Source organism: Aythya marila, assembly GCF_965140915.1.
Source record: "Aythya marila genome assembly, chromosome: 2".
Classification (NCBI taxonomy): Eukaryota; Metazoa; Chordata; class Aves; order Anseriformes; family Anatidae; genus Aythya; species Aythya marila.
Window position 1 is genome coordinate 127,791,649 of NC_139043.1, and position 65,785 is coordinate 127,857,433.

At 39.8% G+C, this 65,785-nt stretch overlaps 2 protein-coding genes across 2 annotated transcripts; both read right to left on the minus strand.

The window, feature by feature from the left end:
* Nucleotides 1–32,471: 32,471 nt before the first annotated feature.
* LOC309875169 (myelin P2 protein) lies at nt 32,472–36,441 on the minus strand (the record flags this gene model as incomplete). Its single annotated transcript, XM_082754313.1, has 4 exons — nt 32,472–32,522; nt 34,108–34,209; nt 34,472–34,644; nt 36,369–36,441. The coding sequence occupies 4 exons, from the start codon at nt 36,439–36,441 to the stop codon at nt 32,472–32,474; spliced, it is 399 nt and encodes a 132-aa protein (XP_082610439.1).
* A 6,372-nt stretch (nt 36,442–42,813) lies between these two features.
* Nucleotides 42,814–46,220, minus strand: LOC309875168 (fatty acid-binding protein, adipocyte). Its single transcript, XM_082754312.1, has 4 exons — nt 46,067–46,220; nt 44,630–44,802; nt 44,307–44,408; nt 42,814–43,043 (listed from the first exon to the last, which is right to left on the minus strand). Exons 1-4 carry the CDS (start codon nt 46,137–46,139, stop codon nt 42,993–42,995), a joined length of 399 nt encoding a protein of 132 aa, XP_082610438.1. The 5' UTR covers nt 46,140–46,220; the 3' UTR covers nt 42,814–42,992.
* Between the last annotated feature and the right edge of the window lie 19,565 nt (nt 46,221–65,785).

Here is a 65,785-nt window from a genome sequence, read left to right on the forward strand (position 1 = left end):
GTGGCCTTTCCTGCAGATTATTTAACAGGAGTTGACCTGGGAATAGAAAGGGAACACATTATTACATTCTTTGCCAAAGAAACCAAATCAAACCATAACCAAAACACATTGAAAAACAATGAAGGCAGATAGTTTCTCCAGAGTTTAACTGTTTTCTTAGTTCTTCACTGTACAGGGGTGTCAGACCCTCTAGTGCACTTGCTTGTTTGGAGTATATATAAGTAAAGTAAATGCTGAAAGTGAATCACGCAAGCTCGTACCTACAGAGAGAATAACGCACAAAAAGAACATATTTTTGTTTTGTTTTGTTTTGTTTTGTTTTTTTGCTTTTTTTTTTTTTTTCAAGCTTATAACAAACAGGTCAGCTTAATATAGAGATACAATTCTATACAACTATTATTTTTGTCCACATTACAGGGTCGTGTTAATCAAACTATGCAGTTTTGTGCTGACCTTGTTAACAAGCATGAAGAGACCAAAAGCACTTTGTCATTTCTGGTGAGGCAGCTAATGCAAAGCAACACCTTTGTGAGTTTTACTGGGCTATGAAGGATGGGGCCTACAACTGCCACTGCTGGGTTGCCGGACACCTCAAGTCTCTCCCAAAGTCAGTTCAGCATGTGTGCAGATCAAGGGGAAGTGGGACATAAGTAAAGAACAATAAAATAAAATGGACCATAATACTAGTGAGTTAGAAAAGAGAGGGAAAGAGGCAGCAGGTGAGTTTGGGAGTGGTTTCTCCTTAAATGCTTATAAATCCCAGTATAATCCTGAAAGCTTGGACCGAGAAATTCTAAGAACAGATTTTTGTTTGTGTGAACTGATGTTTCCAGAGGTTTTGGTAATGGGTTTTACAGGTTTCATTTAATTGCTCTGTATCTGGGAAAACAGCCATGAATTTGTGACTGATTGGAAATCCAGATGCAAAGTTGAGCCATTTTTTGCAGCTGGGCTCCAGTGAATGTAGTGAACAGTTAAGGGAAAGTACAAGGAGTTCCTGAGGGAACATTTGGGGAGGGAGTAGTGTAAACTGTCTCCAGGTTGGCAAGAAAGAACGTCACTAGGAATTAAAAAAAATCTTACTTACAATGAGATGCAGAATTGTTACTGAAAGAACTGTAAATGAGGAGATTTGATGTTTTCTTTTTTTCTAAAGAAAGGCAAAAAAAAAAAAAAAAAAAAAAAGTGTTTGTCTCAAGAAAGGAAATGTACATGGGAACATTTACTATACAGTTATTTGTTGCCTAGCTTGCTTTCAGAGTGCTATAGCGCATCCAGATGGAAACATCCTTTTGGACGTCCTGCAGGAAGGAGCGCTCTTACAACCTCTAGCCTGGTGAACAGAACAGCATGCAACACTAATAGAGAAGGGCAGCTTGTTTCCTTAGCCTGTTAACAGGCCAGGCCTGCCTCCCTTGTCCTCTCCTATAGTTGTGAATAATTTTAACATATACAAAGTAGTCTCAAGTAACAGAATTTAGCCCCCAAAGGGGAAGAAGTGAAGATCTCTATGGCAAAAAGAACTATGCCACAATGTGCAGTCCAACTCTGAGCAAAAGAAAATGGTGGAATTTTATTTTTTTTATGAAAAAAAAAAATAGATAATAAATTAGATAATAAAATAAAATAAAATAAAATAAAATAAAATAAAATAAAATAAAATAAAATAAAATAAAATAAAATAAAATAAAATAAAATAAAATAAAATATGATGTAATTTTTGTATGTACCTTTTTACCTTTTGCTTTTAGAAATCCCTCTTCAGTGACCAATTTCTTTGACCTTTGCAGCAAACTGCCACACCACATGCTGAGCCTTTAAATGAATTGGCAGAGACACACCCTTGGAGCTTTAAGTCCTCTCATATGGATTATTTTGAAGATTATGGGGTGCTGTGATCTCCCACTGGAAACAGAAGCTAGTCTTTGAAATTTGAGAGGCTTAGCTAACATCTACAGAGCCCACCAAACTATGTAGCTTTACAAGTACTACCACGTTTTGCAATGTTTTCTATTAACCTCATTTTGTTTCTGTTGTGCTGAAGTATTTCAAATGTCTCTTGTGCTTCTGCTGCAAAGTAAAACCCTGTGTCAGGTGGGTAAGGGATAACTGCTCCTGGACGGGGAAGCAGAGACCCAATCCTTGCTTGTGACAGGAGCAGAAATCACTGCTCAGCATGCCTCTGCACTATTCATCCTTGTTTTCCATTCAGCTTTCATCTCTTCACCTCACAATAAAGTGCAACCCAGGTCATGGTCTAGCCTTCTTCCTCTGTCTTCATTTCTCTGGTGGGAGGGTGTGTTGGGATTAGCGGGGGGAGCAGATGCTCTCTCCCCTGGGGGAGAGACAAGTTTCATGGCTAATAGATGGGAATGGTGAGTGCAGAGATAGAAGGAGACATACATGTAAGTGTCTGTGGAGAGAGCATGGAAGGGTGACTCTAGAGCTAAGTGGGTTAGAGCTTTCACGGGTTAAACCTGTGAAAGAGCACAAGAGAGAATTTTCTTCTTACTGCAAATTCCATTTTACTGCTATAAATTTCTGAAATAGTACTGCCCCTTCCCATTTTCCCACATCTTTCTGCAGCTTTCTCCATATTTACCTGCTCCCATGCTTACTTTTCCTTTTTTTCCCAGCATAGTGCTGAGGTCTGATTCTGGCTGTGTGACCAAGGAGCCTCAGGCAGACTGGGGAAGTGTCCTTCAACCCTGATGGGAAAGCAGAAGGTAACCAGCTCTCTGACCACTCCTATTGCTTCACTGAGTATATGCTACAGGTATGCTACAGGTATGTGCTGTCTGTAGTGGCACTCATGCATGATAATTTAGAGTTATTAGGTCATCAGTTGTAAAGCAAAAAATTAAGTTTAGTAGAGATACAATTAGGAGACTTTTAATTTCCTTATCAAGCTATCATGGAAGTAAATAGAATTAGTTTGTGGTAAAACCATCAAAGAAGTTAATTTACCTACATTTTGCCTATTATAGAGAATGTGTAATCAGAGCAGCTATAGCCTTGATGTCTAAATACTGGCCAGGAAAAACTCATAAGACAACAAACAGGGCACAACACAGAAATTAATGGTCCTTCTGTAAAACAGTCCAAGCAATGTTATGTTTCTCCTCCTCTTGCCGGGCTCACAAATCCTCAAAGAAATGCACTGAAGACAAATTTCTTCACCAACTGCATGAGTCAAAGGGTGGATGGATGTGTCTCTGAAAGGCTGACAGCAAGAGGACGTGCCTTCTAAAACACAACAATAATTATGACAATTATATGTCAGGGCTACTTTACAAAATGATGTTTAAATATGGCAAAGTTTTATTGCAGAGGAGGGATGAAGGGTTAGAAGTAGTTACACTATTTTCTTAACAAAAAAAGAGTCTGGGTTTCTAAGTCCATCAGTGTCACAGGTGATAAGAAATCTAACAATAGATGCCCGAAGTAATACGGTGTACTTTACAATAATGTTTTGTTACTGCAGAAGCAGAAAATAATCTATGATTTGAGACTCACTACAAGTAAGAGCTGTCATAGGCATTAACCTTTGTAACTGATTTTAGTCATCTGTGACCCAATTATGAAAACTCTAGACTTTTGCAATGCACTTGGAAATAGTAGGCTAGGCATGAGAATGCTGCTATAAGCTGATTGTATTTTCTCCTATCTTGTGACCCCTAACCTACTTAAAATAACTATCAGATGACCTTTTCTGTTTTGTTTCGTCAGCAAAGAAGACAGGATATTTTAATGAGCCTTTAATAAGCAGCTTCGTGCCCCAGATGGGATTCAGGAGGGTGGTTCAAAATGGTATTCAAGGTGGGAATGTATTTCATCCAACTGTAGGTACAGAAATTGCCTCAGCCTAAGTCCAACACAGTCACCAAGGCTCCCTCTGTAGGAAAAGGAGCAGAATCCCAATGGCCTTACATTTGTGAACGAGATCAGCTGTCCCCTAGCACTTTCTGTTTTCCTCTGCTTATTAGAGAGAGAGCACAACTGACTAGATTATGTGTAATCAACTTCCATCAAGATAATAAGGCAAATTAATTCCACGAGGTATGTCTAAGAATAAAAGCAAACTGAGATATAATTGTGTGCCATCTCTGTATGGAGTATTGAGCAACACTGCTAAAATGGCCTGCCAGAATGCCCGACTGATGAAAAGTAGTTTAAAACTGAACTGAATCAAAATAAAAGCAGAACTGAGGAGAAGCCAAAAACTTGAAGCAGGTGTAGTTCAGAGTTGGCCCACTCTTGGCTACCCAAAGAAAGGTAGCTTATTCATGCACTCTTAATCTGTCTGATAAAGGGAGGACCTAACTTGTTATTTTTGTTTTTCTTGGTAGAGATAACAGGCTTCATGTACCTGCAGTGGTCTTCAGAGACCAAGAGACATTTCCCTGTCATGCCCATGCAGTCGTGGCCCCTGGGCCAGAACACATGCCAAGCTTCCTACTGCTCTCTCGCCAAACGTCAGGAGTGTGAGGTGGTGTCCTCATGCTGAGGATCTCTGTGTCTCCACATTTCGGACCACCACACCCCCTGGGCTTTCACTGATGTCTTCTCAAGGGGATTATCAATATAACACAATATGCCTCCAGCTACGGAATGGCCTAATGGAGAATAGGGGGAAATAGTTAAGATTACATCATGGCTCCGAGCTATCTGAACCTCACAAATCTGGAAAGCAAATGTTGAACTCAGGAAAACCTTCATGTCGCCCATTGTTAAGTGAAAGCCTGGGAGAAAAATGAACAAATACAATGCATTTTTTTCTAAATACTGTTGATCTGCTCAGAATAAACATTCTAAAAATGCTCTCATGGAAGAATAGTGGATATAATTGATGCATTTTTGTTTGGACACATTCATGAGCATGAGGAACTATCCATTTCCTGATGATTTCCTCTCTTGCCAGTACCTATTAAATCTTTTTTTAAGGAGCTGTTTGCCTTGTTGCCATCTGATCTGTTCATTGAGGAAAGGAGATTTAATTTTTGTGTTTGCAGGGCATGTGAGAAGGCTTATATCAATGAATCACTAAGAAGGAAATATCCTAATTTACCTGCAAAAGTGTAATTGAATTAAATATTTTTGGGGGCTTTTAGCAACACAATGCTGAAAGCATTACAGGTTTTGGACTCAAACAAGGGAGATGAAACTTTGTTCAGAGTTATATAATATACCATGGTGGCCAGAATCTCTCTCTCTTTATATATCACTCTTTGTCTTAATAATAAATTAAAATATGAAACTATTAATTTCACAGGTAAAGACAGATAAGCTGACTTTTAGGTTCTGATGATCTTGCACAATCCATCAGAAAACATCTTTTGACTTCTATATTTAATGTACAGATTTTATTTTTTTTTCTCACACAGAAAAGGTTCATGGAAGATTTCAATAGTAAGTGAGGACCCTGATATTTTCCACAGCCAGGGATTTTTTCAGATGCTTCTGCAAGTGCTCTCAGCTAGAAGAATCTGTCTGCATGCTTCCTGATGGGCATAGCATAGCAGGCTGTATCTTTTGTGATATTCCTGCTGACCGTTGCTCTTACTTTTCAGTGGTGACGCCTGTGAGTCAGTGCTTCAGGCATGTTACACTCAGTTCTCCCACTGTTATCAAGATAAAAATATGCCACAGGCAACTGTCCATCGAGCTTACCTCGGCTATTCACTGGTTCTTCTACTCCTGGCCTCTTGTCCTGGTTTACTACTCATGCTCCAGCCACAAGTTTTCTCCTTCTTTCATGCCCTTTTGGAGAACATGACTGTTGGTTCAGCTGTGGGTATGGAGAACCTGAAGTAAGCAGATAAAATGAGCTCCACAAGGCTCCTCTCTGTCTCTCAGGGCTGTTTTCTACATTGTCCTATCTCTGGGACACTTTTACCAGGTCTGAAATTTTCTTCCTTAATCTTCTGGTTCATAGTTTCTCACAGAGGAGATGGGCTCTGCACAGGCCCCATGACTACCCTTTGTTAAAGCTTGGTATAGGACTTTTCTGTATCTCTGTCCAATGTCTTTTGGGCTTTTATTTAGTTTCTTTCTTAAAAGAGGGTCCTACCCTCCATCCCCTAGGTCTGCTTGTGGTCTCTGTTCCTATCCATACTGCTGCTTTACAGCCCAGATATATATTTGTCCTGTAATGGCTAATCATTTTTTTCTGTGAACTGGAATTCAATAAAGTCCAGCATCTGAGCTTCAGAAATTCTCTTACAATAACATTTTAACTTCTTCCAGGAATCACTCAGTGTCCATGAAATGTAACTGTCTCAGAATGATAGAATGGTTTGGGTTGGAAGGGAACTTAAAGCCCACCTAGTTCCAACCCCCAGCCATGGGCAGGGATACCTTCCGCCAGACCACATTGCTCAAAGCCCCATCCAGCCTGGCCTCGAACACCTCCAGGGATGCAGCATCCACAGCTTCTCTGGGCAACCTATGCCAGTACCTCACTACCCTCAGAGTAAAGAATTTCCTTCTTCTATTTAATCTAAACCTAGTCTCTTTTAGTATAAGACCATTACCACTTGTCCTATCACTAATAGAATCACAGAATTGAATTGTAGTGCATTGATGACATGTTCATCTGTTGATACTGTCAGTTGTTTCCAATCAGTATCTCAAAATTATTTATTTTAAAATAATTTGAAAGACTGCATTGCGAAAAAATATCTTTTTTTTTTTTTTCTCTTTTAAGAGCGCATCCTTTTTCAGGTCAATTTGCTTCACTATCTTTCTCTTCTTTTTCATGACTTTTTACCAAGGCCTATCATCCATCAAATGTAACTGAGCTGTCTCCAACAATAAATTTCTCTTGTTCCACATTTCAGCATGAGATTATAGTTCTGGAATGTTTCTGCTAAATCATTTCTCATGCTAAATATTTTCTCTTCCAGCTATAAAATTGCATGATCCTGATTATTCTCACCAAGATAGTGACTTAGAGGCGTGGATGCCTTCTCCTTACAGATTTTTAAGGACAGATCATAGAAGGTCAAACAGGACAGGTTTAAGCAAGTGCTCATTACCCACTTGTCTATAATATCACTGTGCAAGCTGATAGTGAAAGTTATTTCTGTAAATCTCAAAAGAGTAGGCCATTCCCAGAATAAATGGTGACACCACCATCACTCTGACTAAAGATTATCTCTTGCATAAAATGTACAGTACAACTTTTGCTTTGTTTTGTTCCTTCATTTAGACTGGTGAGTGCTATGAAGCCACTCCAGAAAAACTCCAGGTGGTGTATGTGTCTGTGGTGGAAGACCTTGTGAGTAAATTGAACCTTCTCCGCATGCCAGTGTTTGTGCTTTGATACACATTTCTCCTTACCTGCTGGTATGTGGCACCGTTGCTGTTGAATTCAAATATACTAATCTAGCTGTGCATCGGTGTTACTCATAACTTCCTCCTGCCTGAGAAACCTTCCCAGCCACCTTCAAAGTGCTTGCTGCAACTTTGAAGTCACAGTAAGTCAGAGGAGCCTGCTGGTAGGGAAAGCTCACTCTTTGTTTCCTTTCCCTTTACATCAGGTAGTAGGAAGCCAACTTTTCACCTTGTGCAAATCAGCACAAGGTTGTTGAGGACAGAGAAATTGCCTGTTCAAATCCAGGTGACTTCTTGTCCTGAGGGCATCTGGAAATACAGACAAATATCCAAAGGACTCTCAGAACTTGTGGTTTATTTATCTTCTTGGTCATTTCCTCAATCCTACCTTCCTTTAAGCAGAGAAAAATAGCTTATTAAAACTTAAAAGAATACCCGATCATCTTCTGTTTCCCAGCTTCCTGCCTTTCCAGACAGCTTGTAATTTGTCTAAAACTTACAAGCTATTTATTTAGCTACCACAATAAATATGGAAAGTTTTCTCTCCATACTGGTCCTTGTCTAAAACTTTCTGTTATTTCAGAAGGAGAGATCTGCTGGATGGGAGAAGTGTTTCCATAGCTATCATGCTATATGGATGTAAGGAAGTGGAGTTTGCAGGAAAAGATTTATTGTGTCTTTATTAAACTAGCTGATACTGCCAGAAAACTTGAGCAACATTTCAGGCTCAGAATCCCTTAGACATCCCTTTTACTGTTTGAGCCTGACATTTGGGAGGAAAATATCACTGACGTGTATATTTCAAATTGTCAGTTTCAATCACTCATGTGCTGGCAAGGACCGTGAGTATGTCTCCATAAGAGAGAAAAAAAAAAAAGAAAAAAAAAAAAAAGCCCCTACCTTTTAGATTGTCCCTCATTGATGGATGGATGGTTCACCCAGAAAAGTTGTTTGAGACAAACACATTTCCAAAGCTGAGCCTGAGGATGTATGTAACAGTGAAGTCACTCAAGACTGTTTTTTTGAAGGAATCAGTATGCCTGTCACTGACAGCTCTTTGCTAATTAGCTGACACTATTTTCTATTAAATTGCACTGATTTTCTCAGTACTGTAATGTCCTAGCGACATTAGGCAAGAATAGCCAGTTCAAGCCTATTACTACATACTCTGCAAGTATTACCAGATGAGGAAAAAAGAACAACCTTTCAAGTACTGGGAGAAAGGTTGTTTTAATACTTTGGAAATCCTTTGTGTTTCTTCTTTGACCTAGCAGAGTCCAAAAACTGCCCAGTGGTTTCTTAAAGGTTTTGCAACCGGGAGGCAGACTCTGGCAGAATATCAAGCGCTGAATGGATTGTTTCTTGGTGCTTTCTGAATTCACTCAGTAAAAGTGTTTGGAAGCAAGACAATGAAAGAAACAAGCCATCACCAGCTATATTCACTCCTGGTCAATAAAGGGTCCTCAGTTTGAAGGTGAGCTTCGCGCACTGCTCTGTGAGACCCAGGCAAGGTTACTGAGGGGCAGACCAAAGCACATCTGGAGTTTCAAGCAGAGAAGAAAAAGAACAACAAAGGGCAGAGCACTATTGTGATATTGTTGGCTCCTCCTATGCGCAGCACATGATGCTGAATATCACGAGGAGAGTGCCGCAGCTCTGATGTCAAAGGCTGTCTCCCATACGTGGAGTTGGCAAGTGATCTCTCTACTGTCGCTGTACAAAATTGCAGATCTCCTTTGCTTTTGCTATATAAAGACGTCTTCGTCATCAATCTGCAATGGGCCCAGTCCTGCCAAGTTAACAGCCCATCTCATACTAACAGGCAGAAATCTCTTCGACTGAGGGATTTTTGTTGCAGGTAGGGAGGGGGTTATCCGGGACTCCATTCTTCTCATCTGCAGCCCCTCTGGCCCCCTCCTACCAGTTCCACACTCTGAGCTCAAATCTGTAAACCTTTTGAACTATTTTAAAAAATGTACAGCTTGTCCTCTAAGACATAGGAAATTACATTTGATGGTCTATTGTATAAGAATTGCCATATTTAGAGAAAAATCAACAGATACAATCTCTGATTTCCTTTTCCCTATACTCCTCATATTCGCCTCCTCTTGCTTTGCTTGATTTTGCTGCAGCCATGTTGTAGCAGACACAGATGTCACCAATTAGAAGATGGATTTAAAACGAATGAGAGCTAGGTTAAAAGAGCCTGCCTGCTCATCTAGCTGCCAATGGTGAGTTGTGTCTCTGCCCTAGTTCACATCTGGTGTTCTTGATGCTTTGTAGTGCTTTTAAAGGTGCTCCTGAGGTAAGTTTCTATTCAGCCCATGCAAAAATATGTAATATATAAGGAAATCTTTGCTCACTCTTTTGCAGATTCTGAAGCAGTCTTTCCAGTACTCAAAAGAACAGAGGTCAGTGATGTTATACTGGATCAACAGCTACACAGCTAAACTCTGAAGAGGACTTCTAAATGCAAAATCTGTGTTTCTTGTGATTAACAATTTGGTGTGATCATGTTATAAGTTTCCTCAGTGAAAGTAAACTCTGCAGCAACACTGATCAGGAAGGAACTTGCTAGCAAGAGCTCAGTAACTCTGTAGTAGCAACAAACTGCATTTGCAGAAGGGCTGAATTGGAACACCACCAAGCAGAATAAAAACAGAAAGGTGTGTTTTAAAATTAATGCAGTAAAACTTAAGCTTTCTGATTTAAAAAGAAATTCCTTAACATTTTGAAAACTGTGGATCTGGCTAATTTCAAAGCCAACAAGATAGTCGGTAAATTCAATAAATACTTTTTTTTTTTTTAAAAAAAAGCTCCTAAATAAAATTAAGACAAATAAATACAACTTATCATTTACCATTGAGACACAACTTCAATACTATGTCGGTTTAGACATGGAGAATCATTTTCATACTCAGTTTCCAAACTGCAATGGACTCCCTTTGGACCAAAGGACAATTGCAAAGATCCAACTTATAATTGTAGAACAGTGCAGACTTTGACCTGGCTTTTCCCAAAACAAATACACATTTCTGTATCTGTTGCACACATAAATTTATCTCCTGGGTGAGGTTTGTGAGTAAATATCTCCCATACAGCACATGCTGGTCAACTCTTAAGTCACAAAACGTAGGCTCCTGCAACTTGTTACCCAAAGCAATTTATGTGCCCAGCTCCCACTAACAGCAATTTTAGTGCAGTTAAAACTAGTCTTTCATGACGCGTTGCTTTAGAAAGTTAAGAATTTGAGTGCACAACTCTAATTTTCAGAGACTTTTTTTTTTTTTTCTTCATGAGTTTTCTCTTGTTGCACTGAGCATGGTATTGCAAAATGGAGCTGGCCATTATAAATAAAAAAGTTAATGCTTTCTGCTTTTCTCAGTCCCACTAATTTAAATGCTTATGACAAACTTCTCCGTTCTGAAGGCACATGTAAAACTTGCAACTTGGCCAAGACTTTCTGTAGCATGTCCATTTATAATATGTAGGTTCAGTTAACTATAATTTTCATTGTCAGCCTTCTGGCTCTTATTCACTGCTCTACAAAGAACATTTTGCACTGTGAAATACCCATGTAACTACAATGTTTGTATTCACATGGAGCAAATTATAAGCACATGAAAGTAAAGTACATTCCTCATGATCTTTACACTGCTTGAAGATTAAGAATACAATAGATTAAAAGAATCCAGGAATAAAGTGGTCTCTGGGGAGCATTCACAATATTTGTGTAAGGCTATGCTCTTTTAATATATGAATCACAAATAAAGCACTAATAGAAATGTTTGAAATATTTTCCAAACATTCTCATTATATGGCCTTACCCCCCTTCAGCTTCTGTATTGCATCTGCAGTGGAAAAATATCAGAGTCTAGCTTGTGCACAATTAAAAAGTTCAACATATGTAGTTATACAAAAATTGGAAAAACATTCCCAGAAAGTTACTGTTTCCAAATAATGGATTCCCTCAAACAAACACTTAGTCCTTTCTTGCAGTATCAATGCAGCCTGACTTCCTGTAGATGATATGAAAGCTCCAGTAATTACCGGGGGCTTAATTAAATGAATTCAGTGTAATTAAGTTGATTGGCACTGTCTGGAAAGCTTGACCATTTCTTGCTTGCATCAAGAAGTGACAGACATTTTGTGTCTTGAAACAAAAGCTGTTATCAAAAGATGAATCATTTTGAAATGAAAGATTAAATTATATTTTTTAGATCTTAAAATATATTGGCCAAATGGCAGGTATTACAATCTCATCTAGCAGATGCCAGCTGAAAAGCAATAAAAACAGCAGTAACGCAAATTCACAGGTGACACACTTCAGAAGAGTTCCTAACTTATCATCCTTTTGCTGCAATACCATCTTGAAAAGAGTCTTCACTCTTTCGGTATTAAATATTTTTTCAATAATAAAGAAATGAACACAGATGTCTGCTACCTTTTTATGGATCACAAGACATCTACCTCTAACTGTATGCTATATTCTTACTCAATTTAAATAGCATTTTAAGTTCAAGGCTTATTTGGTAAATGCTAGCAGTCATCCCGTTAGTGGTGAGAAGCCAAAAGCCCAGGCATGAAGCAAATCTGTGCCCCGTGGGATTTGACTGCCAAGCATGCACTGCCATACTTATTGCTTTCAATACAGTTAGATTACTTGTAATGAGACCAAAAAGAAACAAACAAACAAACAAACAAAAACCTTCAAGAATATTTTATTATGTGTGAATGGAACCTATAAATTGATTTCCACGATACTGGAATATTAAATTTATCTGAAGTGACTGCGCAGAAAAGACTTGCCTTGAAAGAGTATTCCATTTTTTTTCATGTCTACCTGACCCTGCGCTAATGTTTGGAGAGTATGTGTTCTTCTGCATCATTTTTTAAATCTTTTAAATGATTTTAAGTCATACTCATCCAGAACTCAGTCAACACCAGGTGACCTAGGATCCAAATGTTGTTATTCCCTGTGAAAGTTCAGAAATCAATGTGTTCATCTGACTCCAAGACTGGAGCACACTACTCTCCTTAGGCACAGTGTCATGGCCTTCATCCTGACCCAGAAGTTTCTTTGATTATTGGACTGTTAACATCAGTGTTAACTGATGCCTGTTAACATCAGTGGGCTTTAAAAAACACATCAGCAACAACAATAAAAAAAAAACACACCTCAGCTCTGTCTGCACATCAGTGTCCTTTGAATCAGAATCTGCCTTTTGAACACCTTTGCACAAATTCAGTTTTTGGTCAGCAGTGCTTTGAAGATTTCTGCATCAAACTCCATTTTGTGGTGTAGACACCCCTGTGTTAGCTAATACAAAGAAAGCTTGTGAAATAGCCATCGTGAAATGAAGACAGCGTTATAATCAGACGTTGTTAGCAATAAAGACGTAATTGGACTCTAGTCCCATGCATGGTGCCAAACCTCTTATAACCTCTTATGCATGAATTTTTATTGTGCGGCATATTTAATTGAATCCTTCGAAGCAATCAGGGATTCACATCCAGGTGATTATAATCCCTATCTCCTTCAGAGTTAAATTCCCAAGTGCTGTGGCCAGGAGGAAACTTCAAAGCAGAGCTGCTGAAGGAGGAGCAGGTCTGCAGTGCCCCGGTGTGCCAGGGAGCACAGTGTGTGCACCTCAGCAAATGTTTCACTCCAGCTGACCAGCTGATAATCCTGCAGGCTTTGCCTGCTCCTGGCAGGTGTTACTTTTGGGAGTGCCTGTGGCTGCAAGCAAGCAGGACGGAGGTGTGCAGCAGTGTGGTGCTGCTTGCAACACCCAATGCACAGATGTTTCTTTTTGCTGACAACGAAAAAAAAAAAAAAAAAAAAGAGAGAAAAAAGGGCCTATGTTTTCTACAGAAGTGGTGTGGGCTGGAATCCCACCTTCTTGACAATCTGCATTTATGTAATAGTTAATATCTGTGCTTGTAAATGAACCAGCAGCAGACCGAGTCCTCTTGTATAGCCTCTGTTGTCCAGCAGTCATGGTGGTGTCCCAGGCACTTTTCACGTAATAGTTCACGGAGGTAGCATGGGCCAGGAGCAGATTGCAGGCAGTCTCCTAGTTTGGGGAAATAGGGGTGCATACGTAAATGAGCAATTAGTGGACTGATATCTAGATCAGCTTTTATTGCAAAAGAAATTACGTCCAGACCACTAACAGTCATGACTGTTTAAAAAGCCAGCTAAGCAATTAAGCATTAAACTGCTATGATGGGTAAATAAAAATATTGTTTTTAATGACCATAATATATGTCAGGCTGGTTTGATTTATGTGCTAGGAGTAAAGACATTGCCCTGTTTTGTTAGACCAGTAGACAACCTTTTCTCATATGTGGTTCCAGAGTAGTTGGGAGGGTCTGCATGCTCCCAAAGGGTCTTCTGAGTTTTATGAGTCTATGAACTCTACACTGCAGGTGCTTCTTTGGGAGATGCTAAGGGCACAGCAATATGTCTGGTGGGAAATGTAACTTCTGCAAAACAATTGGTTTTTTTTTGCTGTCATGCAATTTTTTTTTTAGAAAGCAAGAGCACAGGCACTTGCATTTAAAACCTAAACAAAGCAATTCAAGAGGCATGCCAAAAATATCAAACTGAGAAGAAATTAAAGCAGAAACACTATAATGGCTGGTTTCAGATCTGAGCATGCCCACTGCTGTCATGGCAGAGGAAGACACGAGCAGTCTGGATGACCCCGTATTCACTTGGCAGAAGTCTACTACTTGCCGCATTCATGTACCTCCCTACTGCTTTGGGCAGGGATTTCCTTTGTTGCTGGATGTGCTTCAGCCCTGTAAAGGTAATCATGTCATTTTCAAATAATTAGAGCTAGCTCGTATTTCACTGAAGTTAATGAGCAGGGCTGTTCAGTGCATTTATGTGAGTTTAAAGTGACAAAACAAATAAGTTATATTAGATAGAAATTCACTGAAAGATGACAGCAAGATACCTTTTCAAATCTTTTCCTAAGATGTTTGTGCCTTATTCATTAAAAAGAAAATGCAATTTTTCCTGATTTTATTTCACATCATCTTGTTCTGGAGAGGGAGAGGAGGGGAGGAAGCTTCTTTTAGCTAGCCTGGCTCAGCAGTGCAGGAGCATGCTAGAGGAGGTGCTTGAATGGAAGTAGAATTTCAGAAATGCAAAAGGTTTTGCTCTGGTCCACAGGGAATTTGAGATGTGACGTTCAAAAAGCTGCCCCCCTCCCTTTTGTAGAGATGGTTTTCCCATTAAGACTCACATACCATCCTGGGAATGTAACAAGGATTTTGTCTGCGATCCAAGAAGACAAGGCCACATTCTCAGTGATTAGATCGCTAAGCTCAGCAGGGGCTGTTCGAATTCCTTCTCTGCACGTGGCTGGTGTGTTTACATCTACCATGGGCACTTCTGTCCTGGTGTGCTCTCTGCTTTGCCTGTATAAGTTGAAAAAAGTAAAAGAGCGATCAACACACAGTTCTTCCCACTATTTTAGTGAACAACAAAAGGTGAGTTCTTTGTTCAGGACAGTTTTTTATTTCTTCCTAACCATATTTATTAAGCTTGTTGTATGAAAACAGAGTTAACAGTAGCACTTGCTGTACAGCACTGCTGTGTTCTGTGCAACTGAAAATCCTGTAGTCTCCATTAACTTTGCAATATCAGGAAGTTTACTAAATATCAGGAAGAGCTGCGCTGTTAGGTGAGCTTTCCCAGGCATTAGGGTGGAGGGGAGGATAAAATGTCAAGAACAAGCCTAACATCAGAACTCCTGTTTTACACATGGGTAAAATGAGGCATAATAATCGAGTAATCGTTTGGTCTTTCAAGATACTGTCCATCTTTAGCTCACAAAACAAAACAATCCAACTAAACAAACTAACAACTAAAATCAGATATGATACAGACTTATAAAGTCATCTGTAATCATAGAATCATAGAACCGTAGAATCAGAATCACAGAAAGGTTTTGGTTGGAAGGAACTTTAAAGCCCATCTAGTTCCACCCCCCTGCCATGGGCAGGGACACCTCCCACTATACAAGGTTGCTCAAAGCCCCATCCAGCCTGGTCTTGGAGTCTGAAGAAGATGAATGGAGAACGGTTGTTTTTGTCCCATCACTTTTTTTTTTTTTTTTTTAATTTATGACCATCAGGAAGCTGACAGGCAATGACTGAAAATGCAACAAAAGGCCACAATTTTCTTATAGTCACTAAAATATGTTGCATGGTAGATACAAATCCCAGAATGCTGGGGAGGCCACTGGTATAAATCTGTTCAAAAAGCAGTTAGATGAGTCTGGGGAGGTGCATATCCAGATTCCTTGAATTGAGGATGTACAAGCAAGCTCCAGCTGCAGCAGTGCTTCAGCTGTGGCTATCTGGAGGCTGGGAGGATGTATGAAGGAAAGGACCACTTGGCACACTCCCTGCTTGCACTTGTGGCATTTCCTCTGCATCCATACGTGGCCACTTCTGGAGACCAGGTCCTAAAACACTTTCAATATGATCTAGTACAGCAGTCCTCATGTTCCTATTGCTAGATAGATTCCACAGCTAAGCAATGCTTAGACACAGATTTATCTTAATGCATCTTTATTTCAAAAGCACTGTCAAGCAATTTCTAAATGATTTGAATAATTTCTTTTTGCATCCCTAACAAGTGATGCCAGGGAGCATTTGCTATTCAGCATTTATGAAAGTGTTGATCCATAATCAGATACTAATTGGTTTCTTTGCTGCCTGGAAATAATAATAAAAAATAAATAAAAACACAACAAATTCAAAGCTGTCTCATGAGAGCTGCAAAGATCAAATGCTTTTTGTTTCCCCTTTTCACCCACAATAGCCTGTTTCACAAACTAGCTGCAGTAGGCAGTGGCACAGCAAGTGAATTCCAAATCACTCTGGGCTTTGTTTGACCTAGCAGCCAGTGTAAGACAGAGACACAACTGCATTATAACTTCCTTCCCACAACACAGCATTGTTTGGAAGCTGCCCAAAAATATTACACCACCGACTGCATTCCTAGCTCAGTGGGTATTGGTAGCCCAGAAAATTGGTTCCCTCCTTTGTTAGTTAGAGAGCTTCCTAGTTTGTACCCTGTTTCAGGTGCTCTGCTCCATTCCCAGTATCACCAGAATCAGTAAAAATTGAGGTGTCCTTACAAATAGACCAAACTGATGCAAGAGCATAAAAACATTCTTAATAGGAAATTTTATAACATTTTTACTGACTGTTAATGAAATGGCAGACACTGGTTCAAATGTCTTCTTATTTAATGTTTTCTTCCTCCTTCCTTCCTCTGCATCCATTTTTGTCCTCAAATACAATTTAGTCACGTCATCTTTCAGGTAGTGAAACCATTATGAGTACAGTGTAACTGAATGGGAAAATATCATGAGTTTATATGACAGTGATAAGCTATGTGTTTTAATTAACATCATATCAGTGAAAGCCTTTGTTTTCATAGAGGCAAGAGCATTTTAAATCCTTCCTGTACTCCAGCAAACAAGGCAACAAGGGCACAAAGTCCAGGATGTTAATTGCATGTTCCGGGTTTCACTATTTCAGGGCTTGACTGTAAGACATGATATTCTATCCTAGGTATCTAGAAAGATAATTTGGGCTAATTCAGTAAAAATAAATAAATAAATGTGTAATCAATCCTGGCTGCTGCTCAGGTTAGGTATAACAATTCTGACACAAACCACTCCTTATCTAAAGACAGACAGTCTTTGGGCCTGATCCAAAGCCCACTGAGGACAGCAGGAGTCTTCCCACTGACTTCAATGGGCTCCCAACCAGGCTGTTTGCTCTCATCTATTTATAGGCCGTTTCTGTCGTGATCTGTTGCATTTTTACACTCTGACCAGAGAGTTAACTCTTGTTAACCACACAGCAGCATGATGGAGAGCACCAAGCAGAAGAGGCCCAGGAGGGGCTGGGGGCAGGAAGCCTGTGCTTGATGCTGGCGGCAGCTTCTCCATAGGGCCAGGCTCTGGTCCCTACAGAAGGAGTGGGCGGAAGGAACAGGGTCCTGCCCTGCAAGGCACACTGCTCAGGAAATGGCTTTTGGTTCTGGCCTCGCTTACTGAGGGTTTCTCTGCAGATGTCCAGCCACAACGTCCAACCTGGAGAACAGTCCTGAGAGAGCTGGTGGCAGGTCCACTGGCTTCCTTCACTTTCCAGACCTGTTGCTTGTGCCCCACCCTCTACAAAATACAGTTTGGAAAAGGAAAGTGGGTTTGTTAAAACCCTGGTGTCCTTGTTTCAGGCTTTGTTGCTTTTCCCCAGTGGTGGTGTTCTGTAGCAATTGTCACTGTGGGGGTGGGGAAGGCACCATGGATGGTGCTGGTCCCCAGGGGTGCCCCCACAGCCTACCACAGGGTCTAACAGGAATAACACAGGGCCGGTGTGGGACAGAGGTAGTGGTGCAAGGTGAGGCACGTCCACATGGAGCACTCCCAGGTGGCTCACAGAGCAGTGCAGAAACCAGGGGCTCCCTGCTTGCCACAGGGAGAAATTATTCCACAGCACTCCAGCGGAGGACAGGCTGGGAGATGAGAAGCACACGTTTCAAACTGAATTATCACTTGGACTTAAGCAGACAAATGTAATTATGTGAGTTAACAATGACATGGCAGCTTTGATGATAACCGTAGTTCTTGCTGTGTGACTCCAAAGCGACAACACCAGGCTGTGCAAGCACAGTGCTGTCAGTGTCAGACAGGGAGAGTCATTTTTAATTATTCTGGTTACAGTCTTTGTGGAAGAACATAAACTTGTATCCAAGATAGAGGTGAATTGCTGTCCATAAAAAAAATTATTAACTCAGGTTTAAACAAAGCTGAAAATTAATGTCTGAGATCATAGGGATGAAGTGTTAAAGGTATCTCCCACCTGTAGGTCAGGAAAGCAGATGCTCTAACTGCCCATCTCACACTGCCGTGTAGTTCTGTGTCACTGTTTCTGGGAAGCTCACTGCAGTTTCCTCTGACCATGGTCTCATGGCCTGACACAGGCAGGCCAAGAAAATAGCTTTTCAAGGTCAGTCTGGAGAGACCTGGCTACAGGGCACCTGTCCCAGCTTCAGCCACAGAAATACCTGCAGTGGCTGGGCTGAGCCTGTGCATGTAGCTCTCCTCCCGTGGTTGCAGTTTTAACCAGCAGATCACAGCATGTTCTCACGGTTGGAAGATCTCATTGTCCCACGTTACTTTCTTCTTGCAATTTGTGAAAATCAGCGTCTGTATTGTGCCCTCCCTTCAGATTCACACTAAAGGTAATGACCTATCTGCTGCCAGGTGCACACTGAGGACAATGAGATGTCTGTGCCATTGCTCTTGTAGATACTGATTAAAGACTGTGCAGGCAACCCATTCAGAAAAAAAGGCAACAATATGGTCACCAAGAGTTGTACCATAGACTAGTCACCATAGTCTGTATGTAGAAAGTGGAGGAACTCTTTCTGCAAGAGCACTTCTTAAATTCTGAGGGCTTGACTGCAGACAAAACCGTTCTTTTTGCATTTTAGAATACAGTTCGTATAACCTAAATATGCTTCTCTTCATAAAACTTAGATGATTCAAGCTAAAGAAAACAAGCTGTAGGTCTAGCACCTCTAGTTTGCAAGCTGGGATCCAGCCCAGATTGTGTTTGCATCAGGTGCTATTGGCAGGTCTGTGCAGAAGCAGTGAGCTGAGGGTGATTTTCTGCTCCCTGTGTCACTTATTCCAGTGCCAGGCTTTGCATTGCTTTCTACGTCTTTAAGGGACGGCTGTAGGAATTAAATGGCTCATTAGGCATAGACATCGTAATAATAGGCCAAGGATGACATTCTTGGAGAAAAATACATGGGGAAATTTGTCCCACTCTGCTGCACTATATCCACCCTGAGTAAGTCAGGCTGTCACGCAGATGACTCAGAATAGTAGTGTCACACCTTCAGTGAGAGTGATGACTCAGAAAGCAGTTTGTAAGCTGAAAACAACCTTCCAGGTTGTCATTGAAGGTTAGAGATGTATAATGAAGATTACATTAAAATTTGGCCTTTTGGCTTTTTTTCTTCAAATTATTTGCCACCTTAACCATGTTGATGACAAATTTTGTTAAGCTCATCAGCCACACAGTTCTTTTTTTAGATGCAGTTTCAGTGGCCTCCTGCCCTTGACATCCATTCACTGATTAAAAAAAAAAAAAACAACACATGGAAGAAGAAAATAAAGCTATATATTACCATGGATTTTAAGCCACTCAAGTAGTTCCAAACATTTAAGGATATAAAAATAAAATTCTACTCTTTCCTCCTGCAACTGTCTATCTGTTTCCTGTGACAGATTTCTGTATGCCCCTATTGCAACTGGCAAGGTGCAAAATTGACAGTATATGGCAAGACAGCAAATATTGTTACAAAATTCTCCCATTCCTCAGAACTAAGCTGGGATTTCTGCATGGTAATGAGTCATGTAAGTAGTGCTGGAAAGCATTAACTCTTAATGAATATGTTTCACTAATCAGCCACCAAAACAAATTAAAAAAAACAACAACAACAACAACAAAACCAACAACCCTATTGTAATACAGTTTATTGACTTCAAAGTTTGTGTAAGTCATGTTCAGTTAACTGCATCTTCCTCAAAACAGCTTTAAAATAAAAGAAAAATTATGATCAGCAGGGGTCCCTGACTTAGGATGCATGTGACTTTTTAACATAAACCTTAATCTTGAGCAAAGAAGCCTTCACATGATCATTTAATACATAATTAAAATACCAAGAAAAGAACATGGCTTTGTAAGATCACCGATTTACTATTTTTCTCTCTCATGTATGGATGTAAAACAATTTACACACACAGCTTCTTTGCCCAGTCCTCTGGGACACTGTGCTCTACGAGATAGGATATTGATTGTACAACATGGGATTCATTTTCCGCCAAAATGTTTTTTTATGATCTCACCCAAGCTAATCTTCAAGCATACATTCAACTGCAGAGTGCAAACTTGCTGAAAGCTTTCCTACAGAACCAAGTCTAAAATAATGGATACATGGTAGTCCCAAGTAGGGCTTTTTAGGATAATACCAGGGTTCCTGTGCAAGGCTGATGGCAACAAAAGCACAAATCTTTGGGAAGCACTGAAATGGCAAGACCTAGTTAGACGTTTCCTAGAGCCAGGGTTCCTGTGTAGTGACATACATGTGTTAGAGACACACTTTAGGAAATCTCCCTTCCTCTGTGGTGGCATCATTTCTGCAGTTAACCTGTTCTGTCTCAAGACCTGTACTACATAAAAGGGAGCTAGCTGTGTTAAAACATCCGGGCAAAGAACAATATTCTAGTTTCCTCCAACAACATGTCGTCTCAGAAGTCTTTTAAAATAGTTTATAAAAATTCCAGCAGACATAGCAAAACAATAAGGTGATAACCTAAAGAAAATAATCAAAAACAAACTAGGAAATCAAGCTTTTAGGAAAAAAAAAAAGTTTATGACTGAAGACTGTCTATGCATTTGCTTTTTTAGTGCAAAGAGGAGGAAAATATTCTTTAGTTGAGTAAGGTAGATCTGCAGGTTACCACTAGCATTGCCTGCTATTAGTTAATAGCAAGTGGCAACTTCCTCTATTAACCAGCTGATGTGTCACGTGTCTTGTTATCATTTCTTCAACAAATGAGTGTAAATATTTGCCAGAAAAGTCATGGATAGTTAACTTTTGATACAATGATTAAATTTTAGCCATCGCCATCTCCAAAATACATTTTGAAGGTCTCTATCTATTGATAATTTTGTATAAGGTATTCCTCTTTCTCCCATGCTGAGGTTGCAACATCCAGAGATACATCAGCAGCGTATCTTTTTGATCATTATAATAAAATCTCCCTCTCTTTATCTCCTCTCTGCCCCTTTCCAAGGCTCAGGCTTTCCCTGAAGTGTTATCATATAGAGTCATAAAGCCCTGCACAAAGAGAAAGGTAAATCTATATATACAAAGCCCCACTGCCATCCCAGCAGTGGGATAGTATTTTTTAAGATACCCGAGAGTATTGCCTTTTCCAATTGAAGGACATACATGGAACAAAAAGACTGTGATGTATTTCACCATTTTTTATACAGTAATGTTTAATTTTGGTCATAAATAGGTGTTTGCATTGCCATATAGAATAAATAAGTGTGTTGTTAAATAATAGCTTTTATTTCCTGGCTATAAACATGACACAAAGTTACTGTTCCACCATTCATTCATCTTGATTATCACGTTTAATACAGAAATAAATAATACACATGTTGGATTTCATATATAGGCTTTCCATTGCCTGGGGGTTGGATTTCCTGCTATCATTCCTTACATGTGACTGTGTACGCTTATTGATCATGCTGAAGACCAGTGCTGTCTGAGGTGGTTTTGACCCTGTACTTACAGACCCACACACCCTTCTACTTAGATTAATAGTGGAAAAAACATAAAATACTCTTCTGTTCGGGGAAAGCCTTTTCCTTCTCCACTTTGAGATCAATGTCAATTTTTAATGTGATTAAGAGCAAATTTCTTAAGTAAATGTCTCGTGAGAGGGTCTGTCATGCTGACAGATGTGAAAAAGAAAATCAGTGAGCTTTCTGCATGCTTAAACTACACACAAGTCTGTACAAGGTAGTTTGGCCACAGGTTCTTTACAAAATGACAGATAGATTTTTCGTTCTACATCTTGAAACAAGGCTCCTGTCACCTATCTGCCACAGCTACCACTCACTTGCAGTAACTGAATTGTCCTATTCTGGTTTCCACCTGTATGAACTCGAGTAGATTTTTCTGGGTGAGTCTTTGCTTGTGAAAACAGCAAAGTAAAATGCAGTTTGCCTTACCATGAATGCACAAAACTAGATCTGCTCAAGCAGATCACTGTACAGCAAATGCTGGCGTGCCTTGTTGCTGTGCTGATGGTGGGGAGAGGATGTGTCTTTCAGATCTACAGTCTGCTCTTTTCAAAATGAGTACCACTTCTTAAGTGCCATGATTAGCAGCTACCACTCATTGTTACACTTTGGATATTCACCAACATAGATATAGTAGTTTGGTAATGCTGGTGGTGGAACAGACACAAAACCCGATGTGCATGTACGTCTGATGACATTCATGGAATCAATTTTGCAAAGAGCAGTGTGCAACCTGACCTCTGTACAAGCATGAAATTTCTCCAGCCTGTGGAAATTGCTTCTATTTGCTTCAAATCTTTCTCAGCTACAACCAGCGAATACAAAAAGAGCAACTTGGTTTTGCTTCTTTGTTTTTCTCTGCCACTATTTAGCTGCCAGACAGCAGGAAATAGAGTCTAGGGCCATCGCTGCAGTGACATTGGCATAAGCTAGGGCAAAACCGTTTTCTTAGATACCTGCCTTTCTCTCCATAGCTATTTTGATAGTCTTTGTCATGGCAGGTCTCATGCCTACACACACACACATATATGCATCAGGACTGGACTTACTGAAATGGAGTGAGGTACAGGTACATTCCCCCTGGTGCACTGAGGCTGAGCTTTTTTAAGACCAAAGGCTACACAAAAGTCCTACAGAAGCACCAGAAGGAAAGGCTAAAAATGTGTAGTGCTGTACTCTTTTTATGCTTTTAGATTCACCTCCTCCCCATAAACCATTGCACAGGAGTCCATCATGCTAATTATTGCATTGTAAGCTAATGGATTGCTTAGGCTGACTAAGGAAAGCAAACTTATCCTCCTTTCCCAGCTCACATTTAGATGTCTATGGGGATCCCCCGGTTTTTCTGTCATTTAGTCATATTCTCTCTTCCTCACAGCTTGAGAGACTTCTCACAACTTTACAAGATTTAAAAAAGTCACAGCCTATGAATGGGTTTGTAAGTGGTAGAAGTACATCAACCAGTGTTTGTGTGTGTGTTTGTGTGTTATAAAAAGGATGTGTGCGGAAAGGCATGTAAAATACAAAGGGTAATACCATCGTTTACACGTTATTTCCTTTAAACAGTATCTTCTATTCAAATCCAGATGGTGCTTGGAGAATTTTCTGCTTCTGAAAAAAGCGTTCCCTTCCTCTTGGCTGCCGTACATCCTCGCACCACACCTGGGAGTGACTCTGGTCGCATTCCCATCTCCTGGCTTGGGATCTGAATGTTCCACCATGTAATGTGTTATCATAATGTGGATGCTCAGCTCAAGTCCCCGAGGTGATGTCCCCCCTTTTCTCTGGGACATAAGCAACACGCTGCTGTTGAACTCTAACATCCTTTCTGTGCTTCACCCTTTCCCCATCTGCTGAAAGTACTCTCAGCAGTCTTACCAAGAAAAGGGGAAGAAAAAACGAAGACTGCTCAGGAGAGTACTGAGTAATTTCCTGATTTAATAAATTAAGCTTGAGAATCCTGCTGCTATTTTTTGTTGCTATTTGTTGTTGCTATTTGTTGTTACTATTTTGTGAGTAGAAAAACTTCAGTATTTTTAGAAACAAATGAGGAACAAGGATTTGAAGTTAGTTTTGCTTCCAGCATTTTAAGTGTTTGTTAGATTTGTGAGAGTCTCCAGGGAGCCCAGACTGGGTTACACCAATACGGCAGCTCATTGTTTCATTTAGCTGAGAGGAACCTTTTAGCCCCCCAGGTTCCCACACATTTTCCTAGCACAACAAATGTGTATGAGTTACCAGAGGCATGAAGCTACTGCTGAGGTAGGGTATGAAACCAACTGGAAAGCAGCCATCAGTGCTGCCCAGCTGTTCAGCCCAAGCAGGGAGCAGGCTGTCAAATCCATAGAAAGAGCAGGAAGCAAGGCAGCAGCATTCATTCAGGGAGAAACCAGCTGGCACCACCATGCTTATGACACGTGCCAGTATGGGATCAGGACCGTGCTTTCGCTTCTGAGTGGGAGGAAGCAGGTCACCTTCGCTGCTCTTTTATATAGATGATCTTCATTCATGCTAGCAAAGTTGATCTTGTGGCATATAGTGAGAGATGCAGGAGGGTTTTCATTGCACCATCAGCTTGCCACTGCTCTCCAGCTGTGCTCCTTGAAGCTATACCACCAAAGAAAGCTCAGCCAGGACAGTGGTGAGAGCTGCTACACCAAACATCAGCTCAGTGAGCTGTTACACCAAACATCAGACAATAACAAATATCACTTATCAGTCGGGGATGAAAAGCACACACTTCTAAGGTGTTATTCATCTTTAAATCAACATTTAAAACAGGTCAGTTAAACTCTTTCCTAAAGGTGCTTATTATTTTCTGTGGCCTATACAGGCAGGGTAACTCAGATGGCTGATGGTGGGTGAGCTGACCGCATGAGCTCCATAGGGTGAGGTTGCTGCAGCTGCATGTCACAGTGAGCCTGAGCTTGTCTTCCCAAAAAGCACACGTGCATGCACACACAGACACACACACACTGTACACATGGGCAGCCGGACAGGTCAGCACAGACTGACACACTCAGCACTCACGCCAGCACAGGCAGGCCTTGTCCTGTTTCCCTCCTGCTGGTCAGGATGCAGGTGCATTAGCGGGAAATCAAGCTAAACTGGACAGTTAAACGGCCAGAGAAAATGAGGAGAGACAGACAACAATTCATATGAACTTCTCACCTTCACTATTTTTTGAAGTCTGAAGCTGTTCATTCTGATAGCACAGCCAGACACCAAAAGCATAAACCATATTGACACCTCTCTGCTGACCAACAGGAGCAATCAGCAGGTTCCCAAGTTGGTTTTGGATGGCAGAGCTGTTGCTGATGCAGAGTTTGAGAATATCTTTAGGTATTTTGAGAATATCTAACATATGTCTTCAGCCTATAAGCACCAGTCCTAAGAGCTCACAGGTATCATACAGGCAAACCTTGCTTTGGAAGTCCAGCCCCAGTGCTATTATATCAATTTCAGAGAAGAAATATGGCTTGAGTCTAGTCAAAATTCAGTGAAAAAGTGCATCCTTTAGCCATTTTCACAGCCCCCTGTGAATAATCTGAAACTTGTATCAAAAAGCAATACATCAGTTCTTCCCTCATACAAGAAAACCTTTGGGAAGATGACACCTAATTGCCTGATCATTCCCACCATAGCAGTGACAGGGTGACAACAGTAACTTTCTGAGGAGATAGTGTCTTCTGCCTTACAAGCACTTCAGCTTTTCTGAAACAATGACAGATGTAAAATCCTACCACATTCACAGGCTGGCTGCATTCATCACATCATGCTGCGTTCAGATTACTAAGCTGTATATACTAATTTCATATTTTCTTTTTCTCTCTATTTTATTTTAATTTAATTTAATTTTATTTTATTTTATTTTATTTTATTTTAATTTTATTTTATTTTATATTTCATTTCATTACATATTTTTGTCTCAAACTGTTTAATATCCATACCTGAGCAAAGGTGTATCTTGCACCAATATATTTCTGGCCCAAGCAGTTTGCATCTCCTATTTCATAGGACAGAGCATTGAGAAAATATGTGTAGTAGAAGTACTGTTCATGCTCTGGGTAATCTATTCTTTTGATTTCGTTCATGTTAAACTTGCCTTCTTTCTTTATGTGCTGATCTTTTGCCCCATTATAATATGTACTCTGGAAGCTGAGGAGACATCCACTGGGCTGTGACTCTCACAGCAGGTGCTGCAGAGGTGAGGTTAGTCTCAGCTACATCACTTCATGGACATTTTTGGTGGCTGAGAACAGGGGTATCAGCTTGTTCCTGTGTCACTGGCTCTGACTAAAGCTGAATGTATTAATTGATAATTCTGTGCATGCATGTGTATATAGATATAAATATATTACACTTTTTACCTATATGGGGAATTTCATCATGTCACCAGTTTCCTATACCCTCGACCAGTCTCCCATCTCTGAGTCCCTTCCATTTAATGCACGGTTTTTAGGTCTCATTGCTTCTCTCTGAACTCTACCCATTGACACATCCATTTTGCACTGCATTACGCAGAACCAGACACAATACCATGCATTGTGGAGGTTTTACTGGGGACAGGCACCACATGCAGATGACCCCAGCTCACTGGCTGTCCTCCTGACTATGCATCCCAGCATAAGGCTTGCCTTTTTTTCAGTAATGTCAATTTTGTCACTCTTATTTAGTCTGTGGTCCACTACAAACTCCCAGTGTTTACACTGATTGATGCTGGTTCCCCATCTGGTGTTTGTGCTGCTGCTGCTATTGCCTAGTGCATTTTTCCCTCTTAAATGTCCCCCTGACTGTTTCAAACTATTTCCTGAGTTTGTTGAAATATTTGAATTTGAACCCTGCTTTCCGGTGTGCTTGCATTTCCTCTCTTCTCTGTGTAGTCTATAAATATCATCTGTGCTGTTTCTGAGAGAATTGAATAAGTCTGGGCCAGAAGTCCACTTGACACATCTTACCACTCTGACAGTGAAGCACTGACCATCCAAACATGTTTTTTGCATCCCTTCTCCGTAGCAGCAAATTAATCCAGCCTAAATTTTTATAATTTTTATGAAAACGTTTAACGGATTGCTGTCAAAGCCTGTCTGAAGTCACCAGAGATGAGGATTTCTGCTCTTCTTCCATCCACAAGACTTTTCTGTCACTCTGGGGAGAAGAAAATGGCACTGGTTTGAAATGATTTGTTCAGATTGGCTTCCATTCTTTTGCTCTTTTGGCCCTCATAAGTAGTTTGCATGATTATTTACTTGGGAATTTTTCTGAGGACTGATGTTAAACTGGTTGCCCTGTAAACTCTTGGCTCTTGTATCCTAGTAAAGGACTGAAGCAATATGTTGGAGCTCTGCTTCCTCTTCAGTGGGAGTTACAGGAGCAGTGTTTCTGCTTGTAACCATATCTGGGCAATCATCTCATTCAGAACTTTGATGTTAGCAACTGGCTTGTTTTTTTTTTGGATTGTTTTTTCCAAGTCAGATGCAATTTAACAAAAATTTACATGTGGATGTTAGCTAACCACAATGCACAGGCTTTGCAAAGGGATTCTCAAAAGGAGGGGAAATAAAATCTTAAAATTATTCCTCTTCCTTGACTCAAGTCTTCCAAAGCCATTATCTTAGTCTCTAATGATTACTTTATTTCACAACATGCTTTCTGACCAACCGGAGACAGCACTGGTATAAACTGTGATGATGCTTCTTGATTGCACCAATTGCCCCAGAAAGAGGAAGCAACAGGGAAAGCCTTAGTGTTTATTCCTGCACTCCTGGCCAGAGGCTCAGATTCTATCTATCTGGAAAGTGGAGACATTTATGCACTACCCTTCTACAATCTGATTGCTCGATCTCTTGTTAACTTAAATGAAAACATGTGTTAACCAGGTAATTAGGGGCCTTCGGTGTTATGTCTTGACGTTTCAAATTACTTTGTAGTTCCACTGTTAGTAGAGAGGGAAGGTTTGTGAGAGAATTAATATTCCTTTTAAATGATTTTCTCTGCACAAGTTTATGGGCTACAAAACTCTGAACACTAAATGGTACAAGGTATGAGAAGGTGGCACAAAGCTATACAAAGCTGTGCCCCTCTGCTAGGAGTTTCTGAACACAAGATGACTGAGTGGTCCACCTTCACTGCCTCAGATTTTCATATCCATGCTGGAGAGCTTCCAGGTAATACATGCACGTATATTTTAGTTTCTAATTCTGCAAATTCATCCGAAGAGCTGAGAGATAAATGATATTATTGTTGGCATGTTCATTAGTGTACGTATTGTACGGTAGCTAGATACAGTAAATGTCTTTTCTACCCAGTAATTATGTCTACAGATTTCCTAAAGAAGCCTAAAACTCAGTCAGACATGATACAGGCTGTGCTTTAGCTGGCTTGTCACACAGCTCCGCTACAGACATCTCCTTCTGTAGCTTTAGCTCTGACAGTGAGCATATGTATAAGCTCAAAGCACAGGATCAATAATTTGCACAGTGTTTTTGACCCTGTTGCTCACAGAGATGCTAATGAGGAAGTCTTGTCCACAAGGAAGTGTCTCGGGAAGTAGATGTGTTCACTTGGAAGTAAATTGTAAACACTTTTTCCCTCCCTTACACATCTCACACATTGTATGATCAATTTTGATGATCACATTATATCAAATAATATCAAATAATCTGACTAGTTTTTATTACTATTTCACTGAGTACCTGAAAATGGATCGAGCTGTAATCCTATCACTACACCTTTCCTAATGCCTGAATCATGGCATTCCTCCAAGTTTTAGTTCTTAAATATTCATAGCATTTGAGAAATAATATTTACATATTGATATGTTTCCCAAACGGTAAGAAAAGTATAATCTTCTTTGAAAATCCTATATGAACAGTGTCTACTTTACACAGCTTTCTCTTTTTAGTGTCTCAGGGAATGAGTTACTCCTAATGTTCTTGTGCCCTTTAGTCCAAATAACATCATTTTATTGTGTTTCCTATCTGCAGCACAATGGCCAATAGCCAATCACAATGTTCCGCACCAAAATGGCAAGGATATGCTCTAATTACCTCCCTAACAAAGACCTTGATTACATCTAAATTCCAGGATTTCTGAAGGCAATTTTTCATGGCATCAGCCTATTTGTTTCTGACTGATTACCCCTTCAGCACTGCTAACCTTTCACTCCTTTTTCCACAGACATCAACAGAACATCCTTAATGGGAAGGTAACAACATGTTAAAAGACAGAATTGAGTACTTTCTATACAGCAAAGCGCTTATCAGCCTAACAATTTTTTTCTCTATGAAAAAAAAATGTAGTGAGGACTTGCTATGAAGCTCAATGGCTTTAATGACTCAGCCTAAGTCCCCTCCCCAAATCTTTGCCATTTCTAGAACTGCTCAGCTGCATGTTTTCTGCCTAGTGAAATTGTCCCAGTAGGTGACCATGTTTCTGTGTGTCTGAAATAGCACCACAGGCCATATGCTCACCAAAAACAGTCAAGAAAAGTTTATGGTTACTACCTGGGATATCAACAGGGACAAAGATTCCCATGCCTGAGAATCAGTGGCTTTTCCTCTCCTCCCTGCTCCTCTCTGCATAGGAAAGACTAGGGTGTGCGTTACAGTGTCACGTTTAGCTTTGTTTCACCCAGAGATGCTTGCTATCACAAATAGTCAAATTCTTCCCAGTCTAAGGCAATGGCTGCTGTACCCATACGGCAGATACCGCTTTATTTCGTTTCAGTAGTCCCAGCGGTCTCTGTAGCAAGGAGAGGATGAATGAGCCATGCAGGTGTTTCCCACTGGGATGTGGGGGGACGTAGGGGAAGCGAGGTGCGGCAGTGCCTTACAGCACTCATAGAAGGACTGACAGACTGGAGAAGGGAGTGTCTGTGGCCCTCTGAAATCAGCCAGGATTTGCATTACATGGGGTCATTACACTAGATCGAGCTGATTGGTTTAAATGATGCTGTTCATGTGCCAGCATCAAGCTACTCATATTTCTAGATTAAGCAGCAGGGAAATGGCCAATGGACTCATTTACCATTGTGAAAGCACCGTTCGAGATATAGGCATCGTACCACAGTTCAGACATTACTTCTATGAGTATCTGGCCCATGTAAAACGTTTAGGAAAGAAGAAAAACTGATTAAATGTAAGACACAAAATAGACTTTCAGACTACACCGTTCATATTCACCCTAATTTCTTCTGGAGACTCTTAAGACTGCTCTACAGACTCCAGTATCCCAAAGCACACCACTTCTGAGCTGATTTCTACCACCTGCCTTATTGTTTTTGTCTTCAACACTATCAGTTCTGTTGCACTTTTCCTGTTTTGGAAAGTCCCCAGCTCACATGACATTTTGAAGTGACCTTTGTATAGCGTGAAAGTGCCAAATACTAGGATCCTAATAGCAGATCTGCATTTCATTAGGAATTTTAAAGCTACTATTATTTTAATCCCCAAACTCTGGAAAATTAAATGCAATAAAAAAGTCCATACAGAGAAGAGGAGAGAGAGAGACTGTGTAACAGAAAAGGAGAAGATGATAAAGAAATGAATGAGGACTAGGTGAACTGTCTTTTTCTTTGTTTTTCAGTGCTGGAAAAAAAAAATGTACTAAAGTGAATGTTTATTTCCTTTTCTTGAGGAAATAAAAAGCTGAAAACAGATATTTTGTTGGAGAGGAAAATATTCCATTTAACCTCAGAGAAGCATTTACAGGTTGCTGCAGGAAAATAAAAGGGAATAACGAGCTTGTTTGCAGCAGTCACTATGCCTTTGCCTGTATCTCAGGGCTGGAGAAGAGCTGGGCCAGGGTGGGCAGCTCTGGCAGTCTTGCTGGGACTGTGCTACACTGCAAAGGGAGGGTATGAGGTAGCTAATGTGCAAAAACGCAGATTCATAAAAGTGTAGTGCAAAAAAATCAGGCCATCACATACACTGCAGATTCTGAGCTGTAAGAAATGCATTTTTCAGATCTCTGTTAAGAGTCTAGGAGAAAAAAAAAAAACAAGACATTCATGTGCAGCAGCAGTTCATGTTGTAGGGCTGGTTTTATGAAAGCCTGGCACATTGTCTTGAGTTAAAATCTGTGATTACAATCTGCTTGCAAATGATAATACAAGGGGAGCACTTTGCTTACAGTCCTTGTTACAGACACCAGGGACTTAGAGTGACAGAAACTCTGACACTCGCAAATGTGAATTTTAATATTAAGACTGAAGACAGGGAATTTGTTCCCCTCTCACCCCCCATTTAGGTTAGAGACCATCATAAATTTGTCCATATGTCCCCGGCCTTCTCTCATAGCTCATATTTTCTAGGATCCATCCTGTTTGCTTTCTGTCAGCTGCCACCAGTTGGTCTGCTCCTATATAAAAGTATATCCCAAGCTGGATCCAGTCTGTAGTTTTTCCAACGATGTGTAGAGAAGAAAGGTGACCTTTACATTTTGCATTTACTTATGTCATTCTCCTCTTAATTTTCTGCTTAGCCACACCAATTCAGATTCTGACATTCAGGATCTCACTTAGCATTGAGAATTCATGTTCTTGACTGTAAAACCAGTAGGAGAAAGTTCACATTAGCACTGCAGCTCCTAGCAAGCCAAAATAAACATATGAGTCTATCACAGTTATTTAACCCCTAAGAGAAGGCAGGGAGAGTCCCACATGATGGCATGGAGGCAGTGACAAGGAATGAAATACTCCTGTTATGTAGTTGGGTGCTGTGGTATTACTGAATACCAGCCAATGGAAGCAAAAAATAATAAGCTACTACAATGGCTTTTTATTAAGTAGATTGTCTGGTTTTTCCTTAGTTAAAAGCACAGAGTAAGTACAATGAGAGGAATGAACAGCTTAGCTACTCAGCTGAGCTTAGCAGCAAATTCTACCCTTGAAATCTCCTTTGTGTGCTTAACATTAAACCCATGCATAAAACTGTGCTAGAAGCAGGGTGGATTGCTCAGTGCTTTACGAAATGAAGCCCTCTAGCATTTAGATTTCTGGAGTTCATTCATACCTGCTCCACACTTTGTTTCACAGCTCATGAGCTGTTTAGCAGAGAAACATTATCTTGATAATTTTTTTTTTATCCTGATACTTTTTTTCCCTGAAATAGCTGTTTTCTTCCAAGTAATGCCAGGATACAAAAAAGCGATACCAAAAGGAGTATAAGCGTTTTGGGATGAGAATAAAACAAAGGTGCAGTAATACAATTAGGCTGAATCAATAAATCATCCTGCAAGTCAAATATTGTTGTGGTAAAGATGATTTTCCCTGTAGGAACTATTCAGCAATAAAATCATTTACAGGAAAGTAGTACTGTAGCTATAAGATGAGAAATTTTACACATACCAAGGAAGCAGTGTTAGCCCTCATCCAGAGGCAGATTGGTTGTATTTTAGTATTTTGCGCATGAATGCTCTGACCACTTACGCAGACAGGAACAACAGAAAAGATGGGCATCATCCAAGAAAGAAAACTTAAATCATTCATGTGCAGACAAACACTCAATTTTTTGTGTTGAGAAGCTTTTATTGACTCACGACAATACTTTGGATTAGTCACACTATGGCTCTGGAATATCAAATTATAATGCAGTCATTTTCCCAATAAAAGTAAATAAGAAAATAAAGAAGCACAGTGCATGAGGCTTTGGTCACTGAACTAAGGTGAGTTTAAAGAGCCAGTCCCAGTCCGGTGCAAGGAGGGAGTTTCTTCACACTCTTTGGTAGACTCTAGTGCAGACAACCCCTTTCATGGCACACTCCTAAGGCACAAAAGAGAAAATTAACATAAGGCTCCCGCTGGCAGACGGTGTGTTTGTTGCAGTATTTCTGTGGTCAGTGAAAATCCAGATGTCATATTTTAAATCTCTGTATTATTTTTAGGGCCAACAGCAAAGATATAGTTACGTTGCAATAAGAGTGGTTTCTGTTTTAACAACATCATACTTAATTAAGCATCATATAATGACAAATACATTGCAAAATTAGGCTCAGCTTCCAGAAACAAATTTACCTTCCTTATTATTACTGGTTTGAGAGAAACGTCAGCACTGCCTAGTGTATCATTCCATGGCTCATGAACACTTTCAATTTTACAAACATATTTTTTGTGGAAGTAGAAGCAGCCTCTGTAGTTCAGAGGTCAGGCTTCTGGCCTACAAAACTTTGCACTCTTGAGTCACAAGATGTTTCTCCTGACCTTCTCACCCCGGTGGCTCTCAGCGGTTCCCTGTTACTCACAGCCACCAGGCAAGTGCGACAGAGGTGACAGGACGTGAGACAGACATCATTGGCCTGCAGAAAACGAGGCCTCCTCCACAGTCCTAGCTTAGACCAGAGGCAGGGCTCAGGGCACTGGTAGTAAAGGGACCCAACCTCTGCTCAATACTTTCAAGATGTTTACATACTTGGAAAAATGGACACAGAAATGCAGCCTCAATAAGATGTGAAGGCAAATAACTCTTCCCAGTGTAAGAAAGCTTAAAATAAAATGCAGTCTGAACAAGCTAGCATGTAAAGGCATAGTGCTGCTGTTAGTGAATAAATTGCCCAATCTAGTTTAAGTCCACTCTTTAAAAACTTAAATGAACAAAGCAATTCTTTTCATTCAGAAGTAAAATCTTAATTCCCTAAAATGTATTATGACACTGGCTTGGCTCCCCTGTGGCTTTTATGTGGCTGCTACAGAAAGGTAGGTTAAATGGAGAGTAAAGAAAGTCACTGCTGCACAGCCTCCATGAAGGACCTGGCCCTCTCAATGCTGAAGGCCCTTCAGAGAAGTCATTAGGACCTGCTGGCCCCACTGCACATCAACATCACCGGCAGGATTAGGCATAGAGGTCTGACTTTCATGAAATTAAACCTCCAGCACCTACTGAGTGAGCTGGGTGTGCTCACACCAAAAAAGCAAACAGAAGTGTGAACCGACTGGCACTGGTGAAAGTAAATGTATGAAAAGGTGTGAAATCACTTTTCTAAGGCAGACAGGCTTCATTCTGAAGACGGAAGAAAAAGAGACAGTACAGGGACAGAAGTATCCAGCTTGCAAAATTATTTTTTACATTTTACAGGTTTCTGCTCTTTGAAAGCCAGCCACATTTGTTTTAAGAATAATCTTGAGATCAGTAAATATGATCTCAACTCATGGCAGCACTTCCAGTATAATCACTTTAATGACAATTTGCTGTTATGGGACACTATTTATTTCCTTCCAGCTTGTTTCCCTTTTTTCTCCATCCTTATTTCTCTCATAAGCCAAAATTGATAGTATGCTTAAACAGAAGCAAACTGAAGAGTCCATTCTTCTACCATCCAGCACTGTACAAGAAGCAAGAGCCTGGTACTTACCACCACCATTTTCCCATCAACCAGTCTTCTCTTTATTGTAGTTTCTTTGCCGTTCCACTTCTGCACTTGCACCAATGACCCTTTCTCCAAGGTTACAACACTCTATAAAGGCCAAGAGAAAAGTTTCAAACTGTAGTCCAAGCTTTGCAGGTAAGGGTAGCAACTCACTTTATGTTCAGCAAGATCCATGTTCTCTGCTAACAATAAACTTCTTACCGTTGGTGTCAGCACCATACTATTTCTTCTTTCATTGCTTTTCTTGAATAGCTTGTAAGTTTCTTAGTGCACTAATAGGGTAGGAAAAACTCCTCCTGGCTCTCTTCCAGGATATCAGAATCACTCAGAGATCATCAGCCCCCCTTACCTTAACTTTCCGGTCATCTGCTGTCGTTTCATCAAACTGCTGGCCCAGTTTGAAGGAGATCTCTGTATTTTTGAAGGTGCTTTCAGTTCTGATGTTTACTATGTCCCCTTTCATACTGATGATCACATCAGGCTTTGCCAAGCCACCTAGTTTTCGTGTAGCTAAGCCCACTCCTAGAAATCAGAAACATAATTGCCATTACTTTCAATACTTAAAGAGGTCTTATAAAAAAAGATGGAGAAGGACTCTTTACTCAGGTAGATAATAATAGAACAAGGGGGAATGGTCTTAAACTAAAAAAGAATAGACTTAGACTAGACATTACAAGTAAATTCTTCACTGTAAGGTTAGTGAGGCACTGATACAGGTTGTCCAGAGAAATTGTGAATGCCCCATCCCTGCTGGTATTCAAGGGGCCTTGGCCAACCTGATACAGTGGATGACATCCCTGTCTATTGCAGGAGGGTTGAAGTTAGATGACCTTAGAGGTCCCTTCCAACCTAAGCCATTCTATGATTCTATGATTCTACATTATAGAAAGCTAGAAACCCACTATCATTTCATAAAACTTCAGTGGAAAAATGAGGAACACTTTCTTCCTGGATACTATAATGCCTGCTTTGGATGGCACACTGATTTTTCATATGAGGAAGCGCTGTGTTCAGAGGCAGCCCCAGTTGGTAGTGTGCACCTCCAGTAAGAAATAAAGATATACATTAGCGTATCTCAGAAACTAGTGTACATTTAGCTAAGAAGAAACATAGGAGTTTACTAATGTGCATGTGCTTTTATAGAGATAGAATAGGTAGAAGAAAGAAAAAGGGACCGTTTCTCATAAAATCTTGATGAATTCCTTTTAAAATAAAAATTATTGAATAATATGAGAACCTGAACTTTTCTTAACCAGATGCATGGAAGAAACTGAATTCTGAACTGCCAATATGCTTTATTTATGAAAGCATCAAATACACTGGACAATTCCTAGGTTGCTACTAAGACCCCTTAAGGATCTTAACATTTAAACCTCAGTGAAAAGGACAAGTAAACATTTAAGTAATGATTTATTGCTGTTTTATAAAAATGGAAAGGAGATAGCTACAGTTAGTTCACTTGTTAATGTTGTGCTATGCTCAAATTAAAACAATCATATAAAAGGAGATAATGTTATCAGTAAATTATAATACTATCTGCAGTAATTATTCAATGCTGAAACATTTCTGTTCAGGTCTTCAGAAGAATGTCTGTAGCTGGACTTGCATCCCACTTTTACTCTGGTTAATTAATTAACTGAAGTTCTTTTGTTACTCAGTTTAACATTTCAAATAAGGGGAATTAGTGTCTCAGTGGATCATTTATACAGCAAAAGAAATGCTCTAACTGACTGTCTGTGCACTTGCTATACAGGAATAAAACCAGCATTAGAATAAAACACAATGCCTAATTTGTTACATTTCTGGCATTCCTCAGTAACAGATAGATTCATTCATAGGATTTAGACCTCTGAAACCAAAGTGTCATGAGACATCAGCTCCATTATATATTGTAAATTATCTCAAGTCATGAGTTTAACAGTGCAATGAAGAGAAACATAAAACAATGCTGCATCTCCTTAGATCCTTCACATTACAGACAAACAGAATAGATTAGGTCAGTTCAGTTAGGCAGAGATGAATTTATAATGGTAATTCAGCATCTGCCTTTCTTTTTTTTTTCCCATTTTAGTAAATGCTAAAGTAAATAAATGAAAGTATGCTAGAAAAATAATTAAAGTGCCTATGCAGCCAGGAAGAAGACAGCATGCATGAGAAAAGCATAAGACGAAGAACAGACATTCCCAAATGAAATTTATTAAATAAAAAAAAAATAAAAATAAAAAGTAGAATGCAACATCTCTCACCTAGTTCTTTCATATAGTCATCAAAATTTTCACTGGAGACAAGTTTCCAGGTTCCCACAAATCGGTTACACATCGTGTTGGCTTCGTGAGGCAGTGGTCCTGGAGAGAAAGGCGGCGGCCACAGAAGCTCTTGGTGGGAGTCAGAGAGATTGTGTGCCCGGCTCAGACCTCATTTGCCTCCTTTTAAAGATGCCCGGTCCCTGTAATGGTCAGGATGGGCCAATAGGAGAGGCAGGGCCAGGGAAGACAATGTGCACCTTGTCCAAGGCAGTCGTGTCAGTACCAAGGCTCCGGGTGACGCCTGCTTCGGCTTCCTCCACTGAATAGATCAGGACAGTGAGGTGCACATGCGGAAGGGGATGTGAGGCTATCACTGCAGCCATGGAGTAGTCTGGGGACTGCAGGGGGGCTGGAGCCACGTGGAGATGCCAAGCACAAGAGTACTGTATCCCCATGAAATCCAACTCTGACTGTCCTCCCAATACCATTCTGCTGCTATCACCATTACTACTGCCATCACCTCTATGACAGGTAAATCACAACCACATGGATTTAGGGTAAGAGTTGTTGAGAACCTGCTATATACATTTTTTTTCTCATTTTATGACTCATCACGGAAAGGATTTGTGTGTTTTATCCTTTGCAGACAGAATGGGATGCATCTGTCCTGTTTTCTGCCTTTGCATCAGAGCAAAGATTCCAAACTGTTGGTTGTTCCCTGAGTATACCCTAGAAGGCACCACAAAGAGAAGAAGCAGCCAAGCTTCACTGTCTCCCTTCTTCCACAAATAAAGGCAAGTTCAGAAGATCGGTGCATTCATGGAGCTCAGCTCTATAGGGTTTATCCTTAGCTCAAAGCCAATTGGTGAGAGGTGAGCAGTCTTACTGGCTTGGGAAGAAGGCATATACTGTTCTCTTTTTGCCTCTCTGCACTTGCATAGTTAGTTTTTGTAGAGTTAAATGAAGATTTAAGCCAGTGCAGTCTTGGCCTTGTATTCAAATGTTTCTTACTGTCATGAGATTTCTTCAGGTTTCCTTGCTGTCATGAAGGGTGATGGTGACTTCTGTGCCATGTGAAGCAGAGAAGGATGCTCAGGCCAGACACCTTCTGCCTTCAGATGAGGAGACAAAAAATCTGCCTCCTAAATGTCTTCTTCCAGTGGTGTTATTGCATGGATTAGAATGGGTCTGTGTGCCTCTGTTATTACATTTATTATCTAAACTTCCACAGAATCACAGGTCTGGGAAACCTGTGCCAGTAAAGAAGTGCTTCCAGATGTTCAGAGGGAAAGTTTCAGTTTTTGCCCATTGCTTCTTGTACTTTCCCTGGGCACCACTGAAAAGAACTTGGCTCTGTCTTCTTTGCACCCTCCCTTCAGGTACCTATATCCAATGATAAGAGCCCCCAGAGCCTTCCCTTCTTCAGACTGAATGATCCTAGCTCTCGTACCCTATCGTCATAGGAGAGGTGCTCCAGACCCTTCATCACCTTAATAATCCTTCATTGGAGTCTCTCTATGTTGTGGTTTAACCCAACCACACAGCCATTCGCTCACCCTCCCCCCTCCCTCTCTGGGATGGGAGAGAAAAACGGGAAAGTGAAGCCCTAGTACTGAGGAGACCAGCACTGGATCCAGCACTCCAGATGTGGCTTCACTAATGCTGACCAGAGGGAAAGGATCACCTCCCTCAACTTGCTGGCGATATGCCTCTTAATGCAGCCCAGAATACCATTAGCACTCTTAGCAGAAAGGATGCTCCTGGCTCATGTTCAACTCCACAAGGAACCCTGAAGCTTTTTCTGAAACACTGAGTTGAAAAGGTTTTTTTTTGTTTGCCTGTTTTTTTTGTTTTGTTTTGTTTTGTTTTGTTTTTTCAACGTACATTTAGAACTGTTGTCTTGTAGTTAGTGAAAAACAGTCACAAAGGACAAATCCATAAACCATGTGTACAATTGACAGGCAAGAATTGTAAGCATTGTAATTCAAGACACCTCAAAGTATATGAAATTATTGTAAGACCACATCAAGTGTAATACTGTCCCCCTGTCTAAACCACCTTCACTATTACTTGCTGTGATAGGATTATGAAAGTGAAAGGATTAAATAGCTTCTTTCCTATTTGTATGAACAACAGTTCACTAACAGTTCAATAAAAAATGTCTTTTTGTCATGAATAAACTTTCTGAGCTGTGGCCACATATGGGCATTTCTCAGATCTTTATTGCAAAGAAAGGAGTGAAAGAGTGAAATGGAGCTGATGCTGGGACAAGATAGGTAAGGTTTGGATCTTGTATCAAAAGCTGTCATATGTAGGAAGGAGAACACGCTTCAATAGGAAAATGGTACAAATTGAGTAGAGAAAATAATATAATCTCTGGATTATTCTGTGGCTGTGTGGAAAAGTCTTAAATTATAAATGTTGTTTGTATATGCAAAATGTTTTTATTCTGTCAGTCATAAGATGAACAAGGGTAAGTCGACCAGAACTTCCTATTACTGCTCAGATCTAATTACAGTTCAGTGTAAGGGTGTAAAGTCCAGAGTGATTAAAAATGAAAATAAAAAAGAAATAAAAGAATTACTATTTTCTCCTGCACAGTAGGAAGCAGATGCTGTGTCTCTAAAATGCAAATAAATGTCAATTTGTGAAGGTGTTGTCCAAACAATGTTCTTCTAAAGCAGAGATGCATTATATTATATTTAGTGTAAAGAATAGCTAGGTCTTTTATCCAATCTCTGGAAATGAGAAAACTCCTTCTAAATGAAACTATCCATTATTTCTCAAGGAATAATAGGAAAATATTCAACCGTTGCTCCTCAGGCATTCTTTGTTCTTTCATTTAATTGTCTTTTCCACATAAAGGCACTTTAGCAAGACAAGACTGGTGCCTTTGGGAAATAAAAGATGATTGGGACATTGTAAAATCAGGCTCAAAGAAATTCAAGAAGAGCAAATCAGTCAGAATAGAACAGCTATACTGCAGTACCAGTAGCCTTAAGAACAAAAGTGACAGAGAATTATTTATACAGACAAAAACCCCAGTCTTAAGCAGTCTCAAACAATGTTGACATTGCTACCATCTATCTCTTTGTCACTAAGAAAAATCATCACTTTCATTTAAAGGACTTACAGTCTAGAAAGAAGAAGAGCAGGGAATTAGTTCTTCAGTAGAAATAATAACTATGGAAAGCAATCTTTTCAAGTGTAAAGAAAAAAAGTGGCAAGGATTGTGTGTACATGTGATGAGACAGAGCTTTGAATCTCCCTTTTTTTTCTTGTGGTTCGAATAAAACAGGATTTGAAATCAATACACTTGGAGATTGTGAAGCAGAACTAGAGATAAGGGTAAAAACTGATAAAAATAGAGAGATAAGAACATAAGGAGAATTTTAAAAGAAACATAAAAAATAATTTACAAAAAGTAAATTTATGTTAACTTCATTAAATGAAATATGATAGGGGCACATTTCACCCCAACAAAGTCTTAATTAAATTCTATGGGGAGTAATCAACAAAACAGAAATAAAAGCAGAGAGTGGAGGCCAAATGCCTGCCTTGCCTAAAGGACACTAGGGATGTTTGGACACTGACGCGAGGGAGCTGAGGGACCAACTATGAACATGAGGCCAGCGGTCTGCCCTTCCCAATGGCTGCATTTGGCGGTGTGAGCAGCCTTTCGTCTCCTTAGCTGGGCCACCCCAGGAGACCAGACCAAGACTGCTCAGGCCAAGGGGATGGGTAGCAGATCTGGGTTTGCACTGGGCTTGGCAGAGCCTCGTGCAGAAGTATGCTGAGTTCCTTCCAGTTGAAACCAAGAATGAAAAGAAAAACAGAGAAGTAACAGAAAGGTCAAAGAACAGAATAAGCCTTGCTTAATCCTTCTCTTATGCTGCTGAAAATCCGTAGGCATGAGTCCTCTTCCCCTCTGGTCATCCAAGACCACTCCTGTAAAGAAGGAATCAGCCAATACACTAACGGGTAAAAATCTCCTCTTAGCATTCAGGGGTGCTGATTGAAGCCTATGGGTTCTGTGAGATCCTTTTTTTTTAAGAAAGGAATGCTGTGGAATGGTTTCTGATTTTTGGAGAACAGTTCAGCACTTCAGAAAGGAGATGGGAACCTGTGCTGCTCTGCAGGTGAGGCAAGACACTGATCTGCCTTTTCTCCTTGAAAGCCATATTGTCACCTCCATCCACAAATGAGAGAGCACATATTTGTTTGACAGAGAAAAAAAAAATCTCTGTTTACTCAAGATATTATTGGGCTGCTGTCTTTTTTAGAGAATAAGTTTTGGACTTGTTTAGAGAGCGAATTGCAGACATGTTCACAGTCTAAAAAAAGCATCACTAATCCTTCATTATGGTGCTAGCCCAAAAAAAGTTTATGTCATAACATCACTTCATTGAAAGTCCTAGCACCTCAAGTTTTAAATGTTGTTGTTTTAATTAACAAGTCTGGTCTTTGATTCATTCACCAAGTCTGAATTTGGATAATAAAATAAATGATGATGATTTCAGAAAAGATTAGCTTCCTCTTTGAAAAATTGTATGATACAATTGCAACTGCAGGCTTTATTTAAAGTGGAAGATTTTGGGGAAGTAAAGGTTGCTGTATTAATATTGGCAATTTGACCTCTGAAATAAAAAGGTTCTGTAACTGTGGGCAATGAGAGATCATAGAATCATAGAACCACTAGGGTTGGAAAAGACCTGCAAGATCATCTGGTCCAACCATACCCCTACCTCCAATATCACCCACTAAACCATGTCCCTAAGCACCATGTCCAACCTCTCCTTAAACACCCCCAGGGATGGTGACTGCACCACTTCCCAGGGCAACCCATTCCAATGCCTGACTGCTCTTTCTGAGAAGAAATGTCTCCTCATTTCCAACCTAAACCTTCCCTAGCACAACTTGAGGCCATTCTCTCTAGTCCTATCATTATCACCTATCACCTGTGAGTAGAGGCTGACCCCCAGCTCCCCACCACTTCCCTTCAGGTAGTTGTAGAGAGCATGGGCTGATACTCAAGATTTATTTAGTTTATTTATCATCTCCCAGTGGCAGGTTTTCTGCTACTACACTGTATTTTTATCCCATTTTTCAAAAGTAATTTTGTGCTAGGTAGATTGAGTACTATATATATGGGGCATAATTCCTAAAGCATAATTCCTTCTCCTACGCAACAGCTGTTCTTAAAGCAGATGACATTTCAAAACCAGTGAAACCATATTAAAATCAGGGGGCTGTACATGACTCTTTTAACATTTTTAATTTTTTGCAGAATTTGCGGATGGTCTTTTAGAACTTCTTTTAAATGACTCTTTAGTTCATCTGGAGGGCAGAAACTCTTCCTTTTCTTTTCCTTTCTCCAGCAGTATTAATAGAGCAGAAACTTGGGAACAGTCTGACTCATACAGAAGGAAGTCCAAGTGTATGAGGTCTGTGCTGCTGGCAGTAAGGTCCCAGCACTGTCGCCTCTGACAACCGACCTCAGTAATGTCAGGAATATATGGAATTTGGTTCACAAGAGGTTAACTTAATCATACAGCTTGAGATACACTATTTTGCCCATGTTGTGATTACTGCACACCTTTTCAGATTCTCCTTGTTCAGGTCTAGGGAAACCTAGACTTCCTAATTTTTTTGTCTTCTGTTTGAGTTAAGAATCCAGGGCTTCTGTGGACATGAAGTTTTGAAATTGGTGGCAAAAGAAAAGGGTAATTCAAGAATAAAAGGAGTTGAAAAATCTGGTGTCTAAGCGGCTTTGCATCTAGAGGGGTTTGTGTTCCCATGAAAGTTTTCTCTAACAGGTGTAAAACACAAAGACTGGTTTAACCTAATGATCTAGTAGAAAACGAATATGGGAAATAAAGTAGGTTGCATCACTATAAAACCTTTAGGCATTTTATTAGGCCTGAGAGCACTTTCTAAGTTAAGATTTTTTAGTTAATGGTTTTTGTCTACTCCAGGACAAGAGAGATATGAAGGTAAGGCAGATTAGCAATATAAACAAAGCTGAGAGCTTTGATTTCACTTCAGGTGGATCTGGACAAGATCAAACCACTTCAGATCACCCCCAGGTTTTAAATTTTCAGCATTTGTATGGTCTCCAAAACCATAGCCCTGTGTGAGGTGCCAGGTTGCCTGTTCACATTCAAAGCCGATGCTGGGTTTGTGGGCACGTCAGCCACAAGCTCCTTGCAGTCAGTAGCCCATACACAGCATTCATCAGATGATGGTTTGTATCTAGGTCTACGTCTGTCTCCATTACACAACAAATACCACTCACTGGATCATCTCTGACCCCCATTCTATGGTGAGATGGGTCACAGTTACCAAGAGTGGCATGGTATTTCATACAATACTGCCCGTACAGCTCTGTCCCCATGGTGCATCCCCCCCAAAGGCCCTTTCTGACAAACTCCAGCACAAGCCCAGGTTGTAGAAAGCAGAACATTTTATTGAATAGCCATAACAAATTAAACTAGCTGCATATAATTGTTTCGGGATATATCTGTAAAAAGTACAGTTCTCTTCAAAATGTATTTGTGGAGTTTTTCTCCTTCAGTGAAGTTTTTCCTCAGCTTTAAGCATTTGTCCTGTCTGAAGATGGCTTCTTCATGCCTTTTCATAAACTCTTTTGCTGGTAACATTATTCATGGTGCATTCCTGAAAAAAAAAAAATAATAATAATAATAGTAAATTTAATCAGCTTTTAAGTCTCACTGCATATCTGTTAGTCAGAAGGCAGAGAAATGCTTATCCACTGAAAGCCAGTGTAAAAATGAATTTGCATTTCTCCTCCTTCAAAAACAATTGCCAAAACAGTGAAACTCAAGTTTGAGTGCTTCAGAAAGAAAAATCTAAAATATTTCTTAGAAGTATAGAACTGAAAGACTATCTGTTTCAGCTTCCTCCAGATTTCTAATCCCCCCATTTTATGGCCCCCAAAGAAGGCTCTTGGGACTTTCATAGAGGGTGAGTGGACTCTGGACTTGGGCAGTAGTCTCTTTTCCTCTCACCTTTTGTAGCTGTGGCTTATGTTCTTCACACACGTGCACAACACACACACAGAGTCCTACATGACTTGCCGCTGCTTGTGTCAGCCTCTGCGTGTCAGGCTCTGTCCTCATCTTTTTTTTTCCACTAGATCAAACTGTTTTCTTCAATCTTTCCTAATCTTTCCTAAAGTTATTATTAACAACTATTTCTATTTATTCTCCTTTGCTCTTTATCCAAAGAAATTTAAATACTAAATTTGTGGACACATCTTTTTCTTTACAGGAGGGAGAACTCTTCAGGAATTTCATGTTCATTTATAGTTTTGTAACATGTAGGAATCATAGCTGCCTTTCATGAACACATTTTTAGTCCCCTCCCAGATATTTCAAAGCATCTTTTCTAAAAGTGGAGAGCAGTTCTGGGAAACCCCAAACTGCAGCTGAGCCTCACAGGCACCAAGCACATCTGCCCAGACAATGCCAACTAAAGGAGATCTAGCTTTCTTTCTTCCTTTCTTTCTTCCTTTCTTTTTCTTTCTTCCCTTCTCTCTCTCTCTTCCTCTCTCTTCTGGAGTGGAACAGTAGGAGCATTTTGTGTCAGCATAGAGCAAGTGCACATAATATAAGCTTCGCTAACGCATCCTCTATTCTGTACAGGACTTTAAAACTAAGATATATAAAAGTTTCCCTAATGGGGATGATTTATTTGCCCTACTCTTCCCTAACCATCTCTTGCTCTGAATGGAAAGCAAGCACCTCTATACCATAAGTTTAACACCACATGCTCCAGACTTATTCAGAGAGACTTCTCACTCAGTGTACAGACTATTCAGATGTTTTCATTCCCCATATTTGAGTCCAATGTAATACATCCACCAGACAAGAATTCTGCACAAGGAATTCTGTGATTAGACAACAAAAAAGAACTCACCACCACCAGGTTCCCATCCACCACTTTCCTCTTTATGATAGTCTCTTTGCCATCCCACTTCTGCACCTGCTTCAGTGAGCCATTTTCTAAGGTTATGACATTCTGTTGAAGAAAAGAGGTAAGTGTGGCCTTTTTATCGGGGTGCTATGGACTGAAGAGAAGACTGTTTCCATGTCCAAGCAGTAGTAAAGTAAAAAGGATTCTTTGCATGCTTACCTCTGAAGGCATCATTTCAACTGTGGATGTCAAAACCATGACTCTCTCCTCCTGCTCTGACATCCTCTTTGAGAGATGTAGTTGGAAAATGCTGTTTTTAGACTCACCTTTGTTTTTCTGTCATCTGCTGTGGTCTCATCAAACTCTTCACCCAACTTGAAAGAGATCTCTGTATTTTTGAAGGTGCTTTCTGATTTGATGGTTATCACATCACCATTTATGCTGATGGTTACATTGGGCTTGGCCACACCAGCCATTTTCCTGGTAGCAAATCCCACACCTACAAAAAAGAAAGGACACCATGAAAGTTTTATCTCTAGTTAGTGTTCTTATCTTATATGGAAAAAAAAAAAAAAAAAAAAAAGACTTCAGTGTTACTTTTCATTTTCTGAATTATTTATTAATCCTATGTTGCAGAAGTTCTTTTGTAACATCCAACTAGCTGTAATGTTTATAGACCAAGCCAAGTGGGATGACATAAGGAAATTGTCTTCTGTCATTGACAGAGTAGCAAAAACAACATTTTGAAGACTGACACAAAAATTTAATGCTAAATATTCACATATGTACTTGCTCCATATTACCACAATGGTTTATGCACTAATTTGTATGCTAACTATAGCTAAAAACAAATAAGCAGAAATATATGAGTTTCTAAGCCACAAAACCAACCAAACAAAAAACACTTAAATCACAGATATATTTGTCAGTGGCTGTGCTGAATAAAAGGAAATGATTAAGAAATAGCTGGCAACAGTTGTCCTGATTAAAATCTGGGCTAAAGATTAAGAGTGCTAGAGTCTCACTGAAAGCTGTCCGAGTGCTGCAGAAGTCTCAGTGAGTATTTTACTCATAATCTCCAGATAACACCCCCAGATTTTTAGCATGTATGGATCCAGTCAGTGCAAGTTACGTCATACATCTCCTACTCTACAAGAATATGGACACCTTTTAAACCCTATTTTAATTCTAACCGTGAAGTTTACACCTTTAGAGGCGAGTGTTATTCCTCAAATCTTTTGCAAGTATCTGCATGAATCCATGCAATTTTATTTGTTAATATTCACCAGAGGCAGCCACGGAGCTTCATTCACTCTAAACAGGCATGACAATTAGTCAGTGTCCTAGTCCAAGAGCAATATAATGAAATTTAGGTGTGTTGCTCTTAGACATGGAGAAGCTTGCTGCATTCTAGCATTATACCACTTTGTATCTCCAAAGGATAAAAGCAAATCCACATAAAACGCTGCAGTAAGGGGTTTTACTTCCATTTATAGCACTACTAAGTAGGCATGCATAGACTTGGCTTACCTGAAACTATTCCTTGCAATTAAGGTTTTTCTTAAATAACAGGAATGTGACAACACTAATCCAAACAGCAAAGTTCTCCAGTATAACACTGTCTAATCAAAGTAGTTGGACTAAAAACCCCTTGATAAACAGCATAGCCAGAAAAAAAAAAAAAAAAAAGAGTAAAGAATAAAGTTCAAATTCAGCATTCCTTCCCTTTCCCAGATATAACAACTCCAAATAACAATTCTCACCCAGCTCTTTCATATAGTCCTCAAAGTTTTCACTAGAAAGAAGCTTCCAGGTACCCACAAAGTGGTCACACATTTTGTCAGGCTGGACAGGAGTCTTCCACAGGATCAAGCAGAAATGCAAGACGGGAAGATAGTATGAGCTCCAGGAGATGAGGAGTTATCTTTAAAAAGGAGCCTTGGCCACATGATGCTCTAGGATGACCAATGAAGAGGGAGTCCCAGTGCCCAGAGTTTTCCTTCCTCCCCTGCCCCTCCTTTGCCAGTAGGTCATAGTGCTATTATTCATATGCCCTTACTGGTACAAAGATCACTGTCATGTTTTTATTTAATTATTTTTATAATTCAAGAACCCTCCACCTTAAAGACAAATATTTAAGTCACATTGTCTATGAGAAGAAAAAAGTTAGGTTCAACCCACAGAGAGTATGTTCTCTCCGATATTCTTTTCTTTCATTTCAGTCTTCCGTATCAAATGAAAATTCCTACACTGCAAGATCTAAAGTGCTTGTTGAGATAATTAAATTTGCTTTTTGCACAACTACAGTCTGAGATTTTCTCCAAAGAGGCACAGAACTACATGAAGAAGTTGATGTGGGGGCAGAAAGAGGGAGTGCTGGTGGCTGTAGAAGGGTAAAGCAATAAAGCTTCTTCCTCGACTTAGATCTCCATAAGGTTGCACCACGCTAACCAATTGACCGCCGGGTCTGTATTCAGCTTTCCTGTGATGGAGAGGGGACATAGAGGTCTATGAAAAGCAAAGCAACAGAACAGGTGATTTCTCTCCCATTTGCTTGTGTGCCTTCTGGTGACCTATATCCCAATGACTAGCATCATGACTAGTTAAAGCAAAAATCTAGGCTCTGGTATCAGCCTACTGAAGGTCTCTGGATATGTAATTTGCTTTCTGTTTGTACTGTTCAGTTAATAATCAGTTTGAGGTAAGGTGTGTACAGCACCAGCATAATGAGGTCCCAGCGTGACTGATCCTCTAAGTCCTGTTGTAGCTTGGATCACAAAAAAAAAAAAAAAAAAAAAAAAAAAAAGCACCAGAAAACAGTCAAGCAATTTCTTAGGCTTTCCTACTGGCTGTAACATGCTATTTCAGTTGTAAAAACCCACACATTCCAGCCCCAGCATTTCTCGTTACGTGGATTTCCTCAGTGGAAATACTCTGCTGGTGATTAGGCAACAAATATGTTGGTCCACATATTTTGGTATTTGCTGACTTTGTAAGTAAATGTTTTATATAAAGATTATTTACATAGGATTGTATGACCATAGGAAAATTCAGGCAGGAAGGAAGGTCTCTGGTGCAGCCTCCTGCTCAGGCAGAGCCAGCTTTGAGCTCAGACCAGGCTGCTCAGAACTGTGTCCTGTGGGGGCCTGGAAGCCTCCAAGGATGGTGTTGCACAGCCTCACTGGAAACTTGCACCCTATCCAGTCCCAGTGGAAAGGGTCTCCTCACCTCCAGTCTGAACCTTTCTTCTTTCAACTCCTACCCATCATCTCTTGTTCCCCCACCACGTAACACTGTGAAGAGCCTGGCTCCAGCCCCTTGGCCACACTCCACAGGTGTTGGAGGCTGTTGTAAGCACCCCCAAAGCCATTTGAATGTGTTTGTACATGTATAATTAGTAGTTCTCTTGTCCCTTTAAGACAAGAGGTCTGCAGGCCCTTTGTGGGAGAAATATATTTTTAACTCCTTCTTAATCCTATTTTTTCTCTGAGAATAGTTAAATCTTAGGTTTGGCCCATTCTTTTTGAGTATTTGCATATTTACTGACTTTGGGTTAACTCCAAAACAAATAAAATAATAGTCTAATTATTGAGGTCACTGATTCCTTTCCTGATTGGTTTTCTCAGAGTATCACATGCTCAGGTTCTCTTTAGGAGGAAATTCTGAAGGACCCTGAAGATTGTGTCATTATCTTTTTTTTTCTTTTTTTTTTTTTTTTTTTTTTTTCCCCTTAGGGTTAATGCTACACCATTTGTGAGAAGTCTGTAGAAACCTGAAAACTCAAATCTAGTAAAAATACAAGTACTTGAAAGAGCTAGGTGAGGTATGCTTCAGTGGCTCTTATAGAAAGGATGTGAACTTGCTGAACTCAGTTCCTGCACTTACTTTTCTTGCCTTTTGGGAACTGTTCTGTGTGTGGCTTACTGCAATTAGCATTCATTTCTTTGGAGGGGAAATAGGGCTTTTATATTCAAAACTATAGCCTGAAAGCGGGGATTGGCATTGCTTTGGTGTTAACAGCTGCCTGCAAAACTTATGCTGCTGGAAAGGGTTTTTTTTGGGAAAGAGGTGAAGCACCTGCTCCATGCAAATCAGTTCAGAGCATACAAGCTCACCCTCCCTAGGCAGTCAATTACTTTCACCTGTTTAAAGTGAATCTGAGCTATTTGTAGACATCTTGCAAACATGATGACTCAAAAATGCAAGCAGAAGAAAACCAGCTTGTGGGTTGCCCTGCTTGTTCACTTCAAAGCAGGCAGCTATCTGGAGCAGGCTCATGGACTCTCACTTGGGAATTATCCTACCCACGGTCCTCCTCTCTCTTGAGAGAGACTTCAGCGACAAGAGATAAAAGCTTGAGGCATTGATGTCATCTAATACAGATCCTGCCTGCTGTCTGGGGCAAAGGCCTCACGTAATACAACTGTGCTGGTGACGACTGCAGCACCTAATGGTCACGAAGAAATCAGTGCAGCTTTTGAGCCTGGAAACTTGGGAAAACCTGGGATTTGTGTCTTTTGTAGAAGTCTCTTGCCAGCAAGAGCTGGGAAGCTTGGCTGAACAACTCTGTGGTCATCAGCAGTGATGGGATCAAATACCATCAAAAGCAAGGGCATCTTTAAAAGTGTAGAAACCTTCAAAATAGGAGGAAATTTTGGAGAAACCACATCAGGTTCAAGATAAAGATTTTTTTTTTTTTTTTTTTTTTTTTTTCAGAAATGAGCACTATAGTGACCTCCTTCTGTCTCTATCAGAAGTACAGGAGAAGCAAAGTTACTTTCCATGTGGGAAAGAGTGTGCTTATTTCAGTAGAAGTCACTTTGGGCAGCTTTTGAAAGAGGGCTGTGACAAAACCTTCTTTGTGTTTCCAATATGCATGGGTTTAACAAAGTAAAAATACAGCTTACTCTCCAATGTGGAAACATGAAGTAACAAGCCACAGTACTAACAGGAGACATGAGCTGCTTCCTTCTCCTCTGCTCTGCAGAACAGTCCCCAGCAGCAAACTGATGCTCCCCATGCACACATGGCTGTTCCCTCCTACATCACTCAGGACCTGGGCACTATTGCAAATGGTCACTGTGCTGAAGAAGTCATATTCTACCAGCAGCAACATTAACACTATTATTTCCTTGAGTATCTACTAGCACATATCTTCCTGGTTACATTGCTGGGCTAGGAGATTTGGAGACCTCAGACTGGTGACTAGATTTTTACTTTTAATGATGCTGGGTTCTTGTATTTCTTCCTGCATCAACCTGTAGGTACTCAACATGTTTGAAAAGGTTTCCAGTATCTGAAGGTAGGACTGCAAAAACTGAAACATCTAAAAGGTGTTTCTGAAACACTGAGCTAAGTTTGTGGTAATGCTAAAAGCAGAAATGAAATCTTGTAATTCCAAGACATAGTAAGATCAAGCCCAAAACAAATCTGGTAGTTAAGGCCATTAACTTGCTTTTAAAATATACATGCTTACATTTCTGAACTTGTTTTAAAGAAGAAGAAAGCAGATACCATTGGAGGGAATGGATCCTTGCCTTAACCGAGTTCTCAGACTGCTGTTCCTAAGGAAAATACTGACTTCTCATACTAATACATACTGATACTAATACTCAGACTAATGATAACATAACTCCATGGCTTCTGAAGGTTTGTATGAGATCTTGTTTTGCTGGCTATTATGTAGACAATACAGATTTTTCATGTTTCTAACTTCTTACCAACTGTCTTTATCTGAAGGACAAGTTTAAAGGTGTCTAAAGTTTCTTATGCTTAAACCTGTCTAACTTTTTTTCTTATACAGTCGCAATTTTGCATCTGGCAATGAGGTATTTCCTCTTGAGAGTCTATGATGAAAGTCAGCCTTTCTCTGACTCCCACTTTGGTTTTGTCTGTGAACTTCATTTCCCTGGACTTAGCTCCCAGTTAGTCATATCAGATCTCAACTCTGCAAAGGTTCTGGCTCAAGTTAGATAGGTAAAACCAAAGTGACTTCAGCTGTCATCTTATTAAATGGCTCCCACCTCCTGGAAATCAGGCAGGCACCCATTCTTTTCCTACAGGCTGATGGAGAACTGAGAGAATAACATGAGCTTTTTGGCTCCTGGAAGAGAATTCCCTCAGACCATTTTTCTTTCCACAAGTGCTAACAGTCCCACTAGAAGACATACAGAGAATAAAGTGTATCTGCTGTTTTAAAGTTTGAGAGTATCTCAGGAAGTTCTTCAGGATAACTAGAGCCTCTCTTTGTGCTTTAAGTCAATAATAACATCGAATACACAAAGTACAAAAAACCTTTAACAGATGGTTGTTAGAATGTAAGTGAGAAGAAGCATTTTGACAGTGCCAAACCCAAAGTCTTTACTGGCTAGCTAAGAAGCTCATTTTTAATAGCATGGAATTAAAATCTTAAAATTTACATGTTAGCCTGAATCACTTTTACTTGCTGTAGGTAGCGTGTGTTCCACTTGCTGCTTACATGAACCCCAGTGAACACTGCTCTTTCCCTGATTACTGGCTAGTCTTCACAATGAATATAGCTACTGTGGATATCTTTCAATGCTATGATAAAGTGGAATGCATCCATTTAGAATCCTTCCACTGCTTTATTTTTATTTTTATTTTTATTTTTATTTTTAATTTTTTTTCCTTGCTTGGTATGTCTGAGCAAGCTGAGGAAGACTCTTCAAATAAAGATGAAGGACTAATGCATTTTGGTGGCTTTTAATATCTTGTAAGTTTGAAATACTCTTCTCAGTGGCTGGCCTTCTTTTGTAATGGCTGACCTCTTCCAAAGGAAGAAGCTTCCCAGAATTTTGCTTCTTGTAATAAAGTTAAAGAAAGAGTGAGGTATAATAAATGATACTTTAACAAAACTAAATGGACCTTCTACAAAACATTTAACTTTTGCTGGACCTGCAGTTTGAGTAAACGTACCTATTTTTCTGTCCTTGTTTCTGCATCTCTTCACTCTGCATATCACATTTTCTTGCTAGCAATGTTTTAGCCTAACAGTTTGCTCTGAAACCTTTCTGAAATCCCTTGCGGTATTTATCAGAAAGCTCTCCGCTACTACAGACACATTTGGAGTGCTTCCAAATACTTAGTACTCCACATAAAGGAAAAGAGTCAGATGCCACGACTTCAGAGACCAAGCCGTACTGAAGACAGCCCTCTACACGAGGCGGGGTGGAGGGTGGCTGTGAAAGCTGGCAGCTATTCCCTGCTCCCTGCATCTCTCTGCAGCTGACTGCTGCCCCCGGGTGATGGGAGCTGGAGGGAGGGAGAAAAAGATGGTTTGCAGGAGCCACCAACTGCTGCCTGACCTGGACTGGTGAACTCTTCCTGCAGCATCGCCACTGAATTTCACTGTCACAACCATCTAGTTTGATCTCCTACTCAATAACGTAAGTTATGATCTCAACAGTGCTAAGTTTTGATATGTAAAAACTCACTGTATTAGGGAATGTCTATAAAATTAATTGCTTAATCTCAGGCAGTGAACCAGCTCCTCACAGCTCACAGAGGTGCTGGAGGTGCAGGGCAGCACACACAGGGAAGCTGGAGCTGTGCCACCACATCTTTAGCAGGTGTAGACAGGGTTCGTTCCTGTACTTCTTGTCCCTAGCCCTCCTTAACTGGAGCTGAGCTAGTTTGGGCATAAACAGTGTCTCTAAAGCTGCTAGTGACCAGGGATCCTAGCTGATCCCTGGAATGAATCCTGCAAACCAAAAATAACTTTAAAATCCTCTCTGTCTTTTCCCCACAGAGGATCTCATCACAGCTGAGAGACATGGAAATTGGGGATTTCTAGTGGAGACAACATGACCTTTCAGGAAGAAATGGCCATCTTCTGGCAGCTGTTTCACTGATTTACCTTCCCTGCGAATTGAAGGGGAGTCCTACTTAGTACAGCACCTTCCCAAACTCCTCAAGCTGCTATAGACCATTCTATAATGAAGTGCTGCTTCAGGTTGTAACTACTAAAACTACTACTACTACTAAAATAGTAACTACTATTGCTTCTGAGCTATTAGGAAGTCATCAAGAAGAAAACAGACCTGGAAGCCTTGTCCTCCATCATCTATTTGTACCTCTGTTACCAGGTATTGTAACAGTGGTGTGGCATTGCTTCGTGGAAGCACAGTGCAGGGGTTGCCTGTTACCATTATCTAGTAATAGTAGATGCCAGCTTCCAGAGCCTTTTGTAGTTAGAGCTGTAGTGTCCCTGTGAGCTGCTCACTGAAGACCCAAAGCACACGATGCCGATTGCAGAAGTGTTGTTGCCTGGTTTTCCCTACAGCAAGGGTTCACTACCTTGGCCTCCTTCATTCTTTCCAGAGCTCTGATATTCCTTTAAACTACACCAAGTTCTGCAATTCCTCTTAGTGAGGGTTTTTGCAAATGCTTGGTGGAGCATTTGCTCCATGATGATGGTACAGCAGCTCATGCTGCCTTAACCAGGGACCTGCACCTGCTGGTGCCTGGTGGAACTGCCAATGCAGTGTACCTGAGAGGACTGTGGCACACAAGAACTGAAAGAAGCATGGCATGAGGCTAAACACATGCTCTTTTTTAACAGACGGTTTCTTCCTCAGCCCCTGCAGTTACGATTTCCTCATTCTCTTGTATCGTTTTAGTCTTGTTGCCAAATTATCCAAGCTGAACATAACTTAATTGCTTTTATGATCTGATATGGCTTTGGTTGTACATAGCCCTGCTCTAATAGCACCTTCTGTGCTATTTTTTTTTTTTTTAATGTGAACTGCTAGTAAACCAATACTAACTTTCTGAAATTATATCAAAATAGTTGAAAATCCCTTCTCTCATTTACAAGTTAGTGCCTGGCTTATTGCTGCTTCAAACCACTTGCCAGCATTGAGGCATGACTCTCTTCTGTGAAAAAGGCCCCCGCATTTGTAACACCTCCAGTTCTTCCCCTGCTTATAAAGATGGCTTGAATATGATCATCAGCATCAAGAGCAGAAGATGGGAAAGGCAGAAATGTCACTTCTGACTGTTAAGAATGACTCCTTGAGGTCAAAGTCTAAGTCAGATATTCTGTTTGTTTCACAAACGTCTAGCACAGTCTTGTTGTACAGAACTGGTCTTGGTAGAAGAAAACACTTCATAGGGTTTTTGTTGTACTGTTGTACATACAACCTGTTCATATCATGAGACAACCTGGTCTAGTGGGAGGTGTACCTGCCCGAGGCAGGGGGTTTGGAATTAGATGATATTTAAGGTCCCTTCCAGCCCAAACCATTCTGTGATTCTATGATTCATAGTTTCCAATTAGAGACTATGATGTGTTTAGCCTATAAACATTTTATTGTAACTAAATGCATGCTAAGGTGTTGCTGCACTCTCTGAGATGACTGAGTTGTGTTTGCTGTATACACAGAAAAACCTATGCCTCTTTCCAGCCCACTTCAATTTCCTGTCCTTAAGGACATAAGCCTGAAATCTGACTTCTCCTTACCTCAGCCTTCTGCAAACCTATTGCAGAAGTACTACTTTTTTTTTTTTTTTTTTTTTTTTTTTTTTTTTTTAATTTCTTAGTTTTCCATATATATTTTCCCTGTTCTGAGAAATAATGTTAAGTCAGCTAAGGCTTTTCAAACAGGTGAAAGGATAACTTCTACTGTTTGGCCTTAAATATTCTCAAGAGCCTGAAATGCACTTGATTTTAATATCAAGGCATAAAGATACTCAGAAAATATGGCATCAAATTATTTGTTAATAACTTTGAGGCCAAAATATGAAAAATTTTGACAGAGATGACTGGTGCTTTATGTGTTGTTTTATTGTTGGAAAACTAGGACCTGGTTGCTTAGCAGACCACTGGTTAAGCTAGGAAAGAAAACAAAAATATCTCTATTTTTCCTGGAATAAGTCTAGTATTTATATATTCAGTTTGCACACCAGGCTGTACACAGCCCATATTCTATGGTAGGAGTAGCACCTCCTGCCCATATCAGCTGACAATTTGGGCATGCTGGTGGGAAGTGGAGTACACAGATTTGAAATGCCTCAGGCTGAAGAGGCTACTGAAGCTAGGTCTCATGGTACTTAGACAGTGTGAGAGAGGGAAGTTTCTTTCAGCTTTTTTGTTCACCTTTTTTTTTAGTAGTGAGTTGGTAGTGTAGGTCGGCATGAAGCAAGAGCATGTTTGTGGCTGGTAAAGCTTCACAGCGGTTCCCACCACAGAGAAGGCTTCAGAATGATGCTCTTTCTCTCCTTCTTGGCTGGCATGGGCATTTCTCCTAGCACGCTAAGTAGTGGATACCCTTCTCTTTAGGGCCTACACTCCTTCATACATTGAATAAAGAGAGTTTGCTATTTACGTTGGCACTGAGATTTCTAACTCCCAGACTTCAGCTTGAATATTAGACAGATGGTCATCAAGGGAAAACTAACATTCCATTCATATTCCTCTGTACAGGAAGATGGGCTTGTGAAATAGAAAATCATGGGCGGTCAGAGACCATTGAACCCACCTTCATTAACTACCATGGTAATTAATGCCATTACAAGAAGAAGGAGCAGGAATTAGTCCTGGTTCACGTCCCCACTTACTGTTCTCTTGGCTTTCTTTTTGTAGGATGAGTAGAGGGAAGGGCTCAGGTGATCACCTTGATTAACATAATTCCATTTTAGATGGATTTTAAGAGTTGTATAGAGGTCATGAGGATCTTTTCAAACATTGTCATGGGAAAATATAAAAATCTGACTGCATCAGGCAAGACAGCTGTAAGGTACTCTATGTATGGGGTAAGTGACATTGTCAAGCAACGAAGTACTTGATGTGTTCATGGACCAACATGCTTGAATGAGTTGCTTGCATTTCTTGGCAGATTCCATGCACTGCAGCAGTGAGTGATCTGGTGTGAGCACCTATGATGGTCAGATGCAGATGCTGCAATAATAAGAAGCTCATGAAAAGGAGTATCACTGTGGTGAGAGGTATTTTAAATCCATACCTGTTTCCTGAAATGGTAGTAGAATGTTGATATTGATGAATTAAACATGTGCTATTAATATGATACATAATGCAGAAAATTTTTTTAATGCTCACTGCCTCTTTTAATTAAGAAACTACAAAAGCACTAGACTACCACAGAGCTCTAACCCAAGGGGCCATGTGATTGTTAAGAAGATCAAGATCCTTCTGGAGTTCATGTGAACTGGTTTGATTACACCTGTGATATACTATCACATTTTTATAAAAAACATCAGCAAAGGTCTTAGAAGTGTCTTGCAAGCATTCTTGTAATTAAACTTCCAGTTATTTTGCTTATGAAAATTTATAAACATCAAATGTAATTAATTTGCTGAATTTACAGCCAAGGAAACTATCTGGAGTAAAGTTGAATTAATTCAATATATTAGAGAGATAGTCTGAGACCATTAACTTCTACCTATCAGCCCATTAGACTATGTAATTTTGTTCCTTGATTACAGCAGTTTTCACTTTACTTCAAGCTCAGATTTCTCTCTTCTAAATTTCAGAAGCAAGGTAATTTCCCTCCTGCCTGACCTTTTTCTTCAAGTTTGATTGTACTGTTAAAAGTAACATCTCTGAAAAGGGAACACTATATTGCACATAGAGTGAAATCATTGATTCCAGTTCTAGAACAAAAACTATTACTTGTTATTTGTATTAGTACTATCCAAAGTCAAAATGAGTTAAATCTCTGTGTTTTCAGATTGTTGTCTGGATAGCCAAATTCTCAATCTGCTTTTAGGCAAGAGGGTAGTCTGCGCTTGGGCAATGTTTGGTGGATGAAAGGAAGGCGGTGGACATAATCTTTCTGGATTTCTGTAAGGCCCGTCCCTCTTGGCATCCTTCTGGACAGATTGTCTAACTGTGAGATAAATACGTTCATGCTATAGTTAGTAATGATCTGGCCCAATAGTAGTTCTCAAAAGGTTGCAATAAATAAATAAACTTCTGTCTGGTGGAAGGTCACCTGTGGTGTTCCCCAAGGCTCAATTCTAGGGTCAGTCCTGTTCAACATTTTTATCAGTGATCTGGATGCAGAAGTGGAGTGCATCCTCAGCAAGTTTGCTGACAATACTGAAGTGCAAGATGCTGTTGACTCCCTGGAAGGATGAGAGGCCTGGCAGAAGGATCTAGGCAGATTGAAACACTGGGCATTACCAACAACAAAGTTCAAAAGTTCAACAAAGGAAAGTGCCAGGTTCTGCACCTGGGATGGAGCAGTGCTGGACACAGGTACACACTGGGAGATGAGTGGCTGGAGAGCAGTCCAGCAGAAAGAGGTTTGGGGTGCTGGTTTGCAGCAGGCTCAACATGAGCCAGCAACATGCCCTGGCAGCCAAGAGGGCAAACTGCATTTTGGGGTGTATTAAGCACGGCATGGCCAGCCAAAGGTCACAAGAGGTGATTCTCCTGATATATTTACCATTGGTGTGGCCTCACCTTCAGTATTGCATGGAGTTCTGGGCTCTGCAGTTTACAAAGGATGTTAAGGGCCTTGAAAGTATCCAGAGGAGGACAGCAAAGCTGGTAAAGGGGCTGGAAGGCATGTCCTGTGAGGGGAGGCTGAGGACACTTGGGTTGTCTGGTCTAGAGAAGAGGAGGCCAAGAGGCAACTTCCTTGCTCTTTGCAACTTCCTGAGGAGGGGAAGCAGAGGGAGGTGCTAGTTTCTTCTCTCTGGTAACTGAGGACAAGACATGTGGGAATGGCATAAAGCTGTGCCAAGGACAGTTTCAGACCAGACATTAGGAAAATTTCTTTACCATGAGGGTGGTCAAACACCACAACAGGCTCCCTGGAGAGGTGGTTGCCTCTCCCCAGGCCTGTCAGCACTGAAGAGACATTTGGACAGTGGTCTCATTAACATGCTTTAACTTTTGATCAGCCCTGAAAAGGTCAGGCAGTTGGACTCAATGATCTTTGAAAGTCTCTTCCAAATGAACTATTCTATTCTATTCTATTCTATTCTATTCTATTCTATTCTATTCTATTCTATTCTATTCTATTCATAACCTGAGCTAAATTAATATCTTACAAACCTTCTGCAGAACAGGGGCCAGAGTGTGCCCCTGACACATAGAATCTCAATTTCTGCTGTCAAGCTACAATAGGAATGAGCCTCTTTGAAGAGAGGAAAAAAGATGATCTCTTTTCTCCTTTCTCTTTGTACTTTTTCACCAAAAAGGCAGAAGAAACAAAACAAAACAAACAAAACAAACAAAACAAACCAAAACAAAAATACTTTCTCTTAAAGAAAAAAAAAAAAAAAAGAGAGAGAGAGAAAAAGAGCAGTCAGTGAGCTAGAGATGTGTCGGTCTGTGATATTTTCTGACCTACTTTAAGATGTGACTACCAGGGCCAGCACTGACAAGAACAAGAGCGCAGCTGCTTGCAGAGTGAAATGCTTCTCTTTCTCTTAAATTAGGTCTAGCTAATGTAGTCAAGATGAGTGGAAATGCAGAGTCCAAATAGCCACTTCAGTGATTCAGTTGAAAACTGAGCTAAATCTTATGTCATTCAAGTTTGTGAAAAGGCAAAAACAAAACAGAAGAGGATCATTGCTCTGTTTATTCCTTGCTGTATACATTAGTAACTCTTCATGCTACAGGATTTCTTGTACTCACTTCCTACTCTTCAAACTCAAGCCCTTACACTGTGGAAGCCTTTGTCTTCACCACCTTTCTGAGGCCCGGCTATTCAGATCTTCCTCTCAAGTACTGCTTTTTTTTTTTTTCCCTCCTTCTACATTCCTCCCAGACAAGGTTTATTTGAATATTTGGACAACTCAGTCTCCAAGAGACATTTTTAATTTTTGGTATCTCTTTTACTAACAAATGTTTGCAAGAGTATGTGTCATTTGCTGCTACTTAGCTATGTTTAAAAGGTAATCAAAAGTATTAATGGATGGCTTTTGACTTGTGTCTGCTCAGCATCCCTAGGAGAAGAAGGTGTAGGCAAGCTGCAAGTGCTGGGCTTCAAGCTTTGCCTTGGTAGCCCAACATTTCAATCTTCTGCGGGAAAACTTCAAGGGAAACCCACTTTGTAAATGTGGAAAAATGCAAGGAAAAGCTCATTAATATTATTATTATTATTTTCCTTAACAGCATGGTAAAGTTAAGACTTTTGTTAAGTCTTTTGTTAAGTCTATTGATTTAGTGCAAAATCTACTTTAAAACTAAATTGTTTTATTCCTTTTCCTGAGCCATGCAGGATTCTTTTAATGTGATATAAGTGAGGAAACAGTGATCATTCTCAGGATAAGCTTAGCATTCTGGGATCAGGAGAGTAAAAGGAAGGTCACAGATTTGTCCGGATAAGTAAAGAATGAAGCAGGCTTGTGGTGGAAGTTAAGTGTACCAGCTATAGGGACCATGCAAATGGTCTGTTCACTGAAAGACCTATTCTTTCCAGGATTATCTAGGGATTTACTTCAAAGCAGTGTTTAGTTTGTGGCATCTGGAAGAGGTGGTTCATTTGCACATGTTTAACATTCTTATTGGAGATTCTGTGTCGTGATATGACTCCAACAAGCCAGCTTGTATAAAAGATTGCAGTTATCATAAATTAAACTCCAAACTCAATCCCTAAGAGCATCTTGACTTTTAAAGTAATTAAATCTTCAGAACACTGAAGTAAATGTCACTGTGTATTGACTATTTCTGCATGTCCCCACCTCAGATTGTCATGTACCTGCAAACCAGAAATTGAAGTTGGCTTGGATCTTGAGCTTCAGTTGTGATAATTAAAGGCAGATAATTTTAATTCAGTCATAAAGTTGTCATTTGCTGAGCTGCAGTAAGGCTAATTCATCAGCTGTTATATGGCCATTAAGAGAGCAATCTGTATTTGGATTATGCCCTTGTGACTCCAGCCTATGACAAACACAGGGTTTAGCTCTCTAATTTTTGGTTAAGGCAAGCTGAATCATTTCCTATTTTATGGCTACTGTGGCTTGGCTGATATCTGGGATGTGACTGTCCTGAATAAATGTAGATGTCTAAAAGATGGGTATCTACATCAAAACAAGTCACCTTGGATTCTTCTTTATACTCAACAGAGGCCCAATGTTGGAACACAGAGTGTAAATGTTCTCATTTTAAGGTCATTGCTTATTCTAGTGGATTTTTTTTCTGTAAATTTCATTAATGCCTTGTAAAATGAGCAACAGTGCTCCTACGCAGGCCTACAATGTGGATGTCTGTATCTTCATGTCAAAACTTAGATGAGATACAATCTATTCAATGGTGATGATAATAACGAGAGTAGGATGCACTTGAGGCTTTTATCCATTTGAACTGACTGAATTTGAGCAGCTGAGGGATTGTAAATTGATGGTTGTCTTTGTCTTTATTAATTAGTACTTTTCTCTTGAATTAGAATCTAGATGTAGGACATCAAGTGTTATTATCCAACCATACCCTGAAACACTGGTCAGTATCCAATCTTCTGCATTCAGAACACAAAGCCATGTATCATTTTCTTGATCTTTAAGTCATTTTTCTCATTTTTCTCTTTGTAGCTCTACTGTACAGATGATGTCTTGGCCCTAAGTACCTATTTATAATAATCTTTTTTTTTCTCTTCCTTTTTTTTTTTTTTTTTAAACTATATTCCAAAGACTGTAAATTCTGACTGTAATCACTTTATGTAACTCTGAAAATGTACAAATAATCCTAGGTAGAGGAATTATGTCTTTAAAGTTCTCATGTCTATATTTCATTTCTTAATGAAAGAAGCTGACAATGTTCTACTTTTGAGGGGAAAGTAATTTTCAAAATTTCAGAAACCATGCTGCCACTTCCTTTGGTGATAGTAGCAGGTTTAATAATTTGATTTCTTGTGTCTGCTCAGCATCTCTCTTTCCATGAAATGCACAGCAGTCCTATATGACCAATGCATGTTATACTGGGTCAGGCTGGGATGGAGTTAATGTTATTCTTAGCAGCCCGCATGGTACCTAATTGCTGGCTGGGGTCAACCCACCACAGACCAACACAGTTAAATTTGACTGGTTGACCACATAGTTGAAAATGCGAAGGTAAGTGTTTCAGTGCATGAATCCTGGGCTGAATTTTCCACACAGCAGATAATAAAATGCTATACAAAATGTGAGCTTGTTTGGCAGTTTATTTTCCCTGCTTGACAGGCAGAGCTGTGCAAAATGAATTCAAATTTCTCTGCTAGTTGCTTTTATCTGTTTAATCTCAACTGATTTCATGAGATATCTATTAGATTATGTTAAGAAACTGAAAAGACCAGATGTTTTACTCAGCTGAAGGACAAATTTTCCTTCCTTTTATCTTGCTGATAAGACGTGCAGATAACACAAAGATATGCAGAATGAGTCTAAATATATACAATATTTTGCTAAATAAATAAACAAAGTCTAAATTAAGTCTAGATAAACTGCAGCACCTTCCCAGAATTGTGGATGTGATGTGCCATATTTAAAATAAAGAAAATAAATAATGGCAGATTAAGGGCTAGTAATGCAGCAAGGGCTGGAATTGATAACATAGAAAGTGCTACAGTATGCATATAAAGAAGGATTCTGGAAAATGGTGATTCTAAAAGGATTTTGACCAAACAATACATTGTAAAATCCAGTCTAACAGTGTGACATACAGGGCTAACAAGATTCTTGAGGGTATTAAGAGGAGTAGAGGGAGTGCCAGATTTTTATATTATTAAGCATGCTGGGTGCATTGTATAGATCTGTTACATGTCTTGTACATGTTCAAGAGAAAGTTCATTAAAGAACTGCAAAAATTTTCTGAGGGAATGGAAAGATGTCTCTCAGTGAGGGGTGTGCATATCTTGAGTTGTAATAGAAAGAAAGCTTAAGAAGCAAGCTCAACAAAGTATAATCATCTCACCTTCAATGCAGATACATAGCAAAATATATTACATTTGAAATCACTTCTTATACTAAGGCATAACAAATTTCTCTGTCTGAAAGCTGAAACTTAAAAAAATAAAATAAAATAAGACTGAGGTACACTACCTGAGTGAGTGATATTAATAAAACAAGATAGAAATTTTCTGCATCTTGTTTCAAAGTTAGTGCTAGTTGTTTTTCATTATCAGGCCTCTGGAAGATGTGTTTTTGTCAGATTTAAATTATCTTTTCCATTTGCAGGCACTGCTGAGTGAAGTTGAATGATTTAGGAAATACAGAAAACTTGCCAGATAATAACTTCTATGATTTTATTGCAGAAAAACAAAAACAAAACAAAACAAAAACAAACAAACAAAAAAACAAAAACAAAACAAACAAACAAACAAACAAACAAAAAACAACACCCTTTATAGGTCTTTTAAAATCCCTGGTCCCGTCTTTTCCTGTGAATGGAATATCTGTTTCAATTTCAGCATTTTTACCCAAAGCAGCTGGATTTCACAAATATTACAATTTCACAAATATCACAAATCTGCAGGTCTTTTTTTATTTATTTTTTTCCTCTGCAAATACAGACAACCTAAAGAGAATTGTAATTCCTTTCACAGTTTATAGTCATCTGGTTTGTTTTCACCAAACTTCTCACCCACTGTGAAGGAGACTGTGACTCTTTAAAGGCACTTTTTGTTTTGATGGGGATCATATTCCCTCCAGCCCTCCCAATTTCCTGGAGGCTAGAACCAATAAATAAACAAACAAAAAGGATGAAATGAAATGAAATGAAATGAAATGAAATGAAATGAAATGAAATGAAATAAAATAAAATAAAATAAAATAAAATAAAATAAAATAAAATAAAATAAAATAAAATAAAATAAAATAAAATAAAATAAAATAAAATAAAATAAAATGGGGAACCGAATGTCTCATGAAGAAAAAAGTGCACTGGTGGGAAATACAAACATTTCACAGCATATGGTCTTGAAGAACCATCTGCAGTATTTTTTTCCTTCTGAGGATAGGATGTGGTGTATCATCTGTTAAAGTTGGGCTGTTATTTATGAAGTATGAAAGACACTTTCCATCATTATCAGGTCACTGCACCCCACTTCCATCTTTTATAACTGTCTGGTAAATACATTACAGGATCCTGTATGAGTGTGTTGAACTGTCGCATGGACCCTGGACTTAATGAGGTGAATGTAACTGTAGATTTTAGACCATCTTCACAATATGAATGTTCATAACATTAATTATTGAAATGGTGAATTCCCCTTCTTGGCTTTCCTGGTTGGACAGAGCATTACTGAGCTCTAAATGGGAAGCTGATCACAAATAGGACTACATGCTTTTGGCTTGTGTACTGGCTCTGCAAAGAAAACCAGATTCAAAATAACATTTAGAACTGTTGGGTTTCTGCCCACCAGCTCCATTTACTGCCAAAGCTGCTCATGACCAGACAAGTTGGAGTACAAGATTCAAACATTCCACCAGGTTCAGGCCAGAAAACAAACCCAGAAGAGAGGCAGATAGATTGACTCACGCCCGTATCAGCACACTTCCAGAGTCTGGGGGTACTTTGTGCTGTCCTTTAAATTGGTAACTGAAGAACGAAAACTGTGCAACACCCTCACTGGCTGAATCTTATCCTTTCCTGAGATGCTGCTTACACGGGAAGGTGACTCTGCAGAGCATATTGTTGCTGTATGGTATCGACATATACATTGCAATGACACCATCCTGTTTCATAATGACATAAGAAAGGATTGTAAAAGTTTATTGTAAAACCCTATCTTGTATCAGAGGAGCCAGAGTTTCACATGACTTTGGTACTGAAGACAAACATGACTGTGGCTGCAGAAGCCAAAGATGTTGAGAAACAGCAGAATACAGTGTCGTGCTAATCCCTGAGGTGATGCCAAGTTGTTGCCAGGTTGCCCGATGTTAAAGCAACAGACTTTATTTTTGAGCTTGCATCCCCACTTCCTTGTCCAAAGCTGAAAACAGCCAAGGTTCCTGCATGCACTACATGCAATAAACACAGCACAGACGTATGAATGTTGCCTGAAGAGGAGGATGCTGTATGTGACTGCTCCGTCTAGAGATTGGAAGACATTCTCACCTGGAAAGAAGTCCCTGCAGATCAGCAGTATGGTGCTCCAGGCTTGTATCTACCTGGCCATACAGCTGCACAATCAAAACTTCTGCCAAACTGGCTGAGGATAAACTGCAAGCCTGAAGGAAATATCCAGGAATTCCCAGAACTGCTAACAGGCTGAGCAAGCTGAAACAACTCCACCTGATCAATCTCAAGAAAAGTATTTGCAGCGCTGGTAGTTCTGTGCCCTTTCCCTTTGTGAGAAGCTGTTAGGAACCTGCTCCAGAGACTGGCTTGACAAAACTGCAAATTTCTTTCCAGCTTTGGCTTTTCAAAAGTGACAGGCAATAATAAAATGTATATGCATTCCTGCCATGGGAAGGGATCTTATGTCTGTGGCTTGAGATTTTTCCTGAGCATCAATCACTAACATACTTTAAACTGTACATGATTGGCTTGCTCAGTGCTGCATGAAGATATCTTATGGAGAGCAGTTTTGCAAGCAATTTTTATGCAGACATTGGTAATTTTACAGTTCATACAAACTGAGTCAAAAAGAAATGTTCAGACTTCATGCCTTTCACAGATAAGTCTGATGGAAGGACCATGACAAGAAAATCTTGTTAGAAGTCCCTTAGGGATTTTCTGTTACATCTCTATGAAGGGAAAGTTGGACCAACAAGCAGTGTTTATTTTGAGAAACTGAAAACTTTAGACACGTGGCTTACCAAAATCTTTTTTTTTTTTTTTTTTTAATGTAATGTGAATTCTCACATTTAATTTAGATTTTGACTCTGATTGCAAGATTTTCAAGAATGGTTAATATAAAGAAGTTGTGTGATAGAAATGAAGCAGGTCAGAGCCAGATTTTATTATATTATTGCATAGCCATATAACAGGACAGAAAAGGTGTCTGAAATAAACTCTTCCATGATTTCTTCCAAATGTTGGCTCTTTTGAAATTATTCTTTGTATTTAAACAAATTTTCATTTAAACATGGTTTCTTTGCTTTCTAGATGTAGAATTTTGTCCATTTTATTGGAGTCTTGAATTCATTTTTTCTCATGGTAGAACGCAAATTATCTTTAAAATATTAAAACTTAGCTTACCTTTTAACATTATTTCTGAGATAATGTTACTGTCTTTAGCAGAACTGCTTGAGTCAGAAGACTGACAGATGGGTTATTAGTAAGTGTCTGCAATAGCAGAGACGACACTCCCTTACAAATGAAGCAGATTACATAGGCATTTTCCTCACAAAATAGGCTACTCCCTGCAGTGTCATTTCCAGTCTTTGTCCAGTCTACTGTTTCTTCTTTCCCTGCATGGTATTCTGTATCTTCATTGTTGTTACCTTCTTATTCTTGCAAATAAGATTGTAAATGATTTCATACCTTCTTCCCTAGACATATTTCTATTATTTCTATTTTAAAATGGTGTAAAACAATTTTTAATAAGATAATCTCATATATATAATTAAATATACATATGCATATATGTATGTACAAGTAGTGTACGTATATACATAAATATGTTAAAAGCACATATCATCTAGTTCCCAAAGTTCCCAAAATATGATCAACCACCTTGCTTGAGAAAATAAAACAACAGTTTTACTAGCATAATCCAAAGGGAATTTATTTACAATCTGTCCCCAAGTGTCCCTATACATGCGACACATAGAAAATTATGTTTTCTAATTATGATATGTGCCACTTTGTCATGACTGTTGGAAAATGTGCCTCAGAAGTCAATTCACAAGCACTATTCTTTGACATCTCAATCTTCACCCTGCAGTATTTTACTTTTACCATACCTGGAAGCATTCAGAAAAGTAAAACAACCTAGTTGAGGCTGAAGAGAAGTGCCAACAGGAACCAAACACAGCAGTGCTGGGTCTGCTTCCTGCTCCTCCACTCTGCTCATCCAGACATCCAAAGCCAAGTTTAGATAAGCAATTTTGAAGTTTTGTAGGAAGGCTGATGATGGTGGGCTGGATTCCCAAAGGCAATGGACGTTCAGTGCTCTGGTCCTTGGCTGAACAATAGCAAGAAGCAGGAGATGGATGGAAGGTCACCTAAGGAGATGTGGGGATACTTAGTAAATGAGAGCTTAAGATGTGGCAGATGAAGGCTTAAGGCTAGTTTACAGTGATGCAGAAGAAACAACAACAACAACAAAAAGTAGAGGAAGAAATGTGAGTTAATAAGAAGGTAAGAAAACATGTTTCTGAAAAGTTGATTCCACAGGACTGAAAAACATTTCTGGAGCATCTGAAATACAAAGGGTGTGTGTGTGTGTGTATGAAATATCTGGGAGACTGGGGAGAAAGAGGTTGGAGTTGAAAATGAGGTGGGGGGATTCAAGGATCTGCTGGAAGTAGGGAAGAGATGAGGTCACTTTTGGATGTTGGCAGCAAACACAAAAAGAATAGTACAAGCATCAAGAGCTATGCTTGAATAGTCTGAGTGGCTGGGGGAA

What these genes read in the sequence shown, in the direction of transcription:
- LOC309875168 (XM_082754312.1), bottom strand. Translation starts at nt 46,139, where the DNA reads ATGTGTGACCACTTTGTGGGTACCTGGAAGCTTCTTTCTAGTGAAAAC. An exon ending in GGACTATATGAAAGAGCTGG is followed by an intron (nt 44,803 to 46,066) that starts GTGAGAATTGTT and finishes TCTTTTTTGTAG; the next exon opens with GTGTGGGATTTGCTACCAGG. An exon ending in CAGATGACAGAAAAACAAAG is followed by an intron (nt 44,409 to 44,629) that starts GTGAGTCTAAAA and finishes TTTCTTCAACAG; the next exon opens with AATGTCATAACCTTAGAAAA.